The sequence below is a fragment of the Vitis riparia genome, chromosome 14 (assembly GCF_004353265.1).
Source record: "Vitis riparia cultivar Riparia Gloire de Montpellier isolate 1030 chromosome 14, EGFV_Vit.rip_1.0, whole genome shotgun sequence".
Classification (NCBI taxonomy): domain Eukaryota; kingdom Viridiplantae; phylum Streptophyta; class Magnoliopsida; order Vitales; family Vitaceae; genus Vitis; species Vitis riparia.
The window spans coordinates 24275636-24347724 of record NC_048444.1 but is presented as its reverse complement, the minus strand read 5'-3'; the positions used below and the strand labels follow the sequence as shown (position 1 = coordinate 24347724).

At 32.4% G+C, this 72089-nt stretch overlaps 3 protein-coding genes across 6 annotated transcripts; all 3 read right to left on the bottom strand.

The window, feature by feature from the left end:
• Nucleotides 1-19784: 19784 nt before the first annotated feature.
• LOC117930783 (bifunctional 3-dehydroquinate dehydratase/shikimate dehydrogenase, chloroplastic-like) lies at nucleotides 19785-28495 on the bottom strand. Its single transcript, XM_034851511.1, has 11 exons — nucleotides 28391-28495; nucleotides 27664-27896; nucleotides 25482-25587; nucleotides 24718-24936; nucleotides 23815-24161; nucleotides 22973-23036; nucleotides 22738-22846; nucleotides 22488-22628; nucleotides 21680-21832; nucleotides 20199-20357; nucleotides 19785-20086 (listed from the first exon to the last, which is right to left on the bottom strand). The coding sequence occupies exons 1-11, from the start codon at nucleotides 28409-28411 to the stop codon at nucleotides 20043-20045; spliced, it is 1596 nt and encodes a 531-aa protein (XP_034707402.1). The 5' UTR covers nucleotides 28412-28495; the 3' UTR covers nucleotides 19785-20042.
• A 9356-nt stretch (nucleotides 28496-37851) lies between these two features.
• On the bottom strand, nucleotides 37852-41322 carry LOC117931181 (bifunctional 3-dehydroquinate dehydratase/shikimate dehydrogenase, chloroplastic-like). Its single transcript, XM_034852094.1, has 11 exons — nucleotides 41212-41322; nucleotides 40839-41074; nucleotides 40322-40427; nucleotides 39883-40101; nucleotides 39442-39791; nucleotides 39292-39355; nucleotides 39096-39201; nucleotides 38858-39007; nucleotides 38557-38699; nucleotides 38284-38446; nucleotides 37852-38191 (listed from the first exon to the last, which is right to left on the bottom strand). Exons 1-11 carry the CDS (start codon nucleotides 41224-41226, stop codon nucleotides 38148-38150), a joined length of 1596 nt encoding a protein of 531 aa, XP_034707985.1. The 5' UTR covers nucleotides 41227-41322; the 3' UTR covers nucleotides 37852-38147.
• Nucleotides 41323-44108: 2786 nt separating this feature from the next.
• On the bottom strand, nucleotides 44109-54257 carry LOC117931041 (bifunctional 3-dehydroquinate dehydratase/shikimate dehydrogenase, chloroplastic-like). Of its 4 annotated transcripts, none has more exons than XM_034851889.1 (10): nucleotides 53894-54253; nucleotides 51214-51319; nucleotides 49304-49522; nucleotides 48328-48668; nucleotides 47700-47763; nucleotides 46425-46533; nucleotides 45460-45609; nucleotides 44937-45085; nucleotides 44694-44856; nucleotides 44109-44351 (listed from the first exon to the last, which is right to left on the bottom strand). In XM_034851889.1, exons 1-10 carry the CDS (start codon nucleotides 54106-54108, stop codon nucleotides 44308-44310), a joined length of 1560 nt encoding a protein of 519 aa, XP_034707780.1. In that variant the 5' UTR covers nucleotides 54109-54253; the 3' UTR covers nucleotides 44109-44307. The 4 variants fall into 4 exon arrangements, with proteins under 4 accessions (XP_034707780.1, XP_034707781.1, XP_034707783.1 ...); XM_034851890.1 differs by having other exon boundaries at nucleotides 53981-54253; XM_034851892.1 differs by lacking the exon at nucleotides 53894-54253 and having other exon boundaries at nucleotides 49304-49721; nucleotides 51214-51292.
• Between the last annotated feature and the right edge of the window lie 17832 nt (nucleotides 54258-72089).

The window sequence follows — 72089 nt, the reverse complement described above, 5'->3', positions numbered from 1 at the left end:
CAATTAAGAAGTAAATATTTTTTAAAATTTTCATAAAATATAATTTATTCATCAACGTAATTACTAAAGATTTAGAATATCTTAATTAAGAGTGTGTTTGACAATGATTTTGGGAAGTGTTTCTAACATTTTTAATGCTTGAAAAATAAATATTTTCAAGTGTTGAAAATGTTAAAAACACTTCTCAGAATCACTGCCAAATGCACTCTAACTCAAAATATTAAATGGGAGATGTCATAGGCAAACCCATTGCCTCCACAATCAAATCCATCTTGATTTGGGTCATTACCACTCCAAAAATGGATTGATCCAATGAATCAAAGGATATGGACTTTCACCATCATCTTAAAACCCATCTTGATTTTGGGTTATTACCACTCCAATGATAGGTTGGGCTAAAGTATAATAGAATGTGAATTTTCTTAAGGATAAGACTAGATATGTTAGTAGTGGGAGCAATGACCCTAAATGTCAAAGATCTTTGTTATACATTTAACTTAAAATATGAAAATAACTTACCTAATGTAAGGGCTTTCAAGGACTAAGGGCTAAATTAAAAGGTATATTAATCTTGCCTTAGGAACTCTCTAAGTTTAAGGTAGGAAGATCAATGTGAGAGGGGGTTTCTATCTAGTATTAGAATCGTGAGTTACCTAACGTAGACTTGATGCTTATTATACTAGGATACCTTGTCACGCCCCAAAACCCACTCCAAGGGCATGACGATCATTTCACACCTCAAGCCCAAATGCTCAAAGTGGAAACAACACAAACATTCGTATTGTAACTAGAAATTTACCAATTACCAAATTTCTGTTCAAAGTAGTATGACAAAATTCTAAATCTCCAAGTATCAACTTTATAAAAAAACTAACACATCAATCAAAGTGTTATTGTCCAAATAACTCCAAATTCAAATAATTTAAACGAAAAATAAATGTTAACATCAAAACAATGTCCAAAATAAAGTTTGAACCAAAATCCTAACAAAGAAAAATGTCCCCAGCCTAGCCATCACTCTCGCCCGAACTGAGAGTACTTGAAAAAATTATCAACGAAGAGGCATGAGCTTAAAGCTCAATAAGGAACATCAATGCAGTTTCATGGATCAAACATTTTCAATCATGTTTGCAAATAGGAGATATAATATATACTTATTTTCATAAAAAACTTTTGAATTCGAAATACTAATATATTCAAACTTTTCAACAAACTTTCTCATATCCATTTCAAAACAATTTCTCATCAAAACCAAATCAAATGCATTCAAAATATCTTACTCTGGTTATCAAATAACAAATGGTGCCCAATTAGGTGGGACTTCACAAATGAGTGGCTAGTTTCAAATTTGTTTCATTTAAGGTGAACAAAACCAAAAGTCAACAATTATAACCCGTTGACTAGGGGCCATAAGGTCAACTATTATAACCCGTTGACTAGGGCCATAAGGTCAACTATTATAACCCGTTGACTAAAATCATATAATATCAACTATTATAACCCGTTGATAAGGGTCATAGAAATGTCAACAATTATAACCTGTTGACTAGGGCCATAGCAACCAGAGTCAAACACTTTATTTCATTAATTCAAACTTACAAAACAAAATATTATATCTCCAAAATTTTCACTTTTTATAAATAAACAAAGAAGATTCTCAAATATACTTTCCATACAAAACACATATTTGATCCATGCAAAAAGATAAAAATAATATTTTTACACTTTTCAAAATACAATATAAAACGAAAATTATTTTCTTCTGTTAAAATCTACATTAATTTCCCTTACCTTGAAGAAGCACTCAAAATCTTGAAGTATTTAACTCTGAAGAATTTCTCCTCACCTAATATAATATCATACACAATATTGATTATCGATTATTTATCTATATATATATATATATATATATATATATATATATATTTGACAATCTTAAAAATATTTTATTTAGTATTAGGATCCTAATTAATTTCTCATTTTAAAATTATTACCATCCGATATTATTTTTAACTTCCTAATCAATAATAAATTAATTTAGTGAGTTTCCAAATTATTGTAAAATTCCTTTTCTTTCCTAATCTTACCCTCACTATTTATTTCTTTTTTTCTAACTTATCTAAAATAAATCTTTTAAGAATATTTATTTGCATTAAACCATTATTACTATTATTTAAATCTCCTACCGAAACTTAACAAATACCCCATGCAATTCTTTTTTTTTTTTTCAACATGTCAAATCCTTCTTACGCTTCTTTCATCATTTTTTTTCCTCTCTAAAGTCAAAACTCTAAACCTCCATACTCACAATTTTATGTAATTTTCACATCCAAAACTATATAATTTTTTTTATTTTTTATTTTTTATCTAGATCTATTCATTTGAGTAATCAAAATTTATTGATTTCCATTAATCAAACTATGTTAATAAATTTTTAATTTTTTTGACCTATAAATTAATTGAACGAACTCTAATCAAAATTGAGATATTCCAAAGAATATCTAAAGTGTTTAAAACTAATTAATGAATATAAAATATTAATTTAAAGATTAAAAATCTTACCTGAAAAATTGATCTTCAAACCCTAAACCTTCAACCCTATGCTCTCTGATCTTTCTGATCTTTGTGTAAAAGAGTTTTCTGAATAGAGAATATAGGAAAGATATAATTTATATATAGGGGTTTTAAATACGAAAAAACATTTTTACTCTTATTAAATTACTTTAATTAATTAATAATTTCTACATTACGATTTTACCCCTACATTGGGTTTGGGGCATTACATTCTCTCCTCCTTAATAGAAGTTTAATCCTCTAAACTTGACATACACGAGTCTTGAAATAAATGAAAATGTTTTTCTCTTATCTCTTCATCTACTTCCTAAGTGACCTCTTGAATACTAAAATTGCTTCACTGTACCTTTATCAATAGAACATAATATGTTTTCCATCTCGTACCACATAGGCATAAAACCCTTAATAACCTTTCCTAAGCAAGGAACTAGCCCATAAAGCTAAGATCATACAGAATGGTCTAATCACATGTTTTCCCTCAAAACTAAACCCAACCTTACCAGAAATGTGGAAAGTCATACTTTTCCTAAAACAATCAACATAGACATATCAGGAAGCTGACAAATCTATCATCAAAATCTTGAAGATTAGGGAGTCCTAAGTCAATTGACATTTTTCTATAATGAATCATCACAAGACAACCTCCAAACATTATAACTTAGATTAAATGAAACCAAAACTTAAACTAATGCGTCACCTATCCATCCCCAATCTAAACCAATTCAAGTTCCCAACAAGATCATAACCTAGTGCTCTGATACCATTTGTAACGACCCGCACCCAACCATGTAGATATTGTCCACTTTGGGCCCAAGGGGGCCCTCACGGCTTTAAAACCCGTCTACTTGGTTAAGAGGAGCCTCTACATATATAGTGCCAAGAACATTCTCCCCTATCTGATGTGGGACATCACATACCTAGTAAAGGATATGTAGTTTTAAGAGCTCTACATGAGCTAAATATTGTTTCCCTTAAGTGCTCAATGTTTAATGCATGGTTTATTTTTTGTTATATATATCATGTTGCTTAATTATTATCATTCTCGTCATTCTCATCCTCATGGCTAATTAATGACCAAGCCTAATTATATGGGTTAGAAAGTAATCTAGATATAGTAAGCAATAGTAGAAAAGCTAAAATAGGCAACATTTAGAGCTAATTATTCCTTTTGGACAATCTTAGTAGAAAGAAAAAGAAATGTATCAAATGTAGCATAATTAATATTGATCAAAAGACCACATATCTCATACTTGGGTGTTTGGATAATGTGTTGCAATAGCAACACATATCTATTACCACATTTTATAACATTCTTTTTCATTTACAAGGAATATTTGGTGAAATGAACATGTCATCTAGACAAGTTGCCTTTACGACTATTATGAACACAAGGTTTGTGTGATCTTAAATATCTCACAAGATTTCTTTAAGATGGCTTAGAGTTTTGTTAAAGATTAGAAGGGTGTTCATATGAGAATCAAGGGTTATCCTATCAAGAAGAAGAATAATAACAATAAATAAGGAAAGTTTAAGAAAGAGATGGAAAGAGCAAGCTTAAAGGCTAGTGATTCTTTTATGACTCTTTGATTAGAGTCACAAATTGTGCTTTAATGGCACAATTAGAGAGCAAATTATGTGATAAAAATGTTTAACTCATCCCACTTAACTCAAATTATTTCTAAGACCTTAGCCATAAGTTGAACTTATATCCTGAGCTAAAATCTAAGTTAAAAGATGAAAATGATACAAGTTACAAGAACTTCTCTCACCCATGATAGTGAAGTAGTTTAATGTGTTACAAGGAGTTCTAAGAGTTCTTAAGCATGATGAAAGCTACAACAAATGAAAATGGAATAATTCATAACATGAGAGATGAGAAATGAAGATCATGAAAAGAGTTAGAGAGCAAGTAAATATGATGAAAAAGGTTGGAGGCCATAGCTTAAAGTTCATACATGGGATTTGGAATTCAAAATCTAGCATAAGCACATACCTTCATGTTAAGGTGAATTTTGAAAGACTTTACAAGATTAATTTTGAGGAAACTATAATCATTTCAAAGCTTGGAAGTCAAGAGTCCAATGCTTTAAATGATGTACAAATCGAAATTGAAACAAAGAAGTTGTGACCATTTGAAGACAATGAGGTGGAGTTGAAGGACTATTTTGAAATTAAAGTGGTGATTTTAAAAAATTTAACTTATGATTTCAAAATCTATTTCAAAATGACCCTAATTTTGAAATACATCACTGTCACTTCAGGATTTCACCTTCTCCACCTTGGGAATTGTGTTTTAAGCACTCCTCCACCTTAAGTGGGCATACATGACTGTAAATCATGATTTTATTCATTTTTAGTCATTTTTAGGTAATTATTTGGGAAATAAGTGGCCAATAGAAACATGTCACGTGTGAGGCTTTGTCGAAACTATAAGAACTCAATTTTTAGCTTGTCTTAGGAGTTCATGATTTTTGGTTAGAGAGAAGAAAATGAAGTGAGGATCTTGGTTTGTTTTCTTTTCCATTATTATTAATTAATATATTTATTTATTTAATTTTCTAGAATAATTCTTTATCTTTCTTCAATTGATTGTGCTTGTGACAACACACCCATTAGAGGCTAAAGGGCTTTCTTGGGATGTAAAGCATGAAAACCCAGAGTTAAGACTTGTATGGAAACAATGGGAAATTGAACTAAATAATAGAACACATGATTGGTTAAAAACATAATTATTGAAATAAAGATACCCTCCAAGATTAGTTTGACTTAGAGGATGGTATAATTGTCTGTTTATTAATATTAAAGATTGTTGGCAATTCTTGATTCCTAGTTATGTAAGGTTTAACCATTGTTATTTTCCTTAAGGCAAATCCATACGGAGTGGCGAAGACCTACAAATCTTAGACCCAAACAAAGATCTTAGTTTCATTCATTACACATAAGGAGACATATGCAACTCTAAATTATTTAGGTTGATCTCATTTATCCCACTTTTTGAATATCAACAAATTTATATAAATAATTACTTTTGTTTCGCTTAAAGCCCTAAGTTGGATTATAGAAACCCATTCTTGAACGTTTGAATAAAAAATCAATAAAATCTTGCATTTTTAATTTATACTTATTTAGCAAACCTAATTTTATTCAAATAGATTTTCAAATATTTTCAATTTAAAAAAATTTGGTTAAAGTAATCCTTTAGAACTAGTTTGACAAATTCCATAGGCAAATCTTTGAGGACGATATCTAGAGTACTACAAAAGCCGTAATGACTCTTTCTTTAGTTTTTCTTGGCCAGAGTTGCTACTTAGAAGGCTTAGTATTTTGGACAATAGAGAATAACAGTCGCCCTTTTAGGATACAAGAAAAGGAATTATGTTTGGATCGCCTAAGAAAAATGAAAATACACATCATATTCTTATTGTTGAATATATAATAGAGGATGGATTCTAGGCCCACTATTTGTATTCTTTATAGGCTTTTCAAAAAGAGAGAAGGTTACATGATAGCTATGTATTTACCTTATCTTTACTTACAAGATTAGTTGTGCAAGCTAGTAAAATGTATTACCTCTTTTATGTATCACTCTATTACCAATTTTGCCAAGTAATAAGAATAGTAAGATCTCACTAAGAAATGAAATAACCTAGCATTAATCAAACGTTTACCTTTTGAGCCTATGTTATGTTAATCTAAATAGGATTTAAAGATTGAATGTTTGGGTCACTAGACACTTTGATTTTAAAAAAACTTCTAGTTTACAAATCTTGTCTAAAAGATAAAATTACTAAGAGGACCTTTAAAGCCAAGGAATGTTTGGAGTTAGTGCATACTGACATGTGTGGACATTTCAATGTTCATGCTTGGAGATGATATGGGTATACTCTAGGTTTTGGTATATTTACCTAATACATTGAAAATATGATGCCTTGGATAAATTCATTGAATTTAAGGTAAAATCGAAGAACCAATTAGATAAACATATCAAGGCACTTCGATTTGATTGAGGCAATGAGTTTATGTCTAGCAAGTTTGATTCCTTCCTTAGGGACCATGAGATTTTATCCTAGTTAAGTGCACTTGAAACTCCATTGCAAAATGTAGTGGAAAAAAGAAATCAAACTTTAAAGACATGGTGAGATTAATGATGAGTTTCTCATCACTTCCCACATCATTTTAAGGTTATATATGCTTTGTGTTAGGAAACCTAGATTACTTTGTTCTTTGGCCTTATATCAATTAGGTGAAAAAACTTTCTAAGCTTTTAGATCTATGCATAACGAAAAATATAAGTATTTAAAACAACCTAGATCCAGAGAATGGTACTTTACCTCATATTTTGATGTTCCCAAATTAACTCCTATTGATGTAAAATGCCATAAATCCATAGAAGATATTGTAAACTTAGGGTCTTTCACTTGATGGCTTTTCATGGATCTTGATACAAAGAGATGAAAACCTTTAGAAGAGTTGGTGGCTAGGGTTCTTTCTCTCTAAGTGGACAAAATGCAAGACTAAAACCCTAATATCTAAGAGGGATATTTATAGGCTTCTACTGGGTTTAAGTCACCCATCTAGGGCTAGGGTTATTTAAACTGATACATATAGGTCTTGATTGATTAATTAACCAAATTAGGCTCCAATTAATCAATTAACTCAGTCTAGAGAAATTGTTCACAATATCTTATGCAACCTTGATTATTTACTAAAATGCCTTTATGCATACAAGTGAAATAAGAACACAATTAACCCTTATAAGCTATGTTACCATGAAAACTAAGTTCAAGTTATATATGCCTTATGTTGGGAAACTTAGATTACTCTATTTATTAGCCTTGGATTAGTTAGGTGTATGAAAAAACTTCATAAGCTTTTAAATCTATGCATAACAGAAAACATAGGTATTAAAAACTATCTAAATATAAAGAATGGTACTTTACTTTAGATCTGAATGTTTCCATATTAACTCCTATCGATTTAAAATGCCCTAGATCCGTAGAAGATCTTGTAAACTCAAAGTTTTTAACCTAATGGCTTTTCACGAATCTTGATACAGAAGGATGAAAACCTCTATGAGGGTTAGTGGCTAGGGTTATTTCTTTTTAAGTGAACAAAATGCAAACCTAAAGTCCTAACCTCTAAGAGGATATCTATAAGCTTTTATGGGGCTTAAGTCACCTATCTTGGGCTTAGGTCATTTAAACTAACACATATGGGTTGTGATTAATTAATTAACCTAATTAGGCTCTAATTAATTAATTAACTTGATCTAAAGAGATCGTTCACAAGATCCTATGCAACCTTAAATATTTACTAAAATGCCCTTATACACACAAGTGAAATAAGAATATAACTAACCTTCATAGACTATGTTACCATGAAAACTAAACTTAAATAGGAACCACTAGGACCCATAAGTAAATACTAGCTCCTTCAAAATCTAATTTTAAAGTTGACTCAATATCCTAATATGGAGAGTTGACTACACTTTGGTACCCTATGTAAATTACAACAAGATAAAAGTGCTTGGATCTGCGACCTATTATTTATAGTATACAAGTTCCCTAAGAACTAGTGTCTATAATATATCAAGGTGAATTTTATCATCCTTTCAAGATCACCTTTACAATCCTCAAGTCTTAGATATTCCTATTATGGGATTAACTGACATACTTCAACTCACAAAGAGCTTATGTCAAATTTTAATTAAGGAATTACTCCGACTACGAATTTTCTGAACACACTTTCTTAGGATCACCTAAGGGGACATATTGTCTCAATCTCCATGAGATATCATGGTGCTTTTATTAAGAATAGTTGTTATCACCGATCTCCATCAATAATAACCTAAATCCATGAGGAATATATGACTACCTTAGGGTCTTACCCATAGGTCAAAGCCGCTGCAAACTTTGACACAAACTTACTATTCTTTTGAGGTTGAGAAATCATCTAGTATAGTAGTTTGGTGAAGTCATGACTACTTGATAGCCTCACATCATGACTTGTTATAGGGTTTGTCCAATATATAATTGTATACGCTAATGCACTCACCATGAGAAGCCCATCTTGATGACCAAGACCAGTCATCCTTCTAATTAGGATCTAATGCATTATAGCCTTAAATGGTTTCCCTAAGTCTATGAATAGGTTGTGAACCAATCATTTACTTATAAGGAACTCATGACTTAGATATTTCATGTAACTCTTAGAATAGGGTTCTTAAAAGCATGACATGATGTAATAATATTGGAATTCATTATTTATTTAATGATGCTTCAGTTTCACGTTTGTCTATCCTCATTCCATGTATTATATTTTATGAGCATTGTTATCTGCATCTTTTGCATTGTACGTGACTTAGGTATATTAGGAGTTGCACAAAAGATCTAAGTCATGGGTTCTTTGCAAATAGATGACTTGTTCACAACCGGTTCATGAGTCTAAACAACCTATTATAGGTTGTAGTGCACCACCTCCTAATTAAAGGGATGACTGGTCTTGACTATTGGGATGAGTTTCCCATGGTGAGTACACTAGTGTGTATGGTTACACATTGGACAGGACCTACGGTGAGTAATGACTTAAGAATATCAAGTAGTCATGACTTCACCAAGCTGCTTCATTGTGTTGTCTCTCAACATTTAGAGAATATCTAGTTTGTGCTAAAGTTAGCAATGACTTTGACCTATGGGTAAGATCATAAGCTGATCATATATTCCTTATGAATTGAGTGATTGTTGATAGAAGTTTGTAGCAATAGGTATTCTCAATAAAGACACCATGATATCTCTTGGGATTGAGATAGTGTATTCCCTTAGGTGATCCGAATGAGGTGTATTCATGGAAACTATGGTCATAATATTTCCTTAAGTGGAACTTGACATAGACTCTTTTGAGAGCTAAGATATGTTAATTAAACACACAATAAGAGGATTTGTAACTCAAGGATAGTAGAGGTAATCTTGAAAGATTGATAGTTTTCACCTTGTTAGACTACAAACACTAGTTCATGGGGAGATTGAACACAATGGATAGTAAGTCACGGACCCAAGCACTTGGTGTCTCGTTGTTATTTACATAGGATACTAAAGTTCAATTGATTCTCTATAGTGAATGTTGAATCAACTTTAGAATTGGATTATGAGAGAGTCAACATTCCTATGGGTCCTAGTTGTCCCTACTTTGAGCTCATATACCTTGTTGGCATGGGTTATGAGGATCGGATTGACTCTAGGTACACTTTAGTGCATAAGAGCATTTCAGTAATTACACAAGATTGCATAGGGGTAAGTGAATAAGGTCTCTAGATTGGGTTAATTGATTAATTAATAAACCCTATTGGGTTAATTAATCAATTAGAACCCATTTTGGGCTAGATTAAGTGACCTAAGCCCATATGGGCTCAAGTCACTTAAGCCCACTTAGGAACCCTATAAATACTCCATAGGGGTTAGGGTTTCCATAGCTTTTGTCTTCTACCATCCAGAGAGATTGAGATCCATGGCCTCCACCATCTTTTCCTCATCACCGAAAGTGTGCCAAGATAAAGGTTCGAGTCATTAGGCAGAAGACTTCGGGTTTACGAGACTTCTGTTATTTCGATATTCATTTTCACTATGTGGATTTGATTTGGGAACATCCAAATTTAAGGTATGGTTTTCATTAGCACTTTTTGAATCTTTTTAAGTATAAAAATGATATTTTTTTTCCATTATGCATAGGATTTAGAAAAAACCTAGAATAGTTATGCATATTCCTAACTTGATCCAAATATCATGATATGTAGATGATATATCATCGAAATTTCACATGTCAAAACAGATGCACCCAATTCATGTACAATCAAGGTTGAAAATATCATGATATATTGATAATATATCATCAAAATATCGTGTGTCAAACGAATCTGACATGATAACTAGTAATGAGACGTTTACCAAATTTTCATCGATTTCTCGACTATATTTCACCATGTCAACACTATTTTTATTTTTTCAAAAGCTAACAATTGGGTTACAAATGTTGAATTCCTTGAATGCACAACACATCCTAACCCAATGCACATTTTTACCCATCTTAACCCAACCCACATCTTCATTGAACACTTATAATGACAAGTGAGGCGCTCCTTATTAAATCCACATTAATTTGGTATGACATTTTCAATATGGGATTGCTTCTATATGAAGAAAAGAAAAATTTTAAAAGTCCAACCCCTAATTAGGATCATACCCATATGTGGATCAAACTTGTGACCATTAGACTAAAGTTGCTACTTATATTTATTTACACATGTAGATATATATATAATATGCACACACACATATATATTAATTAAAAGTCAATTTTAATTATCTTATTATCTTTTATGTAATAGTTAAATACAAAAAATATAAATTTATAAATAAAACTAAAAACATTATTAAATTTAAAAATATTTATACATATATTATCATTTTAGGTTATATCCTTCAATATAACCAAACTAAAGATATTATAATTTTAATAATAATGTATGTTAAAATTCTATATATTATCATAAAATATTTTGTATGTCTTATTATTATTATTTTTTTAAGAATTCTTATTTTTCCATTTCTTAAAGTTTTTATCTCTATGAGTTTTTATCAATTTTCTTTTCATCAAAATTTTCATTTATATTTCCCAATATATGTTAATATATCTGTTAAATACAACTATTGATATATTTGTGAAAGACCGATTTTTTATTCTTGTGTATAATGCAAAAGATTTCAGACTAGAATGATCATAAAATATAATGCATAAAATAGGATAGATAAAAGTGAGAAACTAAAATCTTATTATAAATAATAAATCCAATAAATGTTACATCATGTCATGTTTTTAAGAGTTCTATCATAATAATCTCTCATTAGCCCTCAAAGCATGCTAGAAACACATTTAACACCTATGTTATCTCGATGCTCGACAAAGTCTTGGTGAATGGATCTACTAAGTTTTCTGTAGAATGTATCTTCTCCACCATTACATTACCCATTTGCACTATCTCATGTATCAAATGGTACTTCCTCTAAATGTGTTTATTCTTCCAATGGTTTCAAATGCAAGATTGCTTCAGTCTCATCTAACTCATCACCACACCTCCAAGAGTAAATACAAAACCAAAGGTAGACCAATGAGAATCCTTATAAGGTTGGAAATGTGAATTCGTGTACCTAATAGGTAGTAACTCATCACTCTAAAACACAAACATATAACATTTTATTCTCCTAAGATACTTGAGTATATGCTTAACTGTTGTCCAACATTCTAGGCTTGGGTTAGATTGATATCTACTTACCATTTCTACTACAAAGCAAATATTTGATCTAATATATAGAATCATATACATTAGACTATCTACAGTTGATGCGTAAGGTATTTCCTATAGATGCTCTTTCTTCTCAAGTGTCTTAGGACGCTAATCTTGGGAAAGAGGAACTCCATGCCCGAATGGTAGAAAATCTTTCATGGAATTTTGTATCACATACTTGACCAAAAGCTTATTAATATAGAGGATTTGAGGCAACTCTAATGTCCTATTCTTGTGATCTTATAGGACCTTAATCATAGGAATATATTGCACTTATCCCAGATCTTTCATTTGGAACTAAGTAGATAACCGGAGCATAATATCATTTCAATGAGGAGAATGTCATCAACATACAAGAACATAAAGACTACTATACTTCCTTGTACCTTCTTGTACATAGAAGGTTCATCCTTGTTTTGCTCAAAGACAAATGTTTTTATTGCCTAATCAAAACGTTTATTTCATGAGTGGGATACTTGCTTTAATCCATAAATGGATTTATGCAACTTGCATACTATATAATTTTAACTCCTTGCTATAAAACCGTTTGGTTGCATCATATAAATACCCTCATCAAAATTTCTATTCAAGAATGCAATCTTGACACCCATTTTCCATATCTCATAATTGAGGTGTGTCATAATGAATAAGAGTATTTTGATGGGCTTGAGCATAGTTATAGGTGAGAAAGTCTCCTTATAGTCAAAACCAGGTTTTTTTTTAGCATAACCCTTCACTATGAGCTTAGTCTTATATGTCTCAACCTTTCCATCTACTCTTCTCTTCCTCTTGTAGATGAATTTGCACACTATGGGTTTTATTTCTTCAAGTACTTCTACAAGCTCCCAAACTTTGTTAAAATACATGAATTTTAACCCTACCTTCATAAATCCTTGCCAAAGTTGTGCATCCACATTACTCATTGCTTCATTATAGTTCATGGGATCGATCTCACATTCCTTTGGAATTGTGTCAAAAAACTCTCCTAAATACATGAATCAGTTTAGTTGTATAACAACCTTTTTGCAATGATAAGGCGTTAGTATAATAAAAATAGGAATGGTTAGTACTGGATCCATATTGTTTTGTGCTATTGTAGGAGTATCATCTAATACTCTTCAATTGACCTCATTCCTAAACTTATTACTTATCATATAATCATCTTCCAAAAATCTGATATTTAAACTTATAAACATTTTTTGGTAAACTTGACTATAAAAGTAAATGATCTCTTGGTTCTTTTAGATATTTAACATACTTGCAAATTTCTACCATAGATTTCAACTTATCCACCTTTGGCTTTAGCACATGTCCTAGACACCCCTATATGAGAACATGGTGTAAATTAAGTTTACGACATATCCATATCTCCATAGGAGTCAAAGGTATTGATTTAGATGGAATAAGATTAAGAATATATCCTGTAATGTCCAATGTATATCCCCAAAAGGATGTAGGGAGTGTTGAAAAACTCATCATATATCTCACCATGTCTATTATAGTTCGATTTCTTCTTTCTTTCACTTCATTTTGCTATGGAGTTCTAGAGGCACTCAATTGGGATATAATCTCATGTTCCTTCATGAAAGAATCGAATTTATGTAACATATACTCTCCATTTCGATCAAATCAAAGTGCCTTGAGGTGTTTACCTAATTACTTCTTTGATTTCATCTTAAATTCCTTGAATTTATCTAAGACATCTATATTCTTATGCATAAGGTAACATAACCATACCTAGAGTAATCATCAATAAGGGTGATGAAATACTCATACCTTCCACATGTATAGACATTAAAGGGCCCATAGACATGGGTATGCACTAAATCTAAACATTTTTGTCTCTAACTCCTTCAATAGTAAAAGACCTCTTGGTCATTTTACATTCTATATAGGATTCACAAACTAGAAGGTCTTCTAGAACCAATGAGTGAAAGTTCTAGACTTAACCAACTTTTATATCCTATTTAGATTTATATAACCTAGCATAACTATGTTTGATTAGTGCTAAGTAATTTCCTCTTTTAAGGAGATATGATAGAAATTGTCAACCAATGGATCATAGCAAATTAATGAATTATTCTTTCTAATAAAAACACTTTTTTTTTTAAAATACTTGAATAATCACATCCATTTAAACTAGAAACAATCCTTGAGTTCTAGATGAAAATTATCTTTTAATACTAGGGTAACATCTCCCATGGCTTGTATAGTTATCCTCACATCAAATGTTAGAGTTAGGTACATATCCTCTTGATTCAATTTTCTCCTTAGTTGAAATCTTTGTAAAAAAAATTACAAATATGGTTTATGACCTCAAAATCTATCCATCATGAATTGGTGGAATCCATTACTAAACATGACTCAACTAAAAGTGAATGAAATGTACCTTATGCGCTTTGTCAACTCCTTAAGTGCAAGTACATTTATGCTTAAGTGAACTTGAAAGGCGTAGGTCATTCTCCACATTAGTTGCAATCATGTGATCAAATATCCTTCAATTATGCTTGGGATTGTTGGAAACTTGACATCAACTTAGAGACTCATTAATAGTGATGCTTGTGATAAAAGCAACCTAAAAGGCGAAATTGAAGGATAGGACACATGGCTCAAGAAGGGTATGGTTGAAATATCACTATCTGAAGTTGAAAGTAGTGGACCATAAAAAGGACCTAGATGAAAGAAGAAGAGGACTTCACTATTTGGTGATATAGGCAAATTTTGTAGAAATGTTTTGGGCTTTGTTGGGAGTAAAATTCCATTGTTATAGGAGACACCATGTTTTCTTTAATTTTTTTTTTTCAAAGAAAGTGAGGTGAATCAAAGTGAGGATTGAGAGTCCATAATGAAGAGAAATAGAGAGTGAGAGAGAGTTGGGTTACATTGATGTTTTAGTTATAGTTGTTGAGTAGATCCAAAAAGAAAGCTAGCTACAAGAAGCAAATCATCTTGCTAGAATTGACATCTGGGTATAACCTCTCATTCCATTGATCTTTGTACCAATTATTCATCATTTTTATGTAGTTAAATTATTAATTTATGAGTCTTAACTGTAATGGAAAATGTGGGATTGCAAAATTTAGGTTCAATAAATGGGTTTCAAAGGTTAATCATGAGTATGGCATGAACCCAGATTAAATATCCTTGTTTTTTGCTTCAAAATTTGATGAATTCGTTATCTCATGCTTACTCATGACTATGCCGTAGTTTTAAACATAATAAATCATTTTTTTGGTTTTGAAGGAAGGCTACAACTAATGAACAAGATCTTTGTATTTGGTTCTTTCCATTTTATTTTTTTATTTATTTTTGGCTTAAATTGGAAAATAACATCAAATAGTTTTTAAAAAGGATATTGAAAAATATTAGAAATAATATGGTAGCAATAGTAAAATGAAAAGATTGTAAAGAGTCTTTAGGCAGATGTAGTATATATGTGTGTGCGAAGTAGCCAATTTGTGTACACATGATCGCTCGGATTTTGTCGTTTGTTGGATCAAAACAAAATTTATAACCTAATTCACTATTCTATAGCAATTTGTACCTGATCAAAAAGTGGTTTTAGTACAAACTACTGTAGTATAGTGGTATTTAGGTATTGTCCACAAGAATGGATTATTCTCGGTAATTAAGGCTTGAATGAGATGATAAGAAATGATTGTGATCAAGTGAAATTGACTTGAAATTGCATGATAAAATCTCAAGATAACAATGTATTCAAATTGAAAGGAAAATGAAGTGTAAAAGAGAAGAAAATTAATAAGATGTGAGATTCTCGGAGTTAGGATTTTCTAGAAAGCAATTTCCATGGTGAATAGGTGTTGAGATCTAATTTTCATCAAGTGAGATTGAAAACCTAAATTTTCATCTAAACCGATTTTTGATTTAGCTTTAGGTCTAGATCTAATTTATCTTCAAATTAGGTAATCTAATCCAAGAGATCAATTTGAATCATATATTCAATTCATCTTAAATTATCTTCCGATGATTCACACAATGCAACTATTCAATCTCATCAAATCTAGCATTAAGAATTTGATAAATCTACCTAGCTTGCATTGTAGTAATCATTCAAGATAATTTGAAGAGAAAAATCCCCAAATTTCAATTAATCAATCAATTGGATCAAATTACCTTTGCAAATCAAGCTCAATTATCTAATTCACCATAGATCTTGCCTCTAGATCTTCCTTCCTCCGAGAAAAACGAGATTTAGCCACTCATGCTTAGAGATTTGATCTCACAAGACATGTTTGGCTACCGAGAAAATGAAGGAAAGTAGAGAATTATATAGAGAAAAGAAATCTGAAAAGTTCTACAATTAGAAAATGTATCAAAAGTCTTTAAATGAGTCAATCACGTTTCTATTTATAGGCCAAGGTCAAGTGGACACTTGGCATCATCTAATTCCGGAGGCTTCTTCATCAAGGAATCTGGAGAAAATGCATTTTCGCACGAGCCCCTAGCAATTTAGCATGATGGTGCGAAGTGGAAAGTCCATTAGCTGCATTTTCGTCTTGCTGGAGCGTTTCGCATGACTGTGCAAAAATTTCGCATGGTCATGCAAAATCACTTTTCACATTTCCCTTATGTGCTGCAGCCAAGCCTATTATGTTTCATTTCGCATGACTATGCGAAAATTTCGCATGGTCATGCGAAATTGAAAAACATGCTTTTTCGACTCTTCTTTGCAATTTCTCTCATTTCTTTCTCTTGAATCCACTTCAACTACCTCCAAATCAACTCCAAATCCCGATCCAAACCGATTGCATTGCTTCTTTCATTATGCATTTGGATCATCAACAACTTTATTTGTTTTCTTCAATTTGATTCATCTCTTTTGTCACCAATTTATCAAAAACATACCTTGAAATGACTCCAAAACTTCATAAACTTGTTAGTAACTCTTGCAAGGGCAACAACATGTTAATTGAGTGTTTTAGGCATAATTACTACTCAAAAGACGTGAAACTCATGAGAATTATTATCTAAAATATGCTCTTTTTGAGTAGTAATCAACACATAATTGTGTAATTCAATGCTAATAATAATTTTTAATCAAAGATGTGTATGCAATATTTGCAAGATGCTTACGTGAACCATATTAACTTAAAAACACTAAGAGTACGTTTGAGAGTGATTCTAGAAAACGTTTCTAACATTTTTAACACTTAAATTATAAAAAATTTCAAGTATTAAAAATATTAAAAGCGTTTTCTAGAATCACTACTAAATGAGTTTTAAGAGCCCATTTGACAGTGATTTTAGGAAGTGCTTCTAATTTTTTTAATACTTAAAAATTTGTATAATTCAAATGTTAGAAATGTTAAAAACGTTTTCTAAAATCACTATCAAACGCACTTTAAAAATGTGTTTAATAGTGATTCTAAGAAATACTTTTAGTATTTTTAATACTAAAAAAATTTTATTTTTTAAATATTATAAAAAAAACTAGAAATACTTCATATAATCATTACCAAACAAAATCTAAATGTCTTATTCCTTCGCGTGTCCTACTTTATGTAATTACATTTACACATACTTCCCAACCCAAAATTATCACATGTATTGCCCAACATCCCAAAAATGCTTATGCATACAAGTCATGTTTGCCCAACCTGCTATATGCTTTTTCGACCCTTAAACTAAATTGTTGGAATTTAATTTTTGGTTAAAATTGAGCTTGAGAATAATTGAAAAATATTTTTAAATGTTTTTAGAAAATAAATGAAAATTTTCCATGGCCTACTTGGATCTCATTTATGCAATTCAGTTCATGCCATTTTCACATGTCACCTCTCATTTTCATTTGTAATTCATCATGGCCTGCCATTATATGCGTTGTATTATTTTCTTTTAGAATTATACCCATCAGTTAGTAGTTTTGGGCTTAATGGGGTGCCTAACACTTTCCTACTAGGTAGTTTGACCCTCAAATACATTCTTGATCAATAAATCTTTATCTTTTCTAGGGAGTCATTTGATATCTTTATTGATCACATCCACTTAAGGTTTCTTTCTTATTTTATTTTTCCTTTTAAAATAAGAGAAGACTCCAATTAAATAATTAAAAAAAAAACAATTTTTCCAAAATAAACAACCAATTCAAAAATGATTCACTGTTGTGTGGACATGCAAAAAATATGGGTCCACAAAGTAGCGACTTCATCAGGGATGGTTGAGGAAAATTTGACATTTGATCGATTAATTGATGAATACCTTCTCACACACTATTAATGGTTTTTGTGTTTTGTTGATCTCTATGTCAGTTGTTAGGTACATGAGCGACATGGCATGGTGGATTCTTATTTATCTTGCGTTACTACATGATTGATTGTGCATTTGCCCTTATATTCCTATGTAGTTCTTGTTTTTCAATTTGTGTTTGTGCATATGGAGCATACATTTATCCATCCAATTCCCAACAACAAAGTTTGGTCAACTCATCCCATGTACTTAGATATTGACGTATTTGATTTTTTATGGTGTATTCCTTTTTAAGACATACCGTTTAGAGTCATATGTATTATTATCTGGCTATGTTGGAACCTTTGATTGTACATTTGTTTGCACTTTTGACCAAACTAGTTATTTAGAATAGAGTTGAGATTTGAGCTATATGGTTGTTGCATTTGAAGAGGGCGACCACCAATCATTTTATTAAAGGATTTCTTGATGCTCAGAAGAGTACTAGTTCATATCAACATATAGAGGTATGACAATAATAAGAAGTCATGTATAGTTCAAGTCTTAACATGAAGGTGTAAGAGGGTTCATACCATTGGAGCATGACCTTTTTGCTAGGACACCTTTTGGCTTACCTTTGAGAGTCACTTGTACCCTATGGATATGAATTGTAACCATGGACTAGGTACCAACCCACATGTAGGTGTTGTTGGGAACTTTGAATTAGTTTGTTCCTTGACTTTGGATTTCATATGGTGCATGCATCAATCCTTAGGTATCTTTAGATCTAATGCAACGGAAAAAATTAACTTCAAAAACAAAAATAGATATTAAATCTAGAGATTAAAAACTCAGACATGTGACTTAGATGTTGCTAGATTAAATATCATCTAATGAAGATGTTGAAAGCTGTCATAATTGTCGTAGAATTCGTCTACCCAAGAGTCTTCCACCCGATCTCTCCCTTCATGGTTTCCGACACAAGAAAAATGTAGAATTCTCTTCTTCTCTTGAAGGTCACTAGGGTTTGATCTTTCTTTCTCTCTGGAAGATGATGATGAAAGTGGCAAAAGCTTGAACCATAAACCTTTAAGGGGGTTTATAAAGGGTTCCTTGTAGGCTCAATTGACTTGAACTCAAATTGGGCTTAAGTCACTTAATCTAACTCACTTGGGTCCTAATTAATTAGTTAGCCCTAATGAAATCTAATTAATTAATTAACCCAACCCATCAATCTAGAAAGACAATTCATAAAGTATAGCACAACCTTGAGTTTTTACCAAAGCACCCTTATGGATACTTATGAACTATAAACCCAAGTCCCTCAAATAAATCATGCCACCATGAAGTGGGGAATTTAGGACCCATAGGAAAATATTGGCTCCCCCGAAATTCAATTTTGAAATTGACTCAATAGTCCACTAAAGAAAGTCAACTACATTCCAATATCCTATGAAATTACAAGAAGCTAAAGCTCGGGTCCATGAATTACTATTCATTGCATGCAAACTTCTCATGAACTAGTGTCCATAATCTCACAGAATAATGCTACCAACCTATTAAGATTACTTCTTCAATTTGTAAGTTACAAATCCTCCTATTATGTGATCAATTGGCATACTCTACTATATGTCAGTCTTAAAGATCAATTGAGATTGAAGGGAGGAAAATAATTCCTCCATTAATATGTAAAATTAACTCACTAGCTTCATTAATCCCAAAAATTTGGGTAGACTAAATGAACCCTTTTCTTGTGTTTTGTTGTATCTATGCCATAATTGAGCGACCTAGCACATGCTCACAAGTTCTTTCATTATGAAAAGGAAATTTATTGATACAACAACATAACTCAGCAGCTAATCACAAAGAATCAGAAATTGAAATGAGTTAGCTGTAATGGATGACCATAGTGCCAGCTGCAATGAGAAACTAACCCAACAAGTTCTTATGTATTCCTCACCAAAACTTCCCTGATCAGTTCTTTTGGTGCTGCAAGAGAAGAATGGAACAATGATCATGAGAAAGAAAAGAATGTGAGATGAGTATAAGAAGTTCAATAAATTGTTAGATCTTAGATTAAGTGTCTTGTGGATCATCTTACCGGGCAAACCAGTGAATCTTTCAAACTGTACAAATGCTTGATTGATGAACATCTCTGTCCCATAAACAATAATGGCTCCGGACTCTTGTGCTTCTCTCAGCAGCCTGGTCAACTTTGGTGTGTAAATGGCATCAAAAACCAAAGAGTAGCGGCTCAAAGCTTTCTGTAAAAGGAAGAAAAAAAAAAACAATGAAAAAGATGTCAACTTCATTAAATGAAAATCAACAATCACTATGAAAATTTGGATAATTGACCACTTTGTGTTGATTTTTCAAGAAAATTTCTTTAGTTCAAAAACAGGAGCACATATGTGAATGCAGCAGATACAGATACAACCAGTCATCCACATGGGGCATGGCTGGACCTTTCTGAATTTGCTGATTGATAAAGGGAATAATTTTTACACATCCATTTCTAGATTATTCAGTAATTGATTTCTAGGTACCTGAGATGATATAGTTGTAATCCAAATGAAGAGTCAAATTATATAATTTCTCAGGGATTTCAAATTCTTAGGAATTTCTCAAGGGGTCCATATTTGTGAATGACAAGAACCAATATCTTGATGCTGGTATCCTATTGGAAGAATAATGGAAATATGGACTGAACCTAGCATAGTTCTTCTATACTGTTGAACATGAAGAACATGCAACTCATGTTTGTGAATTGCATGCATGCCCCTACTATCTATCTCAATCAAAAGTTTCATAACTTGAGCTTCAAGTGATGCCTGCACATGAAAATTGTGGCTTATGCAACCCTGGGAAGATCACAGATCCTTACAGCAAGAGCACCTCTATCTGATTGAAATTTTTAAAGAAAATGGGCCCATCACCATAACTAATGGTACATAGGATACCTGTTATAGGAGTAATGAAATGATTATGCCTCAAATTTTTCAATATTATTTGTAGTTATGGCTGTGATTTCCCATAATGGTACTGTCTAAGATGATGGATTTGCAGAGGAATAAACACAGACACAGACACAAAGGCATATACAGATACTCTCACACACACAACTTGTGTCATGTTTGATATATAACTTTACCAGCTGGTCCAAATCCCAGATAAAGGAGTGTCATGGAAGTTCAGCAACCAAAGTAAAACAAGCCATAACTTATGAACATGAATCCCAAAAATTTATGACTCTAGACAGAGTTCAAAGGCAGAAAATAAGGGACCAAAAAAATGCAATGTAAATTCAGGTAGTGGTCAATAGCTAGTGGTATTTGTTAGGTTCAATTTTATTTTTTTATTTTTATTTTTATTTTTATTTATATTTTTTTTGATAGATAATTTTTTCCCTTCTTTTAATTTGTTAAGTTCATTCTTAAGACATTTGTGTATGTATGTGTACGTATCAAACACAACTGGTGCAATTCAGTGTTCATGTCCAAACATGAGAGAGTGAAAAGGACCTCTTTAAACCCTGCATTCACTTGACATCACATGCAAGATGAGAAAAAGGAGAAGGCAAACCTTTCTTAGATAAGGGTGTGTTATCAATATTGGGTTTCATTCCAACAGATGTGGTATTTGCAAGAATCATCCCATCTTCTGGATGGAAATTTTCTAATTCCGCAAGAGTCATGGCCTCTCCCCCAACTTTACTTGCAAGTTCTTTAGCTTTCTCTGTCAGATGAAAATACAAGCCATCGTTTGAGTTAAAGCAGAAAGGACCAATGTTTATTTGAACAAGGATGACATTTATTATCAGAAATGATAACAAAAGATATGGTTTTACAAATAATGGAATACATCTGCAAGGAACAAATATAAAATAGAGTGTCCATTTTCTGTACTGAGCATGCCTTTTATCTTGAATGTTTCTTAGTTTATAAAAACAGATACCAAGCAACATGTATTTTCCCTTGCTTAATTTGAGTGAATTCTGCCATATCCTCAAAGATAAATGGCTCTTCTTTCTTTATCAAAGATTAGAAAAAAATTCTAATCCTATTGTATTTCCAAACTCTCCCTTTCACTTTCTTCTCCCTTGAGTCTATTTCAATCTTAAAAAGTGATACTACTTTCTTTGTTTCTTCTTTTTTTCTTGTTTGATTTTGTTCACAATTCTCAACAACCAAACCAGAAACAAAGCCAACCCATCCAACAAACAAACAATAAATATTTGTTTCCCCATGTTATGGCACTTACTTCATTTAGAGATAAGATTAGAAACTGGTAGCTGAAAATAATTCTATCATGTACAAGTATAGAGTCATTCAATAATATATTAATTTTCTAGTGAACTATAGTAAGATAAAACACACATAGAGATTCTTACCAAATGTGCGATTGGCCACTACTACTCTTGCTCCCTTTTCTTTTCCACCATAAGCAAGTGCCTTTCCAGCACCACCAGCACCAATGACAACAAACAGTTTTCCAGCTAAGGGTGAACCAACACTGGTTGTACCATTTGAAGCTGCAAAATTAAAAATAATAAAAATAAAATAAAATAAAATTAAGAAAACCTCAAATTAAGAAAAGAAGCCCAAATTGAAGTTCATAATTTATAAAAACACATTAAAAACCTCGTAGTCCCTCCTCAATAGCTGCAATGGCTCCAAGATAGTCGACATTATACCCCATTAGCTTCCCATCGGCCGGTCTTCTAATCATGCAGCTAATAGCTCCTATTGCCTGTGGGGAAATTGGTCAATCAAGAAATTAATTTTAATTACCTATATCAACTAAATACGGCTAAGGATGAATATTACAACAGTTATACATCAATGAACATTGCCAAGTAAAGAGATAACTAAATACCTGGGCAATGGGATCGATCTCATCACAGCATCTAAGTCCATCCTCCTTGTGAGGAATTGTATAGCTGTTTTTCAAATTAATTTGCATTATTACATTTCTGAAGAGAATAATACTCCTGGGAATTCCCAGTCACTAAAATTGTATTATTCTATCGAGTCTAATTTCACAAGCAGATGTATCCTCTGACAACATATATTGCACACTGAAGCACCTGCCTATTTCCTGGTTTAAAAACTTGACAATGTTCTTAGAAATTAATTGGGTATTCAGATAAACCGAGAACCAAAAAACTATTCTAGAACCAAAAAACCGGAGACTTAGATGATTGATTGAAGTTCAGCAATAATTTGCAAGATTTCAACTTCCCAAATACTAACCAATTGTTGGTGTGGTTGACACTTGTCAACATGACACTGAAGTTCAACACCTGGTTGGATGTTAACAAAATAATCCACTATCATCTACTAAAAATGTCTTTACTTTCATAACTATCTCACTCTCTATGGTTTGCACATGCACATGACATCAAACATTCTCTCTCTTGTGCTGTTATGTGGAATCAAATTTGAAACATTCCCCATGCCACTTGAGCAGGACTCAAGGGCCTAGGTAGGTGTATATAGATAAAGCAATTCCATTCTGAATCGGACAAAATTTACAATGGAAAAGAAGACTATAACCTTGCACATGAAAACAGCATAGAAGAATGGAAAAAAATGCTAGTAACTTGAACACAATCAATACCATGGAGTGAATTGAGAACTAATATTTGAGCCAAAGCACAGTATCTTTGAAATATAGTTTGTGACAATTTTGAAACTCATCAAAGAAAAAAGTCATACCTGTATCCAACAAAATCAGGGGATGAATAGGTGGTGAGAAAATTTTTAACACTGTCGACCAACAGAGGCAAATAAATTCCATTAAAGCCAACTGACTTAAATGCCGAGTTGTATAGATGAGGGCTCTTGCTGTGACCAATAGGCTTTCCAATGACACCATGCACCTTCGTATCAGGTCCTATCTGTCTGAAATTGTATAAATCCAACAAATCTTTTACAGTTGGTTGCCCAGGAGCTGACACCACTCCTGCCTCAAGTGAACCAAAAGTGAGATAGCTACCAAATTTGGCACTAAGTATCCTTGAAATTAAACCCCTCTCTGCCATAGCAATTCCTATAGTTGGGACCTACAATTTTCAGTTAAATGTCACAAAACTTTGTACAAACAAGAGAGAAAATAGCTTCAAGATGAAAGAGAGATGAAGAAAATATCAAGAGAACTTACAATAAACTTGAGAGAAAAAAAAACAAGAAGGGCATCGCATTTTTGTATTAGCATTCAAACCTAATTTGTTACCAAAGAAAATGTTTCTTTTGCTTTTAAACTGAATGTTTCATCATTAACAAACTTTCAATTGTAACTGGTATGAGTTCTATTTCTTCCACAGCAAACTAAAAATTTGCAGTCCCATATGAGCAAAATTTTCATGTTAGTAATACTGTAAATCTATAAAAAAAGAAAACTTTTTTTGCAGAAAACTTGGCATAAAACAGTGGAAATCAACTGTCATCTTTCCTGCAGTTCCTAAAGTATGACTTGTTTGCTTGTTGCACATAAGATAGCATCAAATGTGGTTGCATGAATTTTCCTCTAAGTAGCATCAGTTTCAAATGTTTATTCATGTTGCACAAGAGAGAAACCTAAAGTTCATAAGGCATTACCATTGTACATAAATTACTTACTTGGGAATGTGCGAGCACTTGAAAAATCCGTGCACAGTCTGTAATGTCTAAAGCAGTTGTTGCAATCTTTACTATGTCAGCTCCAGTAGCTTGTATTCTTGCCACAAGATTGCCAAGCTCCTCAGCAGAAGGAGTATTTTGGTAGTTGTGAGAAGAAACAATGATTTTGACATTTCCAGATGTTTTCCCCCGAATGGAATTGATGAACTCAGGAGCTACCTTCAAGAAGCAAAGTCATAAGTTTTAGTATCTTATATTTTGGAACTTCTGTAGCATATTCAGAATGAGGAGAACACACATAATGACCCCAAGATCTTCACTATGTGCAGTAAAGAGTATGGGTAGATCATCTTCTGTTTAACAGCGTGTTTTATCTCTTAGAGTAATATCTTGATCACATCTTAACTTAAAGAATTTCAGTATATCTGAAAGAATCCTTAGTTAGGATAGAATTGAGAAAATGGGTTTCCACAGGTAATGCACTCTTTAATTACTGCCACAAAATGGTGACATAATAAATAGAGCTACTCGCTGAAGGGTGTATTCCAATGGTCTTCTGCAATTAAGTGTGAATGCAGAACATGAGGTCGGATAGAAAATCATGAATTCTTATTCATTTGAACAAGTATTGAGCTTCACAATAATAAAATTCCATGCACCATACATCAATAGACTGTTGTCTAACTAAAAGACTTATTGGCACATAAAAATCAAAACTTCTAAAAATAATTGGACCATTTGAAGGATGTTTATGAGAAAGAAACCTGAAGCTCAACATCAATATAATCAGCTCCCAATTCAATGGCTAGGCGCAGCCCATCCAGTCTCTTTCCTTCATCACCGTCATACTGACCACCTTCCCATGTTGGTCTGAAATGTACATGATCCATAAGAAAGATAGAAACAAAATGAGAAATGGTAAAAAAGATTGCAATTGAATAAGAAATCAAGCACAAAAAACATACTTATCATATGATATCTCAGTTGGCATACAACATGAGAAGAAACCTGAATATCTCTGATGATAGAACAGTGAGAAAATCTTCTATTCAACTACTTCCAAAATTATTTGTGAAAGCCTTAGTGGATTTAGAATTACAATTAACAACTAAGTTTGTATAAAAATAATGGAAGTTGAGATATTTTAATATATTAACAGGAAATCTAAAGACAAATTAGTTACATATTGCAGGAGATTAATCATGCATTAGTGAGATGATACCGGTATATGCCGCTTGCACGTGACGAAGCAAAGGGATGCTAATTTAAAGGAAACCAGTTTTTAAAGAGAATAACTATCAAAGAATTAATTTGAAACTTTGCTTTAAATGCCCATGAGAACCAACGTGATTGACTAATTAAATAATTTTTCCTGTACATTCCAGGGATAAAATTAAAACCATCTGAAAACCTGCTCTTATAACATGTCATGACGAACATCACATGAAATGCATGTGCTCTAAACTAATGTGTTTATGACTAAATTCAGGTTCCTTGAGCCCATTCCATGTCCTTCATTTTACAACTCCTACAAAACAGAGCCTCAGGGGTGCTTGATTAAAATCCATAAAGCAGTATGATATCCATATCCTTGTTCAACTTCCAGTTCTCAACCTCAAAGGAAGGTTACATTGATATCAATTTAGTGTTTTTTGTGGCCCTAACAATGAGTTACTTTTAATATAGGGGAAAAGATTTGAAAATCTAATCACAAGACACATCAACTCTCTTTGTCCATTTGATACTAATACTCAAGACAACCAAATATTTATGATCCAACTTTATCAAGACACGTTTCTCTTAGATTCTTGACAATCATGTCATTTCACAATGTTCACATCTATTTTGGTTACCTCCTGATATTTTAATACCTACAATATGAATCAAATTGGTCCTGCTTACTAGTGCATTAACAGGTCATTACAGCACATGATCGAACCATTTTAAATGTTTCCCTTATCTTGTCCTCAATCACTGACAACTCCTTGTAATTGTCATATCTTATTCTATCTTTCTTGTATTACCAATCATTCACCTTTAACATCCTCATTTTAGCTGCACTCATCTTTTGGGCCTTTTTTTTCTTCCAACTGTCCAATACTCTATACCATAAAGTACAACTGGTCTAGTAGTTGTCTTATCATATATTCAGTTCAATTTTGTGCAGAGTCTACAATCACACAGTACTCTAGATATAATATAAAGTCAGCAGAAATCGTTACTATAGGGATCTCCTTGCCTTCATTCTTCACTGTACTCCCATTTCTAATTTAGTTACAAGAATGTCATTCAATGTAATTATATTTTAGTCATCCTTAACTTAGAGCTTCTGAATTCTGAAGTGCCCCCCCCCCCCCCCCCCCCCCCCCCCTTTGTGGTTCTGACATGGAATCAACCCTTTCCCTACTCTCATTTAATTAAAACTACATTTTCAGTAAATGACATTCACGATCGAAAATTTCCTTCAATGATGTAAATATTGTAATTGGATATTTGTTCCCACAATTGTTCTTAAGCCAGTTACTTCTTCATACTACATGTTCTTGACCACATCAACACATCTTACTAATAATATTTTCTTTTCTAAAACCCGCCAAGTTATCTAAGCCATTTGGAAAATGTATTAACTTTAATCAGTGCAAGGAATGTCATTTCTTATTGAAGAAGCTTACTGTATTGACTTAATAGAACTTTTGAATACTGCATGTTTATGCAATTGCTTAGGTGTTAATATTAGCCTCACATTCCAAACATCACTCATCTCAATGTTCAAGAATTCTAACTCCTCAAATCAAAACCTCAGCAAGCCAACATGATATAAGTTGAAGATATCCCAAGTATAAAGCATCACAAATTGAAACTAAAAAGATGCAAACAAATATCAAATATAATTAATAATATGCTAATAATATTCTAAAAGTGACATTTAATGAATCAAATCATTACCTGTAAGTGACAAGAGTGGGCAAAGGAGATTGTTTGACTAAGAATTGGAGATCTTGTCTAGGACTGAAGTTCTTCAAATAATCTAACCGAATCTCCACAAGGTCACCACCAACTTCTTTTGCCTTTCTTATCTGACCCAACATTTGATCCACGGAATCCGCCATTATTGGAACACATATTAGCGTCGAATTTCTCCGGGCTCCTTCTGGGATTTGTATATCCGAAGTAGCCAACTATAAAATTCAACAAAAATTGGAAGCAAATAATGTTAAATCTAGCAAACTTCAGAAATAAGGTGGAAGCAAATTAAAAGACAAAAGATAGTACAACTCTGTTTTTATGATGACAAATGTAGAAGAAAAAGAAAAGGCAGACTTTCACCCACCAAACTTCAGAGAAATAAACCTACTAGAAAAAACTTCAGAACATAAATATTAATCCTTGATTGGTTGCCGAGGAAATGAAGGAAACCCAAAAGAAATAACAGTTCTGGATTAAAAAAAAAATTAAAGAAAAAAAAAACACCATTCTTTCTCTTATTTTTCCTCAGTTTTCCCGGCAACCCAGATTCACAATACCAAAGCCCACCACAATGAAAACACAAAAAATAAAAAATAAAAAATAAAAAAATTGAAATATTACAATTCCGTTCAATTTTCTTTTCATTTCTATGATTTCTCGGGAAACAAACAGGTGGGTGGGAGAAAATGGAAAGTAGGAAGAGTACCGGAACGCTGCTGAGAGTCATTGTAGAGAGAAAGTGGTGATGGGTCTGGGAGCGAAAGAGAGAGTTTGTGATTGCTGGAGGGGTTAGGCGTATATATATTGACCGAGACAGAGAAGGAATTGCGTTTTGAGACTCTGTAGCTCATGAGTATGTTCTCTCTTTACGCTCTGCATTCCGATGACCGTTAGCTGGCTTCCAAAATTCAAGAATTTTTTTCCTTACAATTTAAAGCCATGCATTTAAAAAATAAAATTTGATTTGTAAACTAAAACTAAAATAAATAAATTGATTTAGAAATGATTTTTGATAATTTGATGAGGAACAAAAGGTGAAATAGAGTTAGCCATGTTTGTTTTTTAGCCTAAACTTTACATTTAATTATTTTTTTAAATATTATTTAATATTATTCTACCCAAATCTAAAAACAATAAATTTTAAATTTTAAATAAAATTTGAAACCCAAAAAATAATTTTATATCCATTTTTACTCAAAATTTCAGCTTAATAAGTAAAAAAACTGAAAATAATTAAAAAATTATCATTTAAAAACATTCTATTTTTGTTTTTAATAACAAAAAACAAAAAATAATTTATTATTATTAAATACATTTTTTTTGTTTTTTTTTGTTTTAGAGAACATAAAATTGTTCTCGGAGAAAGTTTATCAAACGAGGTCTATTTTTTTTTTTTTTTTTATATAATTTTTAAAGATAGGGATTGAATCCTTAATTAAATTGGTTCAAAATTTATTTAGAAAATTTCAAATCAATGATGGAATGTTTTCCACTTGATTTCAACACTTTCATAAACTTTAAATTCAATTAGTGGGTGTTTCAAATACAAAAATGATATGGTTTGATTTAAATTTGATGATATTAAATTTAATTAAATGTTGAGTGGTAGGTGTGTTTAAGTGATAAAATGGAACTCTACCTTTTGATGCTTAGTGGCCCAAATGAGGTGGCTTTGACTGAACCCACCCACCTACCATGACAATATATATATATTTTAATAATGATTTTTTTTCTTTTTTTCTTTTTTTTATAAATTTTTCATTTTTTATTTTTAAAAATTAAAATATATTGATAACTTTAAATTAAGATATAATAAATTTTAAAATCTTATTTTACTAAGCTATTGATTTTTAAAAAATTAAGACTACATTGAATTTCAAATATATATATTTAAAAATATAGGATAAATTCATGAAACCAACGCTAACATAAAGCAAAACAATGTGGAGGACATACACATGAGGAGCAGGAGAGCAAGTTCATGCATCAGCAGCAGGCCGTTGTGATGGAGACAGGGGTTAGTTAGATGGGCGCACCATTGACTAGCCTTACCCACTAAATTTTGAAGAGCTTTTTAATCGGTAATTCCTCGCCCCGAGTTAGGTGTCAACAAACTCACGTGACACTCTTATCTCCCTCGCTTTTGCCTCGCCGACTCATCATGTGCAGGTTGCCACGAGTTAGGTGTTTCTTTTACTAAATTGCCCTCCTCTGTTTTCATAATATATATAGTTATGGTTGAACGAACCATCAAGAATGTCAGTTGCTCTCTCTTCTCCTCCTCCTCCTCCTTTCCGTCAAACAAATCATACGTATATTTCCAAAGTTTGGAGTTCCTCCGATTGTTATTTGGTCCTGAAATATGAGCAACACCATATCTTTGAAGACTTGCAAAAAAAAAATATTACAAATGAGCATGTTGAACGTTCCATCTCTAACAATATATGCATATAGACTTAGCGTAATGAAGAAAAAAAATATACCTCTCACTTGACATTTAGTCAAACTTGATTTTAATTTAGCATTTAGTTAACTTATATCATCTAGTCTTATTTTTATTAGATGGAGAGGTAACTTGAAGAATTTGTTAATATCTGGATTGGTATTATATTTCAAAGGAGGATTTTCGCTTCATTGTCTCTTTTGTCGCTTTTTGAGTACTTATCTTTATGTAAAGAAATCTTAGTGAGGACGCATGGTGATATGATAGCTTTAGGTTAGTAATTTTATTTTGTTTCTTAATTGGTTCATGCATCATACTTTCATAGGTCGAGTTGGTTCCGTTTTAACTTAAAGTTACTTAGAGGTTGTTATTTTTTGAAGTATGTATCTACTTGGAGTTGTTAAGATTTAAGGAATGACTAATATAAGTTACCATGTGTTCCTTTCGAAGAAAAATGTGAAAAATGAAGTCCAGAGCACAAAAATTGAGAAACATCCCAACATCCAAAAGAAACATTTAAACATCTTGAAGGAGCTTTTAAACATCCCAAAAGAGCGTTCAAACATTCAAAGGAGCATTCAAATGTCTTATAGGATGTTCAAACATTGCCTCAGGAAACGTTCAAACAATCTCTCCAACATTTGAGCATCTCCTTCAAGTATGCAAACATTAGATCCCTTCATTTGAAACTTTAAACCATTCTTTATATTTTGGAGGGTATTTTCATAAAATTGAAGTTATGATTGTTTACCAAATCAATGCTTGAGGTTTTTGGTATAAATAGATAAATTTATTATATTGAATATAATAAACAAAAGATTAGTCATCCCTATACCCTAAAAAAAAACTCCATTTCTCATTCAAAACCAATCTTGAAAGAACCTTATAAGAATATAAAAGTCAAGGATTTGAGTCACTAAAGTTTCAATAAAGTCTTTTAGGTGATCCATTAAGGAGTATGGGGTAGTACTTTCTCAAGCGAATTCCACATCAAAGGAGTGTTGCTTTGAGGATATGAAAAAAGAGTGTAGACCCTAAAGATATAAAACTTTAGGGAGTAGGTGCATTCAATCATGTAAAACTATGCACATTTTTTTTTTTCATATTTAATGAATTAGTTATGGTCGATAGACCATTTATGGTCTTTTACACTTGGAGATTTTCTACTAACTTTTTCATGTTACATTATTCGATTAATTATTCTTATGATTGATATTATTCAATAACTATTCATTATTTATATATCTATTAAAATCCTTGACAAAAATTATAACTTCAAAGATATCTCACTTAGACAACTTACTCATCTCGCTCTAAATGGTTTCATATATCAACACAATAACTTTCAACACGTGACAATCAATTAAGCTTTTAAGGATTTATCTCATTAAAGTTTTGCATAAGAGGGCTTTGTGTCAATGATATGTTCATTAGAGGCTTTGTGCCGAATATCGAGTTGTGTCAAGGAAGGCAAACCACATAAGGTTGTGTGAATAAAGCTTGCCACATAGTTTTATGTCAATTAGAAACAATACAATTGAAACTTTTTAAGTATGGAAATTAATAACATCTGAACACCCCAAAAGGAAAATGTCCAAAATGAGTAGCCTTAGAATATTAGAATAAAATCTTTACAAAAATGAATAGCCTTGAATGGAGTTTTTGTAATAAGATCTTCCAATTGAAGACAACTTGTAATGCTCTTCCAATAGGTAACACTAAAGTAGAGTAAGACGCCACTTACAACTATGCGAAGTAGGGCCTATCACTCAACACTATCCAAAGTAAGGCTTACCACATTAGGTTGTCCTGAGTAAGCTCAACCATAATTAACTTCATATAAATTATCTCGTAAGAAAGCTCAACCTTAGTAAATAAATCTTTGCAATAATGAATTTTTTTATTGCAGAAAATTATAACAATCTATTTAAATGAAGATGATCATAGAAAATATGAGATATTTGATAGGAACCATTTCAACAATGTGGAATGTAAGAAACATTCAAATGTTATAACTCCAAGCAACAGAAAAAGAAAGATTACGTACCCATAAGAACTAAAAATTGAATAAATAATTAGCCATAATTTTCATTCTTAAAGGTTAATAAAAACGAGATTCTTATAGATTTTTATGCAAAGAATTTTTTGACTAAAAAAGAAAGACTTAAACCTAATATTTTTAGAAATGGTGTTGAAAAGTGTCTCAAATTATTTTCCAAGTCTATTTGTAAATTTTTTGTGTGTTTTTTCTATTATGGTATGTTCTTGTTAGAGAATTTTCTATTATTATAAAGAAATGTCTTACTGTATTTTTTAATATAGAAATAAATATCTTTAATAATTATGCATTTAGTTTTCTACATGAAATGTAAAGAATTTGATCATTTGGCAATGGAAGCATTAAGTTTTGTTACTTCTTTTTGTAAGAATGACTAATATCCTAAAATTAAGGAAAATAAATATTTTTTTCTAAATTAAGAGAATAAAATATTATTGATATTTGATTGCTTTTGATTCATGAAAATATTGATTGGAGTGGATTCTTGTTGGTATGCACTTTATTGTGTGTTGTCCTTAATTATTTCCATTTTGTTATTCTAATGGTCTATGTTCTCCTTGATTATTTCCATTCTATCATTTTGTGTATCTAATTATTTCCCATAATATGTCCTCGCAAGTTAGAGAGTATGAATGAAAATGGACATTTGACTTGTCTTAAAACTTGGTGAATACATCATTTGAGAAAAACTTATCATATCAGGTAATGCTCAATAGGGGTGAAACTTCTTTCCCTCAAATTGAAATTTTGGTCTCTTCAACCATTTCAACCATAATTATATTATTAAAATAAAAACTTGTGCATGCTCGAGGAACATTTTTTCCTCCTTTTGGATGGTGAGTGATTACTCATATCATTGAAGAGGCAACACGAATATGCTAAAAGAAGGATAAAATGGTTTAGTGAGCTTAGCAAGTGGGAAAAAAAAAAAATCCATACCTTGGTGATAAGTTCATGAGTGAATTCAAAAACCTTGTCCTGGTTTGAAATTTTAATTGTGGCAAGATTGTCATTTTTATTTTCAAACTCTCTTAAATATTTTTCAAGAGATCATGACTTTTTATTTTTTTAGAGTCAACATATTTTTCTTTTTCTTTTTTTTTTCTCAACTGTAGGGAGGTGCAATTTCTCTTTAAGAGAAGTTTAAAACTCATATATCCTATTAATACCAAAGATCATGCTAAAAATTTCTTCTTTTATGGTTTTAACAACTCATGAAGTGGCAAGTTCATCATTGTTGATCCTTGGTTGGTATTGCACGATGGAACTTTTACTTCCCTTATCATCCTTAATTCCTTTAACATGTTTTTCTCTAGTTAAGAGATGATAGAGAAAATCGATGTCATGTGTTAGCCCAAGGGTTTTCTTAAGTATGTTTTGATGATAATAAAATAAAGTTAAATGTACTAACATGTTTAAATCAAGTCAAGTTTAGGTTTTATTACCAAAATCAAAAGAAAGCTTAAGTAAACTTAAAATAGATTCAAATGTTATGAAGAGATGAATCCTTGAAGATTTAAGATGTTTAGGAATCAATCTAAGATGGATCTCAAGGAAGCACTTTAAGATATAACTTTTTTTTTTCTTGCATTTTCTAATGTCATTCATTCATACCTTGTTAGCTTAAAAGTTACCTTAAGTTCTTAAAAATTAGATAAATATGCATTTTACTTCAAAACTTTAGGCTTAATTCTTTCAAAAATTCTCTATTGAGGTTTTAAAATGAAATGTTCAAGTTATTGGAAGAATAAAACTGAAATCAAAAGCATTTTGGGTTGATTTTTGCCCAACTGGTAAAGGATAACTTGAACTAATCAAACCAATTAAGTTTTCCCAATTGAGGACCAGTTAAGATTACACAAAAATTCTCTCTTCTAGTTGTTGATGTCTAGCCGATCAAGGTCTGGTCGAGCCTTAAAAACACCAATGATCACTTGTAGAGCATTAAATGCCCTAATGGCTACCCAATCGATCGAACCAGAGCTTAACCTATTGAGGGCTTTTTGCTAAGTTTTGGGTGTTTGAGAGGTTTTTCTAAAATTGGAAAGATCCCATGCATTTATTGATAAGAAAATACCAGCATTAACTCATTTTTCATCTACTTTCTCTTATTAAGAACTCTCTATTTAAGTGCATTAAATCCTTCACTTGCAAATCTTTTTGTGCACCCATTTAATATTATCCTAATTACACTTCTTTGTATTGAGTTGTACTAGGATTGAGCAAATTAAAATCTCATTTCTTTGTCCAAAATTGAGTGTTTTGAGACTTCAAGTTAGTGAAGAACTTGAAAGAAGTGTAATGTCCATTGGGGCCGCCAATCCAAGTGTATAAGATTGAAGCCTTGATTAGTAGAACCCTTAGAAAGGAGGACATTATTTGTATCAATGATCTAGCCAATCATGAATAATTGCATCTCTCTTCCATCTATTCTTTATTACTTGCTTTAATAGTTGCTTGTTTATTACTTTATTTACTCAATTTTGAAAAGATTTTAATCGCTCAATTCACCCTCTTTCTTGGGTGTTTTTGTTAATTAATTAGTCTTGTTTCACACTATGAATAAGGAGATTATTTGGTTTTTTCATGATAGAAAAGGTTGAGATCAAGATAAAATACTAATAGAAGACTTAAATATTAAGATTGGTTGTTTTTTATTTTTATTTTTTATTTTTGAAGAGAAAGACATGGTTTGTTAAGGTAGGTTGAACATTTTATGACATTAGATCATCATCATTTGGCTTGATTGTAAACAAGCCTTTTATAAAAAAAATCTAAGTTTGAGCATACTACCTTGATACTGATAATGAAAATTTTGATAATTTAGTAATAGAAGCATTAAGTTATATTACTTATTTTCAAAAGTTTATGCAAAAATGTATAATGAGTTATATAAAGAAAATAATAACAAATATCCTAACATTAAGGAAAATAAATATTATTTTTTAACTTATGGAAATATTGATTTGGTGTGAATTTTTGGCATTATGCGCTTCATTCTTTGTTCTTGAATATTTCCATTTTCTCATTCTATCAATTTGTCTTCTTCTTAATTATTTATGTTATGTCATTTTGTGTATATCATTATTTCCCTTAATAAAATGTACTTATATAATTAGGAAAAATATAAAAATAAATTTTTAATGAAAGAGAGTCATTTTTTGGTGTAATTAGATCTTTGAAATTTGAAAGTTCTAAAATTGTAATCTACTTGAAAAATAATGGGAGTCTTTTGTTGTGTTCACTTGTGGATGTACCTTTAGGTTGAACATAATCATTATATGCATACTAGTCATTTGAGCATTTAATGAAGTGCAGAGAGTTGTTAGAGGCCAAAAGGCAAAAACAATTTTAACAACACATAATTCTTGTAAAAAGGGGAAAAAAAAAACCAATTTTTATATTAGGAACTCCATTTAATCCTATAAATATTACTCACAAACAAACTTTTAGTTACATGTGCTATTTTACTCTTCTTTTTTTTGTCAAATTTTCTTTTAGATACCTTACCCATTGATTTAAGCTTTTTCCCCAATAATGTTCAATAGTATAAATAACTCTACTAATAAATTTGTTTATCCCTTAACTAAAATAATTAAAAATGGGTGCATTAAATTCAGTGCATTTGTAGTTGTGTTTGAGAGTGATATATGATCAGGCATTGGTAAACACTGTTGGTCTAAAATAGATGACTAATTAATACCTTGATGCAACATTACCATGGAGTATGGACCCACAAATGTGCATATACACCTAAATGGATATAAGGTTGAAGGCATCCAATGGCAACATCAAATTAATATTATATGTGAAGCTATAGCTGTCTTTGTGGTAGTAGCTGCTAAACCTGATTTTTTAAACTAAAAGCATCCAACTTGATGTGCACATTGGGAATTAACCAATCTAACATTCTTGATTAGAAATAGAGGTGTGACTGCCAAACATTCAAAACAAACCTAACATTTACAGTGAGGAAGGTAAGGAGAGTGGAGTGGGTGGTGGACTAAACCTGGTAGTAGAGGTTTTTCCAAATTTGTTAATTAAAGCCATGGCCATAAAAAATATTGTTTGAATCACATGGTATCCCAATAATTTATACTTTAGAGTGAATAGTATCATAGGTTATCCCAATAATTTAAACTTTAGAGTGAATAGTAGTTTTACTTGATGTTCGAGTTTTATTGTTCTATTGGCATTGTTAGGGTCTGTTTGGTACTTGTTTTTAAAAACAACTCTATAAAATAATTTTTGAAAGTGATTCGTTAATGTTTTATAGAACAAAAGTTTATTTGGAAACCTAAAATGTTTTTAACCCGTTTTTAATACTTTTTAAATATGTTTTAAAAAATAATTTTTATGCCTAATGTTTTATGTTTAATCATTGAACATGTTTGTGTAATTATTTTTTAAAACAACTCTTAGAAAACAAGTTAAAACAACAATTAAAAGATGTTATCTAAAAACCTTTTTTTTTTTTCTCAAGAATAGAAAATAGAAAACAATTTTTAGTTACTAAATATATTTTTCTAATTTTTTTATTCTAAAGAACAAAAAACTGCTCTTAAAAATAGTTGTCAAACATGCCCTTAACATTTCAAGTGTAGCAAAAACTTTAATGCTAACATATATATTAGTTCAAGAATATAAGGAAAAAATAATTTATACACAAACATATATAAGATATTAACATGGTTTAATCAATCATGTTTATATTCATGAATGAAAGAGAATTATTTCACAATGTTATAAAAAAATACTATAGATGACAACAAAATGGATATCAATGTTGAGCTCTAAAATATTTCATGTTTGTTTCCTTACCTTATTATATATCTTTCATTATTTTTTATATTTCTAACTACTCGGTATACATTTTACATCTCTACATCCATTTCGTAACTTTTTCCCCTCCCATAGAATATTTATAGAGATATATTCCTCATTATTTTTATTATGCCATAAGAAAATTTTATTTTATAACATATCAATATAAGAAATATTTTATAAAATATTCTTCAAAAAATTAAAATAAATAAACATGTATCAATTAAAAAATTGAGACACAAATTTTGAAATATGTAGAGTGAGGGTCTAAAATTAAGTTTTAAAAAAAATGTGAACTACCCATTATCTAAAAAGATGATTAATTTGGATGAGGGTACGTAGTTTAACATGCCAACAATTTAACCCTCAAACTATTGTCTCATTTGTCTCTTGGTCATCAATTGTCTACCATTGTGGATAACTTACAAGGAGATGCTAGCTTGATATATAAGAAACTAATTTAATGATTTTTTTAAATATATATATATATATATATATATATATATATATATATATATATATATCATTTTTAAAAAAGCATTATTAAAAAATAATTATTTAAAAAATAAAAATAAAAATATGACTCTTTTCATCGGTTTTACTTTTACATAAATTTATTTTTTCAAAAAACAAATTCACTTTTTATAATAAACTTGTTCTTAACATTTTATTTTTTACATTGAATTTATTTTACTTACTCGAAACCATGAAAAATGTGTTGGGTTCAAATCGTAAGCCAATGATGAGGTCCTCTACTGGCTCCTTAAGGGTACGGATTTTATGGCATCATGCTCCTGAAGTTTCAATAGAGAGCCAAATTGGTTTTTTATGAACAAAGAAAGGTCCCTCCAAAGTAATCAAGCTCAAATAAACAAAGCATTGTCCAAAAACGTAGGTAGACTACATCTACATGAACCTTCTCTCACCATTCCTCTCAATCTAGGATCATATCTTCATGCCTAGAGCATGGATCACAAAACTTCAGAATACGCTGATTACAAATCCTTCCATAATTAAAAAGGAAGATTTATTCATAGGACAGAATATATAGCTAATCAAATGGTAAAGGAACTGAAATGAGTCAGGTATAAACATAAGATCCAGCTGAAACAACTGACTGCCCAAGCAAATATCCTCTTATGCGTGTTTCGACATAAGCTCCCTAAACAATTCTTCAGGGGCTGAAATTGAGATTGAAACAACAGAGTCAGCTAGGAAAAAAAATGAAAAAAGAAAAAGGAAAAAAGAATTAAGTCTGTTGAGTTGGTCTTACCAGGCAAACCAGTGAAGTTCTTGTATTGTTCAAAGCCTTGGCGGATCAACATCTCTGTCCCATAAACTATAATTTTTCCACTCTCTTTTGCTTCCCTCAAGAGTCTAGTGTCTTTTGGTGTGTATATGGCATCAAATACTAGGGAGTAATGCTTCAAAGCATGCTGCAAAAATCAAACAAGTACACAGAAGGAAGCCTAATTATTACTTAGAAAAGTGAAAATCAATGGAGTGAATTTTATGGATGGCTACAGCATTTGGGAATGGGGCAAACCTTGGGAATGGGAGTGTCATTAATTTTCGGTTTCATTCCCACAGATGTAGTGTTTGCAAGAATCATCCCTTCTTCTGGGTGGAAGTTCTCTATTTCTGCAAGGGTCAAAGCTTGGCCCCCAACTTTGTCAGCTAGATCCTTAGCTCTTTCTGCAGTTGCAAAAAGGCTCAAGTTATCACCCAACGATATTGAACCCCAAAAGACCATACCAATCAAAACTTCAATTCTATTACAGCAAAAGGAAGTACAAGAGGCTTCTTCAATTTTCATTATTAGCATGCTGCAATGCTAGCACTCTTACCTCTTTCAAATGTTCGGTTGGCAACTACCACTCTTGCTCCCTTTTCTTTAGCACCATAAGCAAGTGACTTGCCAGCACCACCAGCTCCCAAGACAACGAACAATTTCCCGGCTAAGGGTGAGCCAACTGCAGGGCTTGAACCATTTGATTCTGTGAAAGCAAAAGAAAAAAAATGAGTGAGAAGGCCTGAATACTCTGCTAAACAGAATCTTCATAGCTTGAAAAAAATAGAACAGACCTCTTAGTCCATCCTCTATGGCTTCTATGGCGCCAATGTAGTCGGTGTTAAAAGCAGTTAACTTTCCATCTGGTTTCCTAACAATATTGTTAATAGCTCCAATTTTCTGTAAGAATTGGGCAAAGAAATGAATTAGTCATGCATCACCAGGGAGATGATGTTTAAAAGAAAAAGGGATGTAAATATCATCATATACCCGTGCAATGGGGTCAATAGTATCCATGCATTTGATTGCAACCTCCTTGTGAGGGATTGTACAACTGCAATTCAAATTAATTTCATTATTTTTGTGATCATTTCTCTGCTATTCTGATGGCTAGAAACAAGAAAATGTATGACTACGTACCTGCATCCAGAGATAAAATCAGGGGCTGAATAGGTGTTGAAGAACTTCTCAACATCATCCACCAGCAAATGCACATAAACAGCATTAAGACCGACTTTCTTAAATGCTGCATTGAACAAAAGAGGACTCTTGCTGTGTCCAACAGGCTTCCCAATGATGCCATATACTTTGGTATCGGGTTTAATAAGCCTGAAGTTGTACAAATCCAACAAGTCTTTGGCTGTCGGTTGCCCAGGAGCTGATATTGCACCAGCTTCAAGTGCACCATAAGTGAGATATCCACCAAATTTGGGGCTAAGTAACCGTGAAATCAAACCCCTCTCCCCCATGACAATTGCTATTGTTGGAACCTATGATTTTTGAAGAAATTCCATAAACAAATGAATCATAAAAAACTAGACAGATCTTTGTAAGGCACTATATATGATGGACATTACTCACTTGAGAATGCACAGTTACTTGAAGAACCCGAGCCACATCTGTGATGTCTAATGCAGTTGTTGCGATCTTCACTATATCAGCTCCACTGGCTTGGATTCTGGCCACCAGATTCCCAATAGCCTCAGTAGATGGGGTGTTGTGGAAATTGTGAGAAGAAACAATGACTTTGAAGTTTTGGGGCTTCTTCCCATAAATTGAATTATTGAATTCATGAGCAACCTGCAAAATCAGGGAAAGTGTAACCCAGGTTTGTAGGCTTGCATAAAATAGGTTAAGCAAATATGAATACAGAAATTGAACAGCTAGTGAAGCTTTCCATGTATGATTTGACAAACTTCATAGCAAGAAATTGTGTTAGAACTGATAGTCTCACTGGCAATTAAAATATCAATGATTTTTTGGAAATTGAAGTGTTTAAAGGTTATGATGAGAAAGAAACCTCAAGCTCAACATCAATGTAACTTGCACCCAGTTCCATTGCGAGTCGAAGTGCATCTTGTCGCTTGTTTTCATCACCTTCATACTGACCACCCTCCCATATAGGTCTAAAAAAGTACATGGAAGTAGCAGGGTTCCATTAGAAAGGATCTCAAACATGATGAAGAAAAACTTTTCTTTGTGTTACTTAGAAGCTAAAACATCTCTAGTGCTGAACTGAGGCCCACCCTTTAAAATACTTTGTTAAATGTTTGGTGCAATTTGAAATGATATCTTTAAACAACCATTATATAATAATCTTATATATATATATATATATAACCCATTGGATGGTTTTAGTCAAAAAGCCCACATACTTAACTGCAACAAATCAATTGGGTTTAGAAGATTACTGGAGAGGATAGTGGAATGCTCGATCTTAACGTTAGTGTGACATTGTTGGAGAAGCAGTTGGTAAAAACTTAAGATTTGACTGAGTGATCAGTTGTAATTAGAATTTAAACTACTTTGACATTCACCTATAAGTCACTAGAGTTGGCAAAGGAGATTGTTTGATAAGAATTTGAAGATCTTGTGCAGGACTGAAGTTCCTCAAACAATCCAGCCTGATTTCCACAATATCTGCACCAATTTCCTTTGCTTTTCTCATCTCGGTCAGCATCTGCTCCACTGTGGTACCCATCAATGGGGTGCATAGCAAAGTGGGGTTGCTCCTAACTCCACTAACACTTGTCTGAAGATCTGAAACAGTAAACTAAACACCCACACCAAAAAAAACACCACAAACATCAGCAAAAAAAAGAGAACTACCACATTGGAGTACCTAAACTACTACTCATGTTCATGGAAGGTGAAGGAGCTTGAGCAGAAACCAAAAACTGGACTACTTACTGGGAGGCTCCCCATATCGAAAAATATTCAGTGGACAGTGGCTTAGTTAGAAGCTGCTGAAAGCCTGAAAGAAGGAAATGATAGCAGTGTATATGAGTATTAAAAGTAGGGCTTATATGGACGTGTGGAGCTAGGCTTTAATCCCTATAAGATGTCCATGAGGATTGGAAGCTGCTGAAGAGCACACTGGCACAGCCCAATTTTGGTGACAGAAGGGTAGATTGAAAGTTCGATGGTATTGACTTGGGCTGCGTCACCTCAGTTTGGTGAAGTGTGGTTTCGTAGGAGAAGTTTAGGTAGAGGGCGGCCAGGTCTCATTCATGTTGCCCATGCACATCCATTATAATAAACCCAACTCCAGGAATTGCAGGAGACCACCACCATATTTTATACATTTCTATAAATCTACCACCTTGTTTGGATAGTTTTCTTAGCATTGAGACTCCTATTAAACCTGAAAAAAAAAAATTAACTTCTTAGAAATAGATCCAAACAGGATATATCATATTTTTTTATTTTTTTGCAAGTAATTTCAATTGTGAAAATGAAAAATTAGTTTGCTGGAGGAAGTACAGATGATCCATTCCCCCAATGATTTGATAATGGCCAAGGTATTTTCCCAGGACAAAAAGAAAATCGGCGATGAATTGCCCTACTACAGGTAATTCTAGACCCATCTGTCAGTCTTATTACCGGCGGCTGGGACCAAGAACATCGGGTAACGCCCTGGACCGTGGCCCTGACCGCACCTGATTCCTTTTCATCATGACTAATAGAATCCTAGTTACCGAATGGCCTATTAGGACTACTTTTGAAGATGGCAACGTTCAATTTTTTGAACATCCTTCTCCGAAAAATTTATTAGATAGACTAATAATTTTTAGCATTAAATCAAAGTCCCAAAAATAAAAAAAAATGTCTTCTATTTTATGCAAAAGAACATATACATAATTGTTCCTGTAATGACGGCTTAGTTGGGGTAGTGTTCAACGTAATTGAATTTTATATTTAAAAAAATTATTTAAATAAAATTGACATTTTTATCATATTTTCTTTAAATACAAGTGTCTACCCCAAAATAAATAAATAAATTATATTTTGAAGTATATGTGATCTCTTACATTAAATAGGAGAAAATTTTTTAATTATATAGACGTGTTTTAAAAATGTGAAAACCTTTTTAGGCCTAGAACGGATAATACCTATATGATTTGGTGTAAGTCGTTATAAATAATATCAAAACCGATCCTCGATCCCGATGTGAGGGTTTATTTGGTCCTGTAAGAAGTGTTTGTTTATTTGGTCCCGCAATCTTATATGATACAACGAGTACGTTGTATTTGCATTGTGAAATGTTTGTGAAATTCTATATCGAATAAAGAAAGGTGTTTGTCTGTTTGGTCTACATAATCTCATAAAACAACAATGAGAACGTTGTGTCCACATTGGAGAATGTTTGTGATATCTCATATCAGATAGAAAAAAAAGTTATTACAACCATTTATGTAGAGATTCTTCTTAACCTTATAAACACATTTTAAAGTCATAATGACCCCTTTAGGTTAAAGCGGACAATTTCTATTCGATTGGTCCTATATACTATCAAAAGTTCTTTACAAATATTTTTTAACATAATATAATTGTGACAGTTAAGAAATTTTTTAACAAATATTATAATATTAAATTTGGCACCCATGAAAGTTGCAGTGGTCCATGGGTTGAATGGAGTGCACTAGGACGGTATGGTAGATGGGCATGCGAAGAAGAGCAGACCATGCACCGAACAACTTTGTTTATCTTCTCCACCTAAATTTCAAAAAATCATACAAGTCTTGGGACTACTGAATTCCATGACCAAACTAGGTTTTATTATATTTATTATTATTGTTGGGTGTTGTGGGGATATGTCAACATACCTTATCATTGTTAAACCTAATAGTAGTTTTGACAACCACATACTTTTCTATGAATTTGGTTTCCCTGAATTAAAAACAACACTTTTTCTCACCTATTGGTACCTCTCCTATATTTAGAAGACATCAATCTTCCATGCAGCAACTTGGATAGAAGTTGAATTGAGCACGAGTCTTGCATTTTTGAAAGAATTAATTGATTAAAAATGGTGCAATAATTCTTAAATTTGTAAATTTAACATTTATCATGTTTTTACTTTAAAAGTAACTTATTTTTTATATAAATATCATTCATCGTTTTGATTATTTTTATATAGATTTTAAACGAAAATGTTATTTTTATAAAGAAAAAATGAAGACTTTTTTATTTTTTATCAAAAATAGGCCAAAAAATATAAAGTTAAGGCGTATTTGATTGTTGTTTCAAATAACTGTTTTTTGTTTTTGAAAACAAAAAACGCTAAAAACATGTTTGAAGAAGGAGGTGTATTTTTATTTTTTGTGTTTCCCGTATTTTCAAAAACCACTTTTTTGAAAACAATAAAAATATGTTTTTATTGTTTTTTTTTTACTATTTAAAGCACAAATTGTTCTCCATGTTTTTTCACTGTTCAAAAAATTCTTTGTTTAAGAAGATTATAAAAATTATTTATATATTTATAATATTAAGTTAATTGAAAAAATACTTTATTAATTGAAAAAAAAAACAACAACAACAACTTTCAAACTTATTTTTTGTTTTACTTGTTCTAAAAAACTTTTTTATTAACTCAACCAAACATTTTTTTTTTAAGAACAAAAACTATTTTCTAGAATTCAATTCCCAAACACAATTTTTTCATTTTCTTTTTTTTTTGGAAACACCAAAAATTGTTCTTAAAAACTGTTTTCTATATCAGTTTTCAAAAATTGTTTTCCATAATAATTTTTAAAAACAACAACCAAACAAACCCTTAGATTTTCAAATTTGGATTTTTGGAGACCTTTTTAATCAAATAACCTTTATTGAAATGTGCTTGGAAGCTCATGTATAAAGATTGTCATACATATACTAGCTCCAACTAAATCAATCTCACAAAGGAGTTGCATTAGTTTCTCATCTTTGGTTTACTGGTTGATGATTGTAGATTCAATCTTGAAAAGAACTGTTCATGATACAATATTTATTGCATGAGGCAGTGTATCAGAACTTTGATAAAATAATCTCCCTCATGAACTCTTCGGGTGCTGCAAAACAGAGGCGAAAGAGTAGGAGTGAATCATATTAGGGAAACTACAAGCTTGAAAAATCTGTGTTAAATTGTGAAGCTGCAAATATTTAGTTATAAAGATTTATATCTTCGTTTTTCTCGACACTACACCAAATTTCTTAAGGTGTGGTAGGAGAAAATTTGGGGAACAATGTCTTGATTGCTTGTAGTAGTTTGTTAGGATAGAATTTTAGTTGCTTCAACAGTGTGCCCAGCAATGTCCTATCAACAATATGTCAGTGTGATAGTGTGGCAAATCCAAGAAGTAGAAGAAAATTAGGAGAAAGTGATTGAAGAAGTAAAGAAAATTAAGATGTACCTTCTCCACCAGTGAAGAGATTGAACTGGCCAATGGCCTGACGAAGGAACATTTCCACACCACTCACAATGATGGCTCCAGCAGCCTCTGCTTCTTTTAATAATCTCGTTTTTCTGGGTGTGTAAACAGAATCAAAGACAAGCTGGTAATCCGACAGGGTCTCCTGAAATGCAAACAAATGATCTTGAGCATGAATGCCAGATTGAGAAATATGGTCCTAGCCTGGATGGAAGTAGAGAGAACCTCAGCCACAGGAATTCGATCTGTATTTGGATGCATTCCTAAAGGTGTTGCGTTTGCAAGGATTGCCCCTTTCTCAGGCTGGAAGTTGGCTACATCTTCATAAAGCTTAACTTCACCAGAAACCGCATGAGCAAGTGAATTTGCTCTATCTTTAGGGGAAGAACAATGAAGGTTGGAAAGAAGAGCTGTGATCCTTCCTGGTATAGACTTCTCTGGTTCATTAGGCCATGATCATGATGGGATGCAGCAAGGTATAAAAACGTGGTTCACTCATCTCATAAGGAGAAAGGGGGTGGAAAAGTGGGATGCATAAATGCAAGTAACACTGCTTTTCCAATGGGATGAGAAAATGACCACTCCAAGGGGGTGATGTGCCACACACATTGGTTGGAAACCTAATGAACTTGAGAGGCCTATACCAGAGAGAAGCTTCAGCCCTGGAACAAAATAAAGAACAATATCAGCATATAGGGGAAAAAGTACTATTGATTCATTATAAATAGAAAATGTTTAGTTTCTATACCAAAATCGAGGTCAAAAATGACTAGCTGTGCTCCCCGACTTCTAGCACCAAAGGCCAGTGCTCGTCCTGCACCTCCAGCACCAACTAGCACAAACTGTTTTCCAGTGAGTGGTGAATTAAGGGGTGCTTCTCCATTTGGCAATCCCCTTTCTGTGAAATTTTTGATGCACAAACACTAAGAAGTCAAACCACAACAGAAAATTCAAGGGCACAACGAGAAATCCCGAACCATGCATCAGAAATAAATGCCAAACCATGCGTCGGAAATAATAGGGGGCTTGCTTGATTTGTTAGCTATGAGCATCTTGCACTAGATAAGAGAAATTACAAGTGATTTTCAAGGAACCGAAGTCATAGGCCTGTTTGGCAACTATTTTCACTAACAGTTCTCTATTTTTTAAAACAAAAAAACTGAAAAACACACTTGGCAATCAGAAACTATTTTATGTTTTCTATTATTAGAAAACAGAAAACAGGATGTTTTCATATAATTTCTTTTAGTTGTTCTTTTAGAGCTATTTTAAAGAATAATTATACAAACATATATAGTGATTAAAAATAAAGCTATGGACATAAAAATTATTTTTAAAACATATTTAAAAATTTTAAAAACAATTTTAGATTCCCAAACAGACTTTTGTTTTACAAAATATCATAGAATGGTTTTCAAAAATTGTTCCTAAAAACTATTTTTTCAGAACTGATTTAAAAAACAGTTACCAAATAAGGCCAAACAGCCTGACCAACTTCCTGAAACTGACACAAACTTATTCTGGAGGTACTAATCAACTAAAGAATGGCTAAATCTAATAAAACTTGTTCCTCCTAAAACATGCACAGGTCATGGATCATCTAAAGAAGTTTTGGGCGGTGTTCTACTGCCCTTCTAAATCCAAGACTAGATTAGTTTTAATAATAGCACATAAATGTTGATTCAAGAAATTCCTAGGTGTCAGTGTCGGTACCTCTCAGAGCATCCTCAATTGCAGTTATGGAAGCCTCACAATCTGTATTATAACCGATCAGCTTCCCATCACTAGGCCTCCTCATAATAGTATTAACAGCACCTATAGACTGGCAAATATGCAAAAGTTGATTCAGTTGTCAATGCTATACGCAGGGTAAATTGCAACTATGTTCCCCTGCCATTGCAGATCATCTTGATAGTCAAAATCATGGTTTAAAACATCAAATGTCACAGGTCTCTCCCATCAGGATGATATAAAATCCAGACAGATCAAGGAAATAGATTGTTGTGAGGTTGCAATGAGATGAAAGGACAAATTAGAAATATAGCACAACTCCTCTTCACTGCAAGCCTCTTCACTTTGTCTGGTAAACAATCAAACATGTCACATTAAAAGATGGTTCTAGGGCAGCTAGTAAATTTGGTAGAAGTTTGTAACTGCAAGACTGTCTTCAAGGTCCCTGCTATATATATATAAAAGAGAGGGAGGGAGGGAGAGGGGGGAGGGGGGAGAGAAAGGTAGACAAAAAGAGAGAGACATGCCATTTTATTGTTCTTTTCAATGAAATGCTCAAACTAATACTATGTCTCATGATGTGATCTGTGCTAGGAGATTGAACAAAAGAGGTTCACAACAAAGGATAGCAGAGACCTGAAAGTTCCTCCGAGAGAGACTGACATGATAAAACCAATACTATGTACCATGATGTGCCCTCTGTGAGTGTGTGTGTGTGAGAGAGAGAGAGAGAGATGAAATGATGGAACCAATACTACATAACATGATGTGCTTTGTGCTAGATAACTGAACAGGCAAGGTTCACAACAGAGAACAGCATAACCCAACAAGGTCCTCTGTGTGCGTGTGTGTGTGTGTGTGTGTGTGTGTGTGTGTGTGTGTGTGTGTGTGTGTGTGTGTGTGTGAGAGAGAGAGAGAGAGAGAGAGAGAGAGAGAGAGAGAGAGAGAGAGAGAGAGAGAGAGAGAAAGAGATCCTTCTTTTCAATGAAAAGTGGAAACTAGCACTAAATACCACGATGAGGAGAGGCTCACAACACAGTATAGCAGTACCCAGCAGGTTACCCAATGCAAAAATTTGTTTTTCTTTTTAAATGAAAGCTGAGTTTGAAACCTTGATCCAGATTTAGCTCCAGTAGAGACAATTGATCTTAAGCTCACCCGCATATTGGGAACTGGATAAATGAAGCAAATGCACAAAAGCGTACAGCTATAAAATCCTAATATAATTTCGAAATTTGACATGAAAAATAGGCCAACCTGAGCAAGTGGATGAAGTTCATCACAAAATCCAGTTACAGCTTCCTTGTATGGAATCCCAACACTACAGTTCACACATATGATGAAGAAAGAAACCATGTTAAAGATCCACAGGAGAAAAATCATAAATGGATCGTTACAATAAATGAGCAGATCTAGCCTAAACAGAGCCATCTCAAACAAATTAATCATGAGGCAGCACAAAAGCAACTAGATTTCATCAGTGCTATTGGTCATAATCTAAATAATGTATGTACAATGGAGAGTCATTTTGATTGTGGCAACAGAAACTAAAATCAGGAAAAGAGCCTTGTTGTCTGTGGATGGGGTCTGCCTCATTTTGATGATAGTGGTGGCTTGCTCTTAATCATTATAGCAAATAAAATAGTTTATAAGTGGATATTGTATAGCCTATCTATATTTATTACACAATCTCCAAAACAAACCCTCCAATGCTGCCAAACCCCAACCCACCACCACCAAAGGGAAAAAAATCACATGTGCAAAAGAAAGCAGGTCATATCAATGAAAGAAAAATCACAGTTCTCAGACAAAATACTACTTCTAATCAGAAAAACATAATTTTTTTCCTAGCCTTCTAGAGAGACTAGGTTTGCATCTAGCATACCTAAAACCAGCAAAGTCAGGGCTTGAGTAAATGCTAAAGAATTCCTTGAGATCATCAACCAGCATTGGAACATAGATTCCATTGTAGTTCACATGTCTAAAGGCAGGATTATGCAAAATAGGGCCTTTGCTGTGGCCAACTGGTTTTGAGATGAGCCCAAAAACTTTAGTATCCTTGTTTATATACTGAACTTTATAAGCTTCTCTAAGGCTCTCTAAAGTAGGCAGGCCAGCCACCGGACTTCCTTCCATTGATCCATAGACTAGAAAACCTCCAAATTTTCGACACAATATCTGGCTCATAAAACCTCTATCCCCAATTGAGTAGGCTATTAGCGGCATCTGCAGGTAGTAGCAACAGCATTAATTGTCATGCCACACTAAATAAATGAAACTACCATAAATTTCAAAAGACTAAATAAAGTTATATCTTATCCTTCTAAGGTTAATTTCACTCACCTTCCCTAAGGTTTGGGCTAAATATATTTAGCTATTATTAGTTTGAAATTTCGTCAAATATCTCTCATACCCTTCTCATTGTTAATTTCACATGCCCATCTCATTGAGATTAAAAAGACGTATTCTATCATAACTCATTTCTGCCAAGAAAAAAAAAATGCAGCAAGAAGAAATCCACCTTCCCTACCTACCCTTCTCATTATTAATTCCACTCACCTTCCCTTTAACTCAAAGTAAGGGAAGTATTTTACAAAATTTCAAACTAATGGTGGTGAAATGTATTTAGTCCAAACCTCAGGGAAGGTGAGTGAAATTAACTCTACCTCTTTACCATTCATTTTTCTTTTTCATTTTTTTTCCTTTTTTTTTTTCTTTTGACCTAACTTTAGCTCCAATTTTAAGGAGGAAAAAACTAAATTGAAAATTTTGTTTATAATTTTTGAGGTTCTCTTGTTTGAATTTTTATTTTTTAATTACAACTTATATTTTCAGTGCAGTTTCACCATACCACCTCATACCTGGCAATGTGAAAGCAAATGAAAAATCTTGGTTATTTCTGTAATATTAGTTGCATTGATGACAAGTTTGATCATATCTGCTCCAGTAGATTGCAAAAGTGCAACACGACAGATGAGATCTTCTATTGGAGGGGTCACACCATCCACATAGCATGACACTATTGTTCTGCTACTGCTATGCTGATCCATCTTCTGTTTCCCTAAGAAATCAGAAGCCACCTGCACATTCTTACAGTTCAGGTCCATGTGAAATGATTGTCAGGAAAGCATCAGTTAAAGAATTAGACCTCAAGGCCTTCCCGATGACTTATCTGTGATGCACAGAAATCAATGACAGTTCAGCCAAGGAGAAACTACATATCTCATTTGTGGTTATTCAGATGAAGAGTGGTTGGCAATCCCCCGTCTTTAAATTTCCCTTTTGAAGAGATCCAAAAATATAAAAGTAAAAAATAAAAGACAAGAAGAAGGAAATCATACTTGCATGCATATTTCCGGATCATCCCTGGCATTGCACAATGGAAAGCCAGGGAACCTATGGAATTCCCTACTGGTTATTAAATGATCACTCATCCATTACTTAAAAGGAGAGGGTAGAACATAATTCCTCAGCTTCTTAACTACCTAAGAGAATGATACAGTGACAACTAAGGTGAGATTAAGCACCAGTAAAGAGAGGTGGGTTATAAATGTTGATATGACCTTGCAAAGATATATAAAACAACTAATGTGTTTGTTGTGTATGTTTTTCTAAATGGTCCAAATGTAAAATTTTCACACATTAGTATATCAGTGTACAATGACTCTTAGTATTATTACGGAATTGATTCCAATGCTGATTCAAATATATGTAGAATTCATTATTAACTAGATTCAGGAACACCATATTGTGTTAGAAATGTCATCAACTTAAGGATTTACGGAATCAGAATGAATACTTGAAATTTGGATTGATAATTCCAAGAAGGAGGTGACTGTGTAGGAAGAGCAATTACTATAATGTACAGAAGGTGATCCAAAGACATGCTGTTCTTGCTCCATTTACAGTAGCCTTGTGAAAAACCACCAAGACCCATGAAACCAGGTCTATTTCCTAATTACCCTGTTCAGAAACTTCAGATTATTTCCCCTTGTAAGCATTATGTCTATCACATAAGAATATTTTCAAAATTTTTGTCAATATTGCAAGACTTCCATCCTTTGTCTTGCTCTTCAACATAACCTCTTTTGATTTTAGTGCAAATAGGTGGATTACAGTGAAGTTTCATGTGTTTATAATCTTTTGATGCATTTAGGAATGAAAATTATTACTGCATTTACTAGTTTTTAGTACATAATAGATGCTTTTGGACAGTTTTTTTTTACCAGGATTGATAGACTCTATAGGAAGTTCTTCTAATTTCTCTAGCATCCCTCTTTTAAAAATAACTGCCCCTCTTGTTGGATGGACAGCTTCATTAACTTCATTAATATTTTCCCTACCATAAGAGGGGGAAGATTGTAACTAGTCAAGATGAAAGCCCTTCCATGTGAGTGATCAACAAGCAATTCCCCTGCATGGAAGCTGTTTCACATCAAACAACAATAAACTCAACAGTTGGAAGTACAATATGCTTTAAATGGATTCACTCCCAATGGCTTTGGAGTTAGGTATTCACAGCAATATTCTTAACATACCGCAAGTTTCTGTGGCAAGATGTCTAGCAGGCATCAGAATAACAAGTTCAAAGTTCAATATAAATGCCAAGATTAAGATCTTTGTTCTTACAAGCAGTTAATTTACTGGGAGAGGATGCATAAAACCTTGATAAATAGGATGAATATAATGCAACAAAAAAAAAAAAACTCAAATGGCATTAATCAATTGATTTGTTCCTATTCTAAGTAAAATGCCAATATCTAAGCATTACCTTGAGCTCAAAATCAATATAATCAGCTCCTAATTTTTCAGCTAAATGAAGTGCTTCCAATCTTGAGTGTTCATCACCCTCATACTGACCACCTTCCCATTTTGGCCTGAAAAAAAAAATGGAATTGCATAATATTTGACCTGATAGAAGTTTTTAAGGTTTAAATTTCCATACTAGGACACTTGTGTATAGGTTTTTTTCCCTTCAAACAATGAAAGGTGCTTAGTGGTTCACCAGGAAGATGGTAGGCAATGAGGACACTCTAATAACATTAAAAAAATATAAAAAGAACAAAGATAAAAATAATAATGTAATATATTCTTTAAAAGGTAGAAGCAACACCACTTAAGGATGAGATCAGAGGTCACTTAAGATGGTCTGATAAAGTCTGATGATAACCTGTAAGGAGGACCAATGTGTTTCAAGTAGAGAACTTCATAGGCAGACCAAAAAGGACTGGGCCAGTAGAAAAGACACGGTGCCTCTTAAGTAAATTGAAGATATGCCCTGGAGCACTGAACTAAGAATCATGTAACTGACCAAATAACTGGAAACAAGGGTAGAAGGAAGGTAGAATCCTGACAAAAGCCATATAGACTGCCTTTAAAATTTCAGTTTTGAAATTAATATGATGTTGATAATCATTTTGAAAAAGGCCAGTTAATATCGGTTTGGCATAAAACTGCCTGCTAAATTGCCACATAAACTTACACCAAGTACAACTTGGTTCTTCCTAAAGGCAGTCTAACATTATCATGTTAACCTATGAACTCTCTCACCTTTTTTTTTCTCTTTTTGATGGGCAAAGAGGAAATAGATTCACAACACCTAGAAAATGGGCACACCAAAGTACACACAGCCTCTGAACTCTCACCTATACTACTTTTCCTATGTTTTCTTCAGTTTGAGAAAATAGTACAACAAAGACACCTAACAAATCACAATGAATAATGACATAGGTTACACTTGCACATATAGTAGACAAGTAATTTGACGCAATGTATAACTTAACACTAAACCAAATATGAAATGACAAACTTATTAAAAAGCTTTTAAACTTTTTTTTTTTTTGATAAGTAAACAAGATATGCATTAGAAAAGGCTAAACGCCACAAAGCATACAAGGAGTATACAAGACGGCTACAACCTCAAAAAGAGAAAAAGGACCAAAAAGAACTACCTCCCCTCAAGTGGAAGCTATCCACTCCAAGAAACCTATAAGGGAGAAAGACTCCTCACCTAAATACACTTTGGCCCAATTCCATAAGTTACAGACAAAAGAATTCTTTAATCTCTGAATATTCAACGCACCCCCCCTAAAGGCTAACCTATTCCTCTCCTTCCAGACCGTCCAAAAAATACACAACGGAATGGATTTCCAAATCTTTTTCCTTTTCTTCCCTACAAATGAGCCCCTCCAGGAGATTAAAGTCTCCTTTACAGTTTCTGGGAGGACCCACTTAATATCTATCAACCCAAAAATAATATCCCAAAGGACTCTAGTCACTATACAGTGTAAAAGAACATGATTTACATTCTCTTCTTCACAACCACACAAAAAACAACAATTTGGAAGTTGCACCCCTCTTATCTGGAGCCTATCCAGAGTGAGCACCTTCTCCCACGTAGCCTCCCAAGCAAAAGGAGTTAAGCCAATTGCACAAAGAGTAAGTATAATAATTGACACAGAAAGTTCATAATAAACCTAAGTGAAACATGAAAATTATTTGAAACAGCCAATTTTTTTAACTCCAAAAATAAACCATAAAGTTCAGCATATATCTTAGACAAGATTGTTTTGGCTCCTCTGTGGGCCTTGTTAGTACCAGTGTTTTTCCAATTTCACCACATCAGCACCAAAAAAGTATCAGGATCCACTATATGATGAGTCTCACTTAGTTTATTCAACACATTCAAATAATCCAAATTCTATTATTGTAGCCATTGAATCTCAAACACAAATCAAATGACTAAAAATCATTTAATTAAAGTGATTTTCATCATCCATTAAATAAGACTCATCCGATGGTGGATCCTGACCCTTTCTTTAATGCTAATTATTTGTGAACAGAACAAGCATGAACTATTCTATCTATTTCAGAGCGAACCCAAATCCATATCAAAACTTCGTAACTTTTTACACACCATACAAATGAAATCTTCCAAAAGTCATTGAATCATGAGAATGCTGAGCACCCTCACTATGATGTCAATAGATCTCCTAACCAGCATCATGGTTTTTGCCACCAGCACCCAATTGCTATAGCCATTCCAATACCTTAATTTTAGCTCTAACCACATTATTATCTGATCATACACCCTTGTCAAAGTTCGAAAACTTTGGCCCTGCGTACAATTGCTAATGCATTTGAGTCTAAAATATTGGTATGAGAACCACATCAATGTGCCACAAATGGCTAGGTGCCTACATAAAAAACCTTGTCAGAAATGTGGACCCAGAGAAGAAGCCCATGCCATTAAACTTTTTCCCATCTCACAATTCACGTTGGATAATGACTCCCAGTCCCAAAATACATTACCTAACAAGAACTACAAAATTAAGTTTCAAAAGAAAAAAAAAATTCAAAGCACAAACCTCCAATGGCAGAAAACAAGCTTATCACACAAGTACATAATACAAACATATATATATATATCTAAATATGACAGTTAGCTATACCGATAAACGATCATCACTGGCAATGGTTTGTTTCTTAGAATGATTTCAAGATCTTGTTGAGGGTGGAAGTTGTTTATATAGTCCAGCCTGACTTCAACCAAGTCAGCGCCTTCCACCTTCGCCTTATGCATGTCTCTCACCATCTGCTCGACCGATTGACCCATCAATGGAGTGCAAATCATCGTTTCCTTCTTCAAAACTCCAACATCATCCATTCGGAAAAAAAAAAATATTAAAAACCCACAATCCAGAACAAGTAGAAGTCGAAATAAAACAATCAGTGGCCGAAAGATATTGAACAACAGAACGGATATAAAGGAAGCTAATGAGGGTATTTAGAGAAGGAGATTGCAGATAAGCCAAGGGTGCCGGGTCTTATTCGAATTCCAAGATTGACCATTCCCGAAATATGCTAAACAGCTATAATAAAATATATCATATCATTGTCATCCAACTATGGGAAGTATGAGGTGTTTGCCTATAATTTTATTCCAAAAATACCCTTTATATTTAAATATTCTTAAAGATCATGTCGACTCAATTGAATATATCACGCAACCAGCTTTCCTTGCAATAACTAAGGATAACGTTTCATGCTAAGGAATTTAGAACATATTATAGTTTCGACTCTGCAGTTTATGATACTCAAAATTATTATCAAGAAGAATTTTTGATACATAACACCAAATAAACTCCTCTCATGCGTTAGTCTTAAAGAAAAATTATTATATCATACTCTTAAGGAACTTAGATCCATCAAATGGGCTTTGCCATAGAACTAGAATAGTGTGCAAAGATTTTGAGCCAAATGTAATATCAACACAAATAATAGGACAATATACTGGAAAATAAGTGTTACTTCAAAAAATACTTTTTTTTTTATCAATGGAACATGAAGGATATCCTTTCCAATTCAAATAATCTCAATTGTCAATTTGACTTAGTTTTACAATGATTATAAACAAAGCATAAGTTCAAACAATACCATATGTTAGTACATATTTACCACAAAATATCTTCTTACATTGTCAATTATATGTTGCATTATCACATGACACTTCAATGACAACAATAAAAGTTATCATCAAATAAAGCACTTCCAAATGTACCATTGGCAAAGGATCTTCTACTAAGAATGTGGTATATAAAGAAATCTTAATTCCATGAAGATAATGAACCTGCACATATTTTGTACTTTTAATTATTTTAATTAATTAGTTTCTTTGTTTCATACCTTTAAATTTCTTATCATAACTAATTTTATTCTTTAAATTTTTTTTTATAACCATGGTGTCTAATGAAGAAATTAATACTCGAGGCTTTATACCTCTTAGCATGCTTCGACATTTTCATAGGGATTGGACTATATAAGTGTTTGTTCTTTATTGAGGATCAATAAAACTGTATAATACTTTAAAAAGATCCAGGAAACTTTGGAAGATAATATTAATGGATAATAAGATTTGATAAAGTTTATTTATAATTACGTTCATATTTACTTTAATTTACTTTTTGTTTAATTTAAGTGTGCATCCAAATATCTTTTTATGTTCTCATAGGGTATAAAAATGCAAGCAATTTTATTCAATAATGCAATTGACATATTTGAGAAAGAATTCATTTAGTAAAAACATATTTTATTTCAAATAGATTGATTAAATAAGTGAATGCTAATTTTATAAATATTCATGACACTCTTGAGTTGACTCTATCTATCCATTTTTTAGTAGAGGAGGCTACAATTAGCATTGACCTATCACAATGTACAACTTTATCCAATTTAGGGACATCAACCATCATTTAGAAACCAACGATCTAATCGATAAGTAGATATATATTATTTGGGAAATTTCTTTTATTTTTACAATTTTAAGATACTAACATTCCAATGTTTTCATATTTCCTTCTAGATTTTTTAGTTGTGAAGTTTGATCCTTTTGTTTTCATAAAGAGATACGGAGTTTTTGGTGACACTTACAAGCACAATGTTACACTCATAAATTCATCATACATATTTATATTCTTCTAAAATTAATATTTTTTTTCTTAAGGAAACTAATATTTGGGTTTTTAGATTCTAATAGTTATAAATTTATAACATATTTTATTCATATTTATTGTAGTTCTGATACAACTATATTAACATTATAGAGAGATCTTGTAAGAAATGGAGGTCATTTATTAGAAGAGCAAATCGCTTGTAAACCAATAATTACATTATCAAAAGCAAAAATCACAACATATGAAGATATACATTACACATTATTTAACTTTTATATATATATTTTTACTTGTTGGTTATACCTATCAATATCAACCATTTAAAAATTCTATTGATAATTAGGGAAGTTTATGCCTATCTACATTGTTGATTACCTCACTTCATGTCAATCCGGATTTAGAAGAAGTTGTGAAAATTAAAGAATGGTACACTTTAAAAAATTAATGTCTCCAAAAAAAAAAAAATTCTCTCTACCTTCATATACCAATATCATATTAATATGAATTGCAAACTTAATTTGCAAGTGAAACTCTATTATGAATGCAAGTATGATAAAAATAGTTAGCCCAACAAAGATTACGTCCTTAAAAGGCATCACACTTTCTAATTTAATAGAATGACCATTATCTAAATTCAAGGTATATGACATCCTATACAAGGGAAAAACACCTATTTATATTTCTTTGATTATGATACTCAAATTAAAACTATTGTTTGTTCAAACTTATAGAAAATTCATTATTCATTTAAAGCAACAATTGTCAATACCAACAATATGAATGAACCTTGGTACAATGCACGCACAAAATGTAATAAGAAAGTGGTATTAAAAGACCAAATAGCGAATTGTGTAAAATGTTGCAACACCAATGCAAATTATTGTCTAATTTAATGTCTCATTCATGTTGGCTATTAAACATTCAAGTAATAATGATATTAAAATTCCTTCTCCTTTAGTCATTTTATCGATTAATGAAATTAATATAGGTATAAGTCTAATATGCTTAGACTTACAATTGCTAATGGAGTTCACTAAGCTGTCTTAACCTTGTTTGACACTATGGAAAAAGTCATTGGATGTCCTGTAACTGAATTCGTTGAAACCAAAAAAAACATGTGTAATATTTCAAACTTGTAACAAATTATGTTTATGATTAGAAAAAAAAAAAAAAAAAAACACTCTTCCAATCTAACTTCATCAACTTTGTATTTTAAGAAGGAATGGATAGTTTGTTTTATAAAGGGTTGATACACTTTTATGGAAGTCATTAGTTTTTCCTCACAAAGATTAATAAATGAATGACACAATCCAAATGTTAGCAAAGTTCATTACAAAAGTAGTCTATAATAAAGAAGATACAAACATTGTCAATTCAAGCAATGATAATAACTTACTATCATGAAAACAACTCTAAATTGTCAAAAACTAAACTTTACTTTATTTCTTATAAATGCTCTTTTAACATTAGTCTGTTGGTATACTAATTTCATTAGCAAATAAAGAAATAGAGCTAACAATTGACATTCCTGTTTTTGTTTGCACTCTATTCTTATGTTATATTCTTTGTCCAACTTATGGTCCTAATATTGAGAGGATGGCTAACGTTATATCTTTCTTTAGGCTGCACATGGACTTAATAATTGTGTGTAAACTATTCAATGATAGATCCTGGATTAGCACTGAATCTCTTTATTATGTTGTTGATATAGCATATTATATTGGATGAGAATTTGTAGGTCAGGCTTGCAGCTAATAGTGTAGTCACCAAGGACATCAAAGAGCCTGGGGACTATGGTGGCTTCCCTAATGTAAGAACTAAAAAAACCTATATCTTCATATTAGAATTTTAGGTGTAGTCAGAGTTAATAGCATCCCTCAACGCCCTTAATATGAAATTTGGAACTAGACAATTGGGTAATATTAACATATAAAAAGGACTTTTCTCAATAGTACGGTAATTTAAAAAAGTTATGCTTAAATTATTGTAGTAGAAGAAGTTATTACAAATATATGGTAGTTTTTGCCACCTAGAAGAGAGGAGATAGGAGATAGGAGAGAGGGTAGAAGAGAGGAGAGAGGGTGAACGGATAAATTTTTTTAAAACCAAAATCATCTTTTCAAATTTCAAAATCATCTTGAAGAGACGAGTTCCATGAAAAAAAATATATATTTTTTATAAAAAAAAATTCTCAAATTAAAAAATACAAAAAAAAAATTAACAATTCCTCAAGAACTCGTCTCTTGAAGAGACGAGTTCCATGAAAAAAATATATATATATATAAAAAATTCCCAAATTAAAAAAAAAAAAAAAAAAAAAAAAAAAAAAAAAAAAACAATTCCTCAAGGGAACTCGTCTCTTGAAAAGACGAGTTCCCATGGAAAAAATATTTTTTTAAAAAAAAAATTCCCAAATTAAAAAAAAAAAAAAAAAATTCCTCAAGGGAACTCGTCTCTTCAAGAGACGAGTTCCCATGGAAAAAAATTCTCAAATTAAAAAAAAAAACAATTCCTCAAGGGAACTCGTCTGTTCAAGAGACGAGTTCCCATGAAAAAGAAAATTTTTTTTTTAAATTCCCAAATTAAAAAAAAAACAAAAAAAAAACAATTCCTCAATGGAACTCGTCTCTTGAGTTCCCATGAAAAAAAATATTTTTTTTAAATTCCCAAATTATTAAAAAAAAAAAAAAAAAAACAACTCCTGGGAACTCGTCTCTTTAAAAAAATATATTTTAAAAAAAAAAAATTCCCAAATTTTAAAAAAAAAAAAAAATTCCTCAAGGAAACTCGTCTCTTCAAGAGACGAGTTCCATGAAAATTTTAAAATATTTTTAAAAAATTCCCAAATTAAAAAAAAAAAAAAAAAAAAATTCCTCAAGGGAACTCGTTTCTTGAAGAGACAAGTTCCATGAAAAAATATTATTTTTTTTTTAATTTGGGAATTTTTAAAAAAAATATTTTTTTTTCATGGAACTCGTCTCTTGAAGAGACGAGTTCCTTGAGGAATTTTTTTTTTTTTTTTAAATTTGGGAATATTTTTTAAAAAAAAAATATTTTTTTTTCCATGGGAACTCGTCTCTTCAATAGACGAGTTCCCTTGAGGAATTGCTTTTTTTTTTTCTTTTTTTCTTTTTTTTTTTTTTTAATAATTTGGGAATTTTTAAAAAAAAAATATTTTTTTTCATGGAACTCGTCTCTTGAAGAGACGAGTTCCTTGAGGATTTTTTTTTTTTTCTTTTAAATTTGGGATTTTTTTTTTTTAATTTTAAAATTTTTTTTTTAAATATCTTTAAAAAAAAAAAAATTTCCATGCGAGTTCCCTTGAGGAATTGCTTTTCTTTTTTTTTTTTTAATAATTTGGGAATTTTAAAATATATATATATATATATATATATTTTTTTTCATAGAACTAGTCTCTTGAAGAAACGAGTTCCTTGAGGATTTTTTTTTTTTTTTTAATTTGGGAATTTTTTTTTTTTAATTTTTTTTTTTTTTCAGGGGAACTTGAGGAATTGCTTTTTTTTTTTTTTTTTTTTAATTTGGGAATTTTTTAAAAAAAAATTTCCATGGGAACTCGTCTCTTCAAGAGACGAGTTCCCTTGAGGATTTTTTTTTTTTTGGATTTTTTTTTAAAAAAATATATATATATTTTTTCCATGGGAACTCGTCTCTTCAAGAGACGAGTTCCCTTGAGGAGTTGTTTTTTTTTAATAATTTGGGAATTTAAAAAAAAATATTTTTTTTCATGGGAACTCAAGAGACGAGTTCCATTGAGGAATTTTTTTTTTTTTTTTTTAATTTGGGAATTTTAAAAAAGAAGAGACGAGTTCCCTTGAGAAATTGTTTTTTTTTTTTTTTTTTTTTGAGGAATTTTCTTTTTTAATTTGGGAATTTTTTTTTTCATGGAAAAGAGACAAGTTCCCTTGAGGAATTTTTTTTTTCATGGAACTCATTTCTTGAAGAGACGAGTTCTTGAGGAATTGCTATTTTTTTTTTAATTTGAGAATTTTTTTATAAAAAATATATATATTTTTTTTCATGGAACTCGTCTATTGAAGAGACGAGTTCCCTTAAGAAAATTTTTTTTTCCTATATTTTTTTTTCATGGAACTCGTCTCTTCTCTTTTCAAAAGACCCCTTTGAAATTTGAAAAGATGATTTTGGTTTAAAAAAAATTTATCCATTCACCCTCTCTCCTCTCTCCTATCTCCTCTCTCCTACCCTCTCTCCTCTCTCCTCTCTCCTAGGTGGCAAAAACTATCGTATATTTGTAATAACTTCTTCAACTACAATAATTTAAGCATAACTTTTTTAAATTACCGTACTATTGAGAAAAGTCCCATATAAAAAGGGTGTTGTGATATCATTGGTCATGATTGAAGTTACAAAATGAGAAATTTTCAAGAATCAGTCCTTTGTGATATTTTATAATTGTTTTGGCGTAAAAATTGAGATATGAGAAATTTTTAGAGGGCATTTGGTAGTGATTATAAGAAATGTTTTTACTCTTTTTTTATACTTGAAAGATAAAAAATTTTAACTATTAAAAAGACTAAAAACACTTTCTAAAATCACTATCAGACACACTCTTATTCATATTATAGTATGTGGTTATAGAAATCCAACACAACCATGATACCTTCAGTAAATTCTATCAAGGGCAATTTTAGTGGTAAAACTACCACCCCACAAACATGCACAATATTCATGAGTAGTGAGTTTGAAATGCAATCCTTTTCCAACTGCAAAATGTTAAAATATGGGGGCAAGATGGATGTATTGAAAATATAATCAAGAGACAACCAATAATCCCAAATAAAATCAAAAGCAATAGCAGCTCATGTATGCAAATAAATAGTGAGTTTATAAGGAAAAGGGTTGGTGGTGTAGAGAGATCAGAGAAGCGGACAGGCATGATATGAGTTTATGTGAAGGCAGCACCCACCTTTGACCTATTAAAAGATAAGGTCGACCGACCAAAATACAGAGAGGACCCACGTTGAGATTCGCATGAGCTGCAAGTTGCACGCAAATTCCCCCCTAATTAAGAAAGTGTAGCAGCCTGATGTGTAGTGACAGCGATACAGCGGTTGGTGGATGGTAGCGGTTGGTGGATGGTTGTCTTGTTTCTTGGAAAGTGCTGTATCAACCCCAGGTAATATATAACTTTAAATTCTTTTTTAAAATATAATTTAAAATGAAAATATTAAAATTATTTTTTAAATAATTTCATGGTTTTTTATTTCATATAATAACAATATATATCATATAAAAATTCTAAAAAATTCTAATATATATATATATATATATATATATATATATATATATTTATATATAAACAGTTATTATCCTTTTTCAAATATATGAAAATTACTTTTTAAAAATATTACTATTAATATTAAATTTTAATAAAAGTTTTATTAATTACATTCAATAACATTATTAAAATGTTATATTATTAATAGTAAAATAAAATAAGAAAATAAAATAAAACTAAAAATAAATTTAAATTATAAAAAAAATATTTGTTTTCACTTAAAATTTAACTTATAAAATTATAAAATATAAAAACTGAAAGTACTTTTAAAAAATAAATTAAAAACATGAAATAAATGAGACATTTAAAGGAAGAGTAAAAGAGTAAAAGAGTAAGAGTTAATATACTTAGTAACCTGCTTAAAGGTCTGAAAGCATCACTACTTGTGATCAAGATATTAATCTTGTTGGATCAGTTGTTCCACCTAAGATTTTAGGTACCCAACTAATTTTAAGATTTCACTAAGGTTATAGGGATTTACAACCTTCTTAACTTCTGGCTTTACAACAGATTTTTTAAACACATCATAAAGATTTTGCTTAGTATTTTCATCCTTAATTTTACTTAAAATATTAAGGACAATTTCTTGATCATGGCTTAAGACATTTATGGTCTTAGGACGGCAGTTACAATTACCCTTAATGTATTCTTTTTGGTCACTAGAAGATTGGCTAGAGACTTCACCACTGCTATCTAGTTGATTAATATCATATTCATTATCTGAATCAGTCCTTGATTCAAAATCTGAGGTGCTTAACAAAACATTACAAAGCATATTTTTTAAGTCTTCTGAAACATTCAAGTTGTTGATTTTTTGTTTAACCTTACAATCTTTCTTATAGTGGCCAACCTTGCCACACTTAAAACATATAATTGGCTTGGATTCTAAAGGGGCTTCTACCTTTTTCTGGGCTTCTTTGTTGACTCTTCTTTGGACATGTCTTGAATGCTTAGTTTCATTCATCCTATAGTTACCATAGGTTCCTCGCTTGCTATGATAAAACTGGTATTTGCTAGGTTTTCTACTTGTTCGTTGCTTAGAGGGAAGCTTAGTTTCCTTTTGGTTGAAACCAAATTGATTACAGAAAGACCCAAATTCCTTCTTGTAGGTCTTTTGTTCATTCTTCATTTGTTGTTTAAGCTTGAAGTCATTGAACAACTTTATTCCTTTAACTGTGACAATGCTTATGATTTCACCATAGGTTAACTTATCACAAGGGATTTGGCCATTATACTAATCCCTTATTTTAATTCTAACTTTTTCAGAGAAAAGTTTAGGTACATCTGAGATGAATTTTTCTTTCCAAAAATACTAGTTACAGTCTGATCTTAGCATGACTTTGGTTAGGAAGACTTCCTTATACCATCTAAAATCATGAAGCTTGGGACACTTAAGGTTGGTTAAGAGATCAACAGTTTTATCCTTAATTTTTTCAGGATGTCCAATGAAGTGTTTGGATATTGAGTAAATAAGAGTAGCCACAACATCCTCAATATCTTGACCATCTTCGTCCTTAACAACTTCATTATTTTCATTAATCCTATAGGCCTTTAGGATGTTATTTCTATCATCAAAAGTGAGATAGTTATCCCACCAACCCTTAAGTTGACTTGTAAACCCAGCAACAATTGTCTGAGCTACAGCATGGTCGGGTAGTCTATTGTTTAACTTATAGGCTGTACTAACCATGGTCATTTCTTGAAGCTTAGTGAGTATGTTATACACTGTCATACCATCTATGTTCCATTCATAGATAGTACCATTAGCGTATGAGGCTTGAGTATACCGGTTTCTTTCCTCAAACTGCATATCAGGAAAAGTAGGTCTAGGATAGTAATTCCTAGTCTTAAAGGCTTCCAGATTGTTAATGTTATTTGAAACAGTTTGATTATGGGGTTCTTCAAACATCTTGATTAGTTCATCAACTTCTTATTCTGAACTAATATCACTCTTAACCATATTAATTCTCTTATGAGGCTGAACTGCTAAAGGGGCAGCAAGATTATCCTTAATCTTCTGGTTAATCCTATCAACAAAAGCTTGGTTAATGATTACTACTCAAAAAGTGTCATTCTATAGCTTGTAATTAACTCTTTTAAACACTTTTGAGTAGTAGTTATTACCTTTTAACTCAATTGGCATGTTAAGGAACTTTACAAGTGTTTCTAATCAAATTGTGTTAAGTTTTGGTGTTTTTTATAGCTTTTTGATCACCAAAGCAATCTAAGATGAGGGAGAGCTTTATATAATCCATGGCAAATAAATTGGAATCTCATTTTTATGAAGAACCTAAGTTTTAAAGCTTTATAATATTTTTCCATAAGCAAATCATGAATGCAAGGAGGGAAAGCAAAGAGAGAAATCTAACATGAAGAATTCAAGAGGATAGCAACTGTTGGACACTTTTGGAGCACTTACTGGGGTCCATTTCATGCATACTATATGTTGTTTCGAAGCTTAGGAAGTCAGGAGTCCAACACTTCAAACGGTACGCAAATCGGAGTTGAAATGAAGAAGTTATAGCCATTGGAAGCCAATCACACCAAGCTGAAGGCCAATTTCGCAGGCTGCGAAATCAACCTTTGGCTACGAAATCACAAGGTGATGGCTGAGAAATCAGCCTTTGGCTGCGAAATGGAGACCTTCAGCTTGCGAAATTTCGCAGCCCATCTTGCATGCCTGCGAAATCCTCCTGAGTGCTTCCAGATATTTGCAACCGACACTTTTAGATTTTTTCTTCAGATATTTGTTGTTTAAATCCCCATTTTCTCCTTGTAATCCACCAATCATAGGATTCCTTAGTTAATAAGCAAGAACAAAGGGTGAATAACCTCTTATATATAGTTTGTAATTTTCTTTACACATGTACAATCTTGGGAGCTTGTTCTCAGAGACAACTTTTTGTATAGTTTTAAAGGAAGTAATATACAGAGCTTTGCTCTGCCTTACCTACTCAATTTGATTGTATTTTTCTTACTAGCCAAACAAGCTCTGAGGATGTTTCCTCAGAAAATGAGTGGCTAGACTTTTTGTCTCTTGGAGCTAAGGTAGCTGGGTAAGCTGTCGAGTGCAAGAACTGGTAGTTTTGTTGTTTCAGCTATTAATGAAGAGAAAGTGTGATCCATTAATGGTTTCTATGTTTTTAGTTAACTTAAAGCGCCTTTAAATCATCTAGGCCAACACTTGGTAAGGTAAGTGATCTCCATTCATTGAGATGCACTAGTTTATCTCTTGCGAGCCTTTGGGAGGTGACTTGAATGTAGGATTTTCTAGAATTGCCAACACTTGGTAAGCTTTTGGACTCTAAGGAGACATCCATTAGTTATCTCTTGCGAGCTTGAGAAGGGAAATCCAAGGTTAATGATCACCTTGAATGGTAAATGCTAGGTGAGAGGCACGAGTCATTGCAAGATGCATCAGTGAGAGGGATTTAGTGTTTGAACCCATTAAGGGGAAGCATCTGTACCACACCGGTGAGAGAAATAACTATATGTTAATTCTCTAATGCAAGGAAAAGATTCAAGTGACCGGAACTCTGTTTTTGCATGAGGAGCCTGACCCTAGTGAACCTAAAACTCCAAGAAACGTTTTTCTTTAGTAGTAATTTCAGTTGCTATTAGTTTTGGTTAGCTTAAAACCAATCTTTTTTCAACCAAAGATTATGTTTTCTTTTAAAGCTAACCTTGAAATGAAAAAACATCAATTCAACTTTGAATTATTATCAGTTGTAAGTTGAAAACCCTTCCCAGTGAACGATCCTAGAGCCACTATGTTATACTAGCTGAGGCTATCCTAGCACATGGTGATATAGGTTATAAATTTTGTTGATTACTCCTGTCTGAGGGCCAAAATCAAGGTACACTAGCTAGGCACGCAATCAGTTAATTTAGGGATTTTCCTGGAATTCCCTAGAGAATTCATAAGGCTTAGTATTAGTCTTATCAGTGCTGTCACTAGTAATCCATAACTTAATATCATTATTACGCTTACAAGGGTAGTCTGGATGTTTCTCTTGTTTGAAGAGTTCAAACCAGATCCAAAACTTAATGTTTTTCTTTTCCTGTCTTAAATACGCATAAAATTCTTCTTGGTAGAGGGTTCTGATGTCTTTAGGGACAGTTATAAAGAACCAATCTTTTCTTTCCTTATTGACTTCAGAATAGAAGCCCTTTCTTAAGAGATCCTTGTTGATCTCAAAGTCCTTATCATCATGGTGTTAATCATCTGGGAATACGTAGGAGACATAGGATGGGACTCAACTTATTCATGTTCCTAAGTAGACTCCTTTTCCTCAGTGTAATAGGGTCTGGCCAAGTTAGTGTGACTTCTAACACATGTTAGCTTAATATTCTTAGGGTTTGCTGAACTGGAACCTTCTTCTTCCCTAGTGGTCCTTACTGGGATAGAAGAGTTTGAAGCTCTAAAGGGTTCATAAATTGAAACTCTAGGGCTTCTGGAATGTCTGAAAGAGTTGGAGAAAATCAAATCTCCACCTCCATCAGGATATTGAACAATTTGTTCAATCCTTTCAGATCTCTGCTCTATGGTTGGAACGGCATTAGCAAAATGCCAACTTTCTGGAAACTCAACTTCGCTCCACTTGATTTTCTTAGGAACTATGAAATTAGACTTGTCAAGCATATCAGAGTATAAGATAGTAGTCCCACCCTTAGGACTGGTGCACAGAGCTCCAGATCCAACGCTTGTGGTCATGCTTTTATAGGCAAACCTGGTTATGATGGAAACAAGACTGTTTCCTGGTTTGAACTTAAAATCATGGGTCTTAACATGAAGAACAACCGAATCTAGGATATCGGCATCTCTTAACCTAACCGTGAAGTTAGAGAAACACTGGAAGTAAACTGGGTCATCATTCAGTCCAGCTTGGACTGCACCTATGATAGAATCTCGATAGCCGAGATGTCTATTATCTCTTAAACACATGACAATAGAGGTGTTTAAACCTAATCTTGTCAAAGGCTTAGCTGCTATTTGAATCATACCAAAGTGTATGAAGTTATAGCCAACTCTCTTATGCTTATCAATAGACTTACTATCCAAGAGTCTTATGACTTGATCACTTTATTCTAAGTTGACTGACATTTCAGAGGTTCAGATTGTGTAATCTGTGAAGAGCTTAAAGGTTCATTTCTTGTAAATTTCTTGATTAGATATCTTGGATAGTTTCCAATCATCTAAATCATTTTAGATCTTAGGATAATTGATCTCTTCACTATTTACAACAGTATCTTGAGAATCAGTGGATCTCCTAGACATGGTTCTGAAAATCGAACTCATCTTAGGGTTTTGATCTAGAGCCTAATAGCATATTAACAAACCTAATGAGACGTCTCCCCAACCCTCTTATAGCCCTAACAAACGCCTACCCCGGCTAACAACGGGCTCAACCGGCAAGGATCGCACTCCCAGGCACACTGCTACTTATCCTAGGATAGCTCAAAACACCCAAAACAAACCCTGACTTTCCTTCCCGTGGCTCTAATACCATAGACACCCAGGACAAGGTCATATGCAATGAGAACATTAATTATGCCAAAATTCAAAACAAAGAAGAGGAGTCAGAAAATACACAAGATAAAAAACAAGAAATTTAAAGAGAAAGAACCACAAACTTTTAATTACATAAATTTAAAACCATCCATGATAGGAGGTATAATGAAAACAATAAAACATAAATTGAAAACCTCAAACTTTATTTACATAGCTTAAAAACCATCTATCATAAGAGGTATAACATAAAACATAGATATAAAGGAGCTATCTTACAATGGGAGACGGGAGGAAAGCTTTGAAGAAAGCTTATAGGCTTGAAGGGCTTACATGATGATAGAGAAAGAAGAGAAAAAGAGGAGCATAAGTTGGAAGAGAGAAAATTGAATTGTGTTTACAAGTGATGATCAAGCCTCCTTAAATAGGTAAAAAAGAGAATATTGAATAGTACAAAGTAGCAGACAAAGTACTATTTGCTTTTGGCTGCTTTCGACTGCTATGAATAGTAATCTCGTGCGTAAATAGTGAATAGTGAAAAGTGAACAGTAAATTTCACTTTCTACCATAGCACTATTAAAATCACCGAGAATCTTGCTTTCGGCTGAAAAGATGGCTGACAAGCTACTTTGGACTATGGAGTCACATGCTTGATGCTTTTGGTGCTGAAACTACTTAGCTGGATAATATTCTTGCTGGTGAATTATCATCTTGTTAGTTAAGGGGCTGATGACTACTTGGACTTTCTTATTAAAGGTAGGATACCTTCACAGTCATCACCATTATCCGAAAGGTAGTTTGTTGAATCATCCAATTCTGCATAAGAATTTTCTTGGGAAAAGCTTGAGCTTCCTTCATCAAAGATTAATTGGAAAGGCTACTGATTCATCTACAATGATAATATAGTCCCATTGGGCTATCCAAGCAAGGCCAAATTTACTGAAAAATAACAATAGATGGGGAAAAGTTGAAAGTACTCTAGGAATAACAAAAGAACTACTGAATAACTCAAAGCCATCAAGGATGGGCTTAGGAAGTATCTTAATGAATGGACCAAAATAAGTCCACCAACTGTGGAACCAAAATGGGAAAGAGGAAAGTTGATTCTTAGATGGAAAATAGAACATCCATGAATGATGAAAGTTCCTATTTTGGATTAGAAAAGCATTGGACCATGCTCTCTGATAATCCCAATAGTTAAAAAAATCTTGGTTTTAAAGGTTCAGAGAATTCCCTTGAAAAATTGGGATTTCCACCTCATTGCTTGATAGTAATAGATATGACAAGTAGAGAATGCCAAACCTAGATTGTTGAACTTATCAGCATTATGCTTAATTTTAACAGAACCAATTTCTACGAGGATTGCCTCATAGAATTATCTTGTTTTTAAAATATCACCGGAAGGATAATGAAAGTTTTCATGAAAAGCTTTTGCTGCAATCTCTCTGGGGTTTTCAGAGAAAACCTCTCTTTTGATAACCAAAAGAGGTTGATTTAAATCTTTTTGCCAATATCTTGATTTTAAAAAAGGTGTGGGGTTGGCAGCCACCACAATTTGCTTATTTGAAAAAGAAGAGTTTGATGCTAATTCCTTTTGAGAGGGATTAGCCTTAGTAACCTGCTTAAAGGTCTGAGACCCTGAGATAGTTGGGTATTGGGTAGCTTTGACTAGATTGGCTGGATCCGAAGGATTATAGTACGGGGTCATCATCTTGTTGGGCATAAGATTGGAAGAATGAAGCCTTACTTCTTCTTCAAGTTCAACTTATTGACTCCACAACTTTTTATGGGGAGAAAGAGCTTGACTCAATTGAGATTTCTGTGGATTAAGAGCTTGGGTATTCTTTTTAGGGGCCATGGTCTCGTGAACCATGCAAATTTCACGAGTTGAGTGATCAGGAATGGATTTTTCTCCTTTGATAAACTTAATTTGGAAATTAGGGTTTAAAATAATCCAATGAGTTAAATCATACTTAAAAGATATATACTTAATTGTTTTCGCAGATGTGAAAACGACTTTTAAAAATCCTTAATTCAAAATATCAAATTGAGATTTTAAAATGCATAAAGGAATGCTTAAAATATCATTTATGATGAGATTATGAATGAGTTGGGTACTAAAATCTTAGGTGGAACAACTAATTCAACAAGATTAATATCTTGATCACAAGCAGTGATGTTTTCAACAGGATTAGCAAATTCAAAAAGAATTTCCTTATCAAAGAGCTTCGTTCTTATACCTTGGTTATCTACCCACATGGGATAAATAGAGTTTAAAACCTCTGAAATGTCAGTCAGCTTAGAACAAAGTGATCAAGTCATAAGACTCTTGGATAGTAAGTCTATTGATAAGCATAAGAGAGATGCTATAACTTCATACACTTTGGTATGATTCAAATAGCAGCTAAGCCTTTGACAAGATTAGGTTTAAACACCACTATTGTCACGTGTTTAAGAAATAATAAACATCTCGACTATCAAGATTCTATTATAGGGACAATCCAAGCTGGACTGAATGATGGCCCAGTTTACTTCCAGTGTTTCCCTAACTTCACGGTTAGGTTAAGAGATGTCGATATCTTAGATTTGGTTGTTCTTCATGTTAAAACCCATAGCTTTAAGTTCAAACCAGGAAACAATCCTATTTCCATTATAACTAGGTTTGCTTATAAAAGCATGACCACAAGCGTTGGATCTGGAGCTCTGTGCACCAATCCTAAGGGTGAGACTACTCTCTTCTACTGTGATATGCTTGACAAGTCTAATTTCATAGTTCCTAAGAAAATCAAGTGGAGTGAAGTTGAGTTTCCAGAAAGTTGGCATTTTGCTAATGTCGTTCCAGCCATAGAGCAGAGATCTGAAAGGATTGAACAAATTATTCAATATCCTAATGAAGGTGGAGATCTAATTTTCTCCAACTCTTTCAAACATTCCAGCAGCCCTAGAGTTTCAGTTTATGAACCCTCTAAAGCTTTAAGCTCTTCTATCTCAGTAAGAACCACTAGGGAAGAAGAAGGTTCTAGTTTAGCAAACCCTAAGAATATTAAGTTAACAGGTGTTAGAAGTCACACCAACTTGGCCAGACCCTATTACATTGAGGAAAAGGAGTCTACTCAGGAACAGGAACAAGTTGAGTCCCATCCTATGTCTCCTACGTATTCCCAGATGATTAACACCATAAGCCATGATGATAAGGACTTCGAGATCAACAAGGATCTCTTAAGAAATGACTTCTATTCTGAAGTCAATAAGGAAAGAAAAGATTGGTTCTTTAGAACTGTCCCTAAAGACATCAGAACCCTCTACCAAGAAGAATTTTATGTGTACTTAAGACAAGAAAAGAAAAACATTAAGTTTTGGATCTGGTTTGAACTCTTCAAATAAGATAAATATCCAGACTACCCTTGTAAGCGTATTAATGATACTAAGTTATGGATTACCAGTGACAGCACTGATAAGACTACTACTAAGCCTTATAAATTCTCTAGGGAATTCCAGGAAAATCCCCAAATTAACCAAGTTTTTGTCGATAGGATTAACCAGAAGACTAAGGATAATCTTGTTGTCCCTTTAGCAGTTCAGCCTCATAAAAGAATTAATATGGTTAAGGGTGATATTAGTTCAGAAGAAGAAGCTGATGAACTAATCAAGATGTTTGAAGAACCCCATAATCAAACTGTTTCAAAATAACATTAACAATCTGGGTTGGTTAAGAAATCAGTAGTTTTATCCTTAATTTTTACAGGATCTCCAATGAAGTGGTTGGATATTGAGTAAATAAGAGTAGCCACAGCATCCTCAATATCTTGACCATCTTCGTCCTTAACAATTTCATTATTTTCATTAATCCTATAGACCTTTAGGATGTTATTTCTATCATCAAAAGTGAGATAGTTATCCCACCAACCCTTAAGTTGACCTGTAAACCCAGCAACAATTGTCTGAGCTACAGCATGGTCGGGTAGTCTATTGTTTAACTTATAGGCTATACTAACCATGGTCATTTCTTGAAGCTTAGTGAGTATGTTATACTCTGTCATACCATCTATATTTCATTCATAGATAGTACCACTGGTGTATGAGGCTTGAGTATACCGGTTTCTTTCCTCAAACTGCATATCAGGAAAGGTAGGTCTATGATAGTAATTCCTAGTCTTAAAGGCTTTCAGATTGTTAATGTTATTTGAAACAATTTTGAGCTATCCTAGGATAAGTAGCAGTGTGTCTGGGAGCGCGATCCTTGCCGTTGAGCCCTTTGTTAGCCAGGGTAGGCGTTTGTTAGGGCTGTAAGAGGGTTGGGGAGACGTCTCATTAGGCATGTTAATCTGCTATTAGGCTCTAGATCAAAACCCTAAGATGAGTTCTATTTTCAGAACCATGTCTAGGAGATCCACTGATTCTCAAGATACTGTTGTAAACAATGAAGAGATCAATTATCCTAAGATCCAAAATTATTTAGATGATTGGAAGCTACCCAAGATATCTAATCAAGAAATTTACAAGAAATGAACCTTTAAGTTCTTCACAGATTACACAATCCGAACCTGTAGATTACTAAGGCTAATCCCTCTCAAAAGGAATTAGCATCAAGCTCTTCTTTTTCAAATAAGCAAATTATGGTGGCTGCCAACACCACACCTCTTTTAAAATTAAGATATTGGCAAAAATATTTAAATCAACCTCTTTTGGTTATTCAGAATCTAAGGTGCTTAACAAAACATTACAAAGCATATTTTTTAAGTCTTCTAAAACATTCAGGTTGTTGATTTTTTGTTTAACCTTACAATCTTTCTTATAGTGGCCAACCTTGCCACACTTAAAACATATAATTGGCTTGGATTCTAAAGGGGCTTCTACCTTTTTTTGGGCTTCTTTGTTGACTCTTCTTTGGACATGTCTTGAATGTTTAGTTTCATTCATCCTATAGTTACCATAGGTTCCTCACTTGCTATGATAAAACTGGTCTTTTCTAGGTTTTCTACTTGTTCATTGCTTAGAGGAAGGCTTAGTTTCCTTTTGGTTGAAACCAAATTGACTATAGAAAAACCCAAATTCCTTCTTGTAGGTCTTTTGTTCATTCTTCATTTGTTGTTTAAGCTTGAAGTCATTGCACAACTTAAACAGGTTTGACTAACAACCTCCCAGAGAAATAAGCATTAAGGATCTTCATAAAGAAGTTAAGTAGTATAGAAAGGAAGTTAAGGATCTAAAACAATTCACAAATTTAGGTTTCTCTTAGCTCCAAGGACAAATCAATAGGATTGTCAATAACCAGGAAAACCTTTAGGATGTTCTAGAATCTTCACATGTTAATGATGAAGAGACAGATGCATTTTTTAATACTGTTAGTAAGGTTATCTTCCAAAGGT

Excerpts from the sequence above, each read along its gene's own strand:
- LOC117931041 (XM_034851889.1), bottom strand. The coding sequence starts at position 54,108 with ATGGATGATGTTGGAGTTTTGAAGAAGGAAACGATGATTTGCACTCCA. Across the intron at positions 47,764-48,327 it reads CCTGACTTTGCTGGTTTTAG|TGTTGGGATTCCATACAAGG; the intron begins GTATGCTAGATG and ends TGTGAACTGTAG. Across the intron at positions 45,610-46,424 it reads AATTGAGGATGCTCTGAGAG|AAAGGGGATTGCCAAATGGA; the intron begins GTACCGACACTG and ends AAAATTTCACAG.
- LOC117931181 (XM_034852094.1), bottom strand. Across the intron at positions 39,202-39,291 it reads CTATTGACCCCATTGCACGG|AAAATTGGAGCTATTAACAA; the intron begins GTATATGATGAT and ends CAATTCTTACAG. Across the intron at positions 38,192-38,283 it reads GAACTTCACTGGTTTGCCTG|CCCCTGAAGAATTGTTTAGG; the intron begins GTAAGACCAACT and ends TCTCAATTTCAG.
- LOC117930783 (XM_034851511.1), bottom strand. The coding sequence starts at position 28,411 with ATGACTCTCAGCAGCGTTCCG. Across the intron at positions 24,162-24,717 it reads AAGTGCTCGCACATTCCCAA|GTCCCAACTATAGGAATTGC; the intron begins GTAAGTAATTTA and ends TGAAAATTGTAG. Across the intron at positions 22,629-22,737 it reads TATTGAGGAGGGACTACGAG|CTTCAAATGGTACAACCAGT; the intron begins GTTTTTAATGTG and ends TTAATTTTGCAG.